This window comes from Lepidochelys olivacea (assembly GCF_965140295.1).
Source record: "Lepidochelys olivacea isolate rLepOli2 genome assembly, chromosome: 6".
In the NCBI taxonomy this organism is placed as follows: Eukaryota; Metazoa; Chordata; order Testudines; family Cheloniidae; genus Lepidochelys; species Lepidochelys olivacea.
In genome coordinates, this window is record NC_140416.1 from 3854860 (window position 1) to 3926948 (window position 72089).

The 72089-nt window shown below is 46.0% G+C and overlaps 1 protein-coding gene across 1 annotated transcript; it reads right to left on the minus strand.

Annotated features, from left to right (window-relative positions):
* Window positions 1-4819: 4819 nt before the first annotated feature.
* Window positions 4820-57023, minus strand: LOC311522671 (ubiquitin carboxyl-terminal hydrolase 47-like). The gene is made up of 18 exons (XM_084632151.1): window positions 56939-57023; window positions 55047-55142; window positions 54672-54842; window positions 39692-39811; window positions 39041-39078; window positions 34988-35040; window positions 33448-33547; window positions 31728-31849; window positions 28712-28791; window positions 27483-27614; window positions 16830-16922; window positions 16521-16640; window positions 15756-15884; window positions 14968-15005; window positions 14652-14704; window positions 6829-6885; window positions 6156-6209; window positions 4820-6019 (listed from the first exon to the last, which is right to left on the minus strand). The coding sequence occupies exons 3-17, from the start codon at window positions 54693-54695 to the stop codon at window positions 6178-6180; spliced, it is 1191 nt and encodes a 396-aa protein (XP_084488277.1). The 5' UTR covers window positions 54696-54842; window positions 55047-55142; window positions 56939-57023; the 3' UTR covers window positions 4820-6019; window positions 6156-6177.
* Between the last annotated feature and the right edge of the window lie 15066 nt (window positions 57024-72089).

Consider the following 72089-nt stretch of genomic DNA (forward strand, 5'->3'; position numbering starts at 1 on the left):
GACATTTATATTCTAACAGAAATAAACCACAAGAGCTGAGTACTGGCTAAATGCTCCTGCCAAAAGAGGGGAAAACTATGGAGCTCAGCTGTCCCTTTGGGAAAAAAAAGCTTTCGGCAGAGAGGGGTATTGTGGATATTCCTGAGAAAAAACTGAGACAGCTCCAGCAGATCAATGAACTATACAACTTAAGGGAAAGTTACACCCTGGCACAGTAGCCAGTTTAGGGACTAAACAGCAAAATCTAGCCTGAGGTGCTAAGTAGCGAGTAGGAACGAAGCAGGAACCTGGTGCCCTGGTGCAACAGACGTTTTGGCTGTTTTATTAAATAGTGCCCCTAGCACCAGTCTCTGCCCAGAGATGTTGGCTGGTGCCCAGGAGAGGGGGGAGTGTGTTATGCTGCAGGCTTTGGCAATATGGGGTCGTGGTGAGGTGATATGTGCCAGGGGCAAGCAGTGAAGAGGCATGTGGTGTTGGTCCGTGTGTTGTCTTGTGGGGTCACAAGAAGGAGGCCCTTCTTAACATAGTTACAGAGGAGAGGCTATGGCCTCCTCGCTGTGTATCTGAGCAAGCTGCCGCTAGACTGCTTCGAACCAGTTCTCCTTAGCATGTGCCCTGCTCTTAAAGGCAGAGTACGTACTTCTAACAGCAGTGGGAGGTGGTCGATTACAACGGGGAAACCTCGTGTGATAGGGTGACCACCTTTTCAAAAGGCAAAAGAGGGACACAGGCAGGCGCCCTGCCCCTGCTCCCCCTCTCCCCTCCAAGGCCCTGCACAGGATGGAAGCCAGAGTCCAGCCCTGGTAAGAACCACCCAGGGAGCTCGGGCCACTGTGGGAAGCCCTGGACCCTCCACCTGCCATGGGCCAAGGGCAGGTGGAGGGTCCAAGTCTCCCCACAGCAGCTTGGGCTCCCTGGGCGGCTCTTACCACTGCCCAGCTCTGGTTGGCTTCCAGCCTGGCCAGGGGCGGGGCCTCAGCTAGGAGAGGAGGAGCGGGGGGGGCTCATGGTGATGAGGGGCTAAGGTCCATCTCAGTGTCCTCCACAAGAAAGAGGCTGGTGCTTCCCCTGAGCCTCAAGCAGGTGCAGAGCACCGCTGCAGGGAATCCAGGACAAATGCTGTCCTGGAGCCAGTCAGCCCGGGACCAGGACTTGAACTCTGTATTTCGGGACAGTTTACCTAGGGGAATGCAGAAGAGAGATATGGTTGTCACAGGGGATGTCTGGCTTTTTAATGCTTACTGCAAATTGCTTGGTGGTCTGCAGGCCTTGAAGCAGCGAATTCATTGCAGAGGATGCCCTCTTTCTATTTAATAAAAAGGGGGGTTACTTTGCAAACTGTGCCTTGCATCGCCCTGATGATCATGCAGCCAAACCCCTGAGCTTCACAGGAAGCATGACCTTGGGCTGGGCCAGGCCTTTGTGGGGCTCCGCCCTTGAGGGGAATTCCAGACTCCAGCCTGTTTACAAGCAGGCTCAAAGATCAACTCAAGGCACCACTTTCTGAAAACAGCTCGACTCCTGAAAATGCTGCTTCAGTCAGCAAGGAACATGAAACTTAAAACTGTCTTTCTCTTTCTCGGGGGGGGGGGGGGAGTAGTGATCAATCTATCTAGTGTAGACGCGATAAATCGATCCCTGGTCGTTCTGCTGTCGACTCGGGAACTCCACCACGGCGAGAGGCGGAAGCGGAGTCGACGGGGGAGCAGCCGTCGTTGATCCCACGCCGCGAGGACGCAAAGTACGTGATTCCAAGTCGATCTAAGATACGTCGACTTCAGCTACGCTATTCTCGTAGCTGAAGTTGCGTATCTTAGATCGATCCCCCCCAGTGTAGACCAGGCCTTTGACTCTCAGCTTTCCTCCCTACATATTTCACCAGCTGGTGCTGCATCAAGTAGAAAACAGTTGTAGTAATCAAGCCCAGTTGCCTGTAGCCATGTTGCAAGCAGTTTGAAATGACCTTTTAATCCCTAGTCCACAAAACCATGAAGCCAAAACTCCTTGGAAACCAACAGGATTTTTGCCTGAATAGGGTATTATGTTATTGACATAAACTATGACCGTATAGATCATTGTTGCAACCACTGTTATACAATATTTGCAGCAAATATTGTACGAAGTGTGAGAAGAAGAAAAGGCTGACCCAGAGGCGGATTTGAGTAGATGGGCTTCTTTATTGCTGTGCTTGTTCACCTGGACCCAATTGTCCAGTAAGCGCTGGATTAGTTACAACATTCTCTTTTTATTTACATTAGGATGTAAATCCCTACATTTATTACAAACACCCCCAATATCCTTACGGAGTAATATGAATGCCCACACAATGAATATTGATAACCTTATACTGAATATAATTATCCCTGCCCCTGATTACTATTTACCTCATTGGCATGTTCTACCGATAAGTTTTACTTTGAAGATACGCTCCTTTGCTATAATTGCAGTCATGAACTCCTTGGATCAGCAGTTTGCAGGGAAGGGAGGAAGGGGCCATGACCCCAAACTTGCCTGTGCAGCTGGGAATGAAAGGGAGAGGGAGATAACACCACGTTACCCAAAAAGGCATCCTTTAGCTCCCAACATTCCTCAGGCAGCTGCAACATTCTCAAACTCTTAAGAAGGAGAAGGGAGGTAACCCTAAATCTATCAGACACAGAAAGATGCCTGCACTTTATCAAGTGCAGAAGCAGTGCTTGCCCCTGCCTTTACTCCCTAATGCAGGGGTCGGCAACCTATGGCACGCGAGCCGATTTTTAATGACACGCTGCTGCCTGCTGGGTCCCAGCCGCCGGCTCCGCTCAGCCCGCTGCCGAACCCAGGCCGGGACCCCGGCAGGCAGCAGCGTGCCATTAAAAATCCTGCTTGCCCCGGCCTGCTCTTCTCCACCCCCTGTCCCCCCCCCATGGGGCAGCGTGAAGAAGCTTGGTCCTGCCGGCTGCTGCTGCAGGGAAGGCAAGGTCCCCCTTCCCCTGCCTCTTTTCCGAGCGTGCTGGGTTCCTGCCCCTCCTCCTCTCCCTCCCAGCATATCCCCTCCAGCCCCCTGCCGTGAGCCACTCAGGGCAGGGGGCTGGGAGCACCCCCACGACCCTAGACCACACCCCAGCCCTCTGCGCTGACCCCTACATTCCCCCCCACACACCTCAACCCTCTGCCCTGACCCCTGAACCCCCTCACACACACCCAGCCCTCTGCCCTGACCCCTGCACCCCACACGACCTCAGCCTTGACTCCAGCACCCCCTCACATACCCAGTCCCCCCACAACCCCAGCCCTGACTCCTGCACCCTCCCCACACATACCCAGCCCTCTGCCCTGACTCCTGCACCCTCCTCACACACCCCCAGCCCTGACTCTTGCACCCCCCAAACCCCATGACCTGACTCTTGCACACTCCCCCCCCACATTCCCATCCCCACCCTGAGCACCAAATGGGAGCTGCCCAGGTAAGCACTCCACACCCAAACCTCCTGCCCCAACCCTGAGCCCCCTCCCTCATTCTAGCTCCTGGCCAGACCCTGCACCCCAACCCCCAGCCTGCTCCTTCACCCCCAGCCCTGTGCTCAGAGCACTCCCACCCTCAGCTCAGTGCAGAGAGAGAGAGGAAGAGAATGGCCAGAACCAGGGAGAAGGTAGGTACCCACTCTGTGTGGGCAGAGCCGGGATCCCAGACCGGCAACAGGCTAAGCAGCAGCGGGCTGAGCCGCTCTGTCCACTGCCAGTCTGGGGTCCCAGTCGCCGGCCCCGCTCAGCCCGCTGCCGGTCTGGGGTCCTGGCTGCAGGCCCCGCCCAGCCTGCTGCCAGCCTCAGTGAATGGCCCAGGCTGGCAGCGGGCTGGAGGCGTAAGATCAGCATTTTAAATTAATTTTAAATGAAGCTTCTTAAACATTTTGAAAACCTTGTTTACTTTACAAATGACAATAGTTTAGTTATATAATATATAGACTTATAGGGAGACCTTCTAAAAAACGTTAGCATGTATCACTGGCCCGCGAAACCTTAAATGAAGGTGAATAAATGAAGACTCAGCCCACCACTGCTGAAAGATTGCCGACCCCTGCACCAGACTATAGTAACAGACAGAAAGCATCTGGTTACCTCATTAACCCCTAACAAGATATAGGTAAACACAGACAAATGCAATCGCTATCTTCTTCTAATTCGCTAACAATACAAGTCTACATCTGAAAGTTCTAGTCCATCTGACAGGGCTTTGTTAGCTTTATATATTTTTCTAAGATGTCTTTGAAGGTTGAATTTGGGTCATTTAGCTTGCTAGTCACTTAACCCATTTGTAGCTCACAAAAGCTCATGCGCTAATAAATTTGTTAGTCTCTAAGGTGCCACAAGTCCTCCTCTTCTTTTTACGGATACAGACTAACACGATTTCTACTCTTAACCCATTCTGGCTCAGTGTCACGACCACTAGCAACAAACCTTGAGTGGGCTGTAGCAGAGGGACAAAGGGGGAGAGTGATGTGTTTAAGGGATCTTTGTTCAACAGACATTCAAGCAGTCAAGCAGGAAACTATGTGGAAGACTACTGCCTAGAATATCATGGGGATGGGTGTTCTACTCGTTATTTGTATGGATATATTGCTGGTTTATTGTTGCGATGTTCTTTTTCCTTAATAAATATTTCCTTGCTTCATACACAGACTCAGTGCTTGAGAGGGGGAAAATATCAGCTGCTAAGGTATTCAGTTTTCCCCCCAGGTTTCTGGGTGGGGGCTCATGCCAGTGGTGTTGGCTAATTTTAAGAGGAAACCCCAGACATTTGAACCCGGCCCTCTTTTTCGCTGCCAACAACACCTGGCAGCAAGGCTACAGAGCTCTTGAGTGAAATATCTTTTCTAGAAACTTGTTGTGACAAGATGTTCATGCTTTCCACCTACTCCATTATCAAACCATGTTTTCCAGAGAACATGTCACACAGGAAGTAATTCTGCTTTTAAAAAGTATATTTAATGTTGTGGTGGCTTTTCTGGCAAATGGCGTCCGGTACGCCTGGTCCAACCGAGTTGGCAACCCTAGGCCTGGGAGGAGTAAGTGGTCTTCAGTAACAACAAAAAAACTCTCAAGTCCGAGTAGAGGGGTTATTTTACCTCTCTATTTGGCACGGGTGGAATACTGTGTCCTGTTCTGGTGCACACAATTCAAGAAAGATGTTGATCAGTTGAAGAGGGTTCAGGGAAAAGCCAAGAGAATGATTAAAGGATTAGAAAACAGGCTTCGTAGTGAGCGACTCAGGGCTGCCGGTGGGGGGGTAAGTGGGAGGACGGCAATTTAAAAGGGCCCAGGGCCACCACTGCTGCTACCACAGCAATGGCAGAGGCCAGAGCCCTGGGCCCTTTAAAATTGCTGCTGGGGCCCTGGGCAGCCCGGTCCGGGCAGTGCTGAAGGGCCTGAGTCCCTGCCCCTTCTGGGGGCCCAGAGCCACATACACACACACACCTTGCCCAGGGGCCCAGCAAGTCTGTCAGCTGCCCTGGAGAGACTCAATGAGCTCAATTTATTTAGCTTAATAAAGAGCAAGTTAAGGGATGACTTGATCATAGTCTATAAGGACCTGCATGGGGAAGAAATATTTGACAGTGGGCTCCTCAGTCTCGCAGAGAAAGGTCTGACATGATCCAATGTCTGAAAGCTGAAGCTAGACAAATCCAGACTGGAAATAAGGTGTAATATTTTTAACAGTGAGGAAACTAAACTTTGGGACAATTTACTAAGGGTCGTGGTGAATTCTCCATCACTGACAATTTTTAAATCATGATTGGATATTTTTCTTACAGATCTGCTCTGGGAAATGTTTTGGGGAAGTTCTCTGGGTTGTGATATATGGTCAGACTAGATGATCACAGTGGTCCCTCCTGGCCTTGAAATCTATGAAAAACTTCACACAATTTTCTCCTCTATGGGCAACTCATCGGCTCAAATGGAAGAGGTGACTTAGTGCTCTGAAATTTACTTGAGCTTTTTTTTCTTTTTGCTGTCTGGTTTCTGCTGAGGATCAGCTGCCCTAGGAGTAAAAAATACGACAAGTTTTAAAATGTTATTTTAATTTAACTGATGTTGTTATGTAGCAAGGAAGAGCAGTATTAGGACATGCCAACTACCGCAAATCAAAATGGAAATAGAACATGTACTGTACTCACCTCATCAGTTCAGCACACCCTGTTACTGGGGAAAGCCTCCCCACATGCTTGAATCTTGAAAGAGAATAATGAAAATACATTAGGAAAAATAACATCAACCTTGCATCAGACATCACAAGGCATGGGATTCCCCATCCCTTAAACCATTCACTTCACCTTCAGTGACTTCCTTGCTCCTACTCCTTCCACCCCATTTTCTGATGGATCCTACCTATGATGTGAGACATGTAAGGAAGGATCTGTTCCCTCAGATCCTTTCAACACTGAGGCCCAGCTCTGGATTTGAAGCATGAGGGAAGGAAGAAAAGAAAAAGACAAGTGACAGAGTTGGTGCATTTGGACAGCAGGGGGCAGAATAAGAGTTTTCATTGTTAAACACAATTACTGGGAGGTGAGGGAAATCATTCCAGGGAATATCAGTAGGATCTTCTGCAGCCAACAGAACTGTCACCATCCTTGGTCTCTGCATTTCAGCTGCAGAGCTGCAGCAGCCATGAGGCAGGAGGGGCTCTGTCTAGTCTCTACTGCCACTGTTACTCCACCTCCCCGTCACAACCTGCCACCTGAAGTGCCCCTGGTAACTCTTCTCTTCTTCACTGACTCCCATGCCTGCCTGACTGTACAACCCTCTACAGCTTATCAGCCTCCATGACCCCTTAGTAAGTCATCTCACCAGGCACCTGCTCTCCTCTGTTCCTTCTGCCCGTATTCTTCTCAATTTTCTTTGCTTCTGTCATAAAAATAAAGGGAAGGGTAACAACCTTTATGTATGCAATAACATAAAATCCCTCCTGGCCAGATGTACTGAATCACTTTACCTGTAAGGGGTTAAGAAGCTCAAATAACCTGGTTGGCACCTGACCAAAAGGACCAATAAGGAAAGAAGATACTTTTAAATCTGGGGGTGGGGGAGGTTTTGTTCATGCTCTTTTTGTTTGTTCCCTCTGGAGAGAGAGACCAGGCAGGTAAAAACATCTGAAAGCATACCTGAAATGATCCATCTAAGATTACAAAAATTGTAAATAAGGGCAAGAAAATGCGTTAGTTTATCTTTTGTTTTAGCTTGTGAATTTTCCCTATGCTAAGAATTAATTTCATTCCTGTTTTGTAACTTTGAAGCTGAGCCTAGAGGGGAATCCTCTGTGTTTTAAATCTTTTTATTTACCCTGTAAAGTTACCTTCCATCCTGATTTTGCAGGTGTGATTCTCTTACTTTTTTTTATAAATAAAATTCTTCTTTTAAGAACCTGATTGATTTTCAGTGTCCTAAAAACCAAGGGGTTTGGTCTGTGCTCACATTGTAACCAATTGGTTAGTATATTATTCTCAAGCCTCCCCAGGAAAGGTGATGAAGGGTCTTGGGGGAATATTTTTGGAGAATAGGGACTCCAAGTGACCCTTTTCCTAAATTTTTGTCTAAATCACTTGGTGGTGGCAGCAATACCATCCAAGGTCAAGGAAAGGATTTGTGCCTTGGGGAAGTTTTTAACCTAAGCTTGTGGAATATAAGATTAGGGGGTCTTTCATGTGGGTCCCCACATCTGTACCCCAGAGTTCAGAGTGGGGAGGGAACCCTGACAGCTTCTCTTTCACTTAAACTCATTGTGGTCTGTGCTTCTTCCTCACTGACCCCATTCTACCCCTCACATTTCAGTATCAGCTCCTTCTCTTCTTCCCCTCCTCTTTGATCACTCACTCATTCATCTCACCTCACCCCTTCTTTCTCCCTCACCTAAGAGACTAGTTACACCAGTGGCATTTCCATCTAGTGGCTAGTGCTACTGTCACTACCAGCTAAATGCTTAAGCTTGAGTGGTAGATGCCCAGGCTTCTAGGGCTGATGCTCTTGGTGTTCAAACCCATAACGGGAAAGACTATTAAAGTGGTGTCCCAAAAGTGCAGGTTGAACTGCCGTGTATCTCAGATGCTTGTGATGAATTTCCCTGACAGGGTAAGTGTGTAACACACTTGTGGTTGCTGTCTCCCGCTGAAGTGACTGGTCTACACAGAGGAAAATACCTTATTACTACTATAGAAGAGAGAATTAACTCCTCTAGCTAAGATGTCTATGCCTTTAGTGCTGTAGATCCAGAGAACAAACCCCAGTTACAACCCCTGAGGGGCACTGTTATGCACATGCATTCCCCTGCTTATCCTCATATGCTCACAAAGTCGCTCCCCCAGAGACATTCCTCAAGGGCTGTTAGGTCACCTGCTAAGCAGCCAGAAGAGGAGCCGTTTGTTGAGCACAAAGGAACTGAAAGGAGCCCCAGGACCCACAGATTGTTGCACCGGTAGCTGCTGGGAAGGCGAAGGAGAGGACGTAATGCTCTGAGCACCTGCAATCTCAGCTGGAGGAGCAACTTTCCGCAGGAGCCCAAGGCAACAGCACCAAGGCAAAGGAAGCTGTCCTGACTAGGGTGCTGCCAAGCCCAGCTCCAGCACAGGCCTCAGACAGTTGGTCTTGCATCCATCCCTAGGGACAGCCCTGACTTGGGTGGGCTTTGGTCAGCATCTTAGACAATAAGAAACAATTTATTTTATTTAGGATAGATGTTTTGTGTTAGGATATAGATATTCAGGCCTGTCTGCAAAGTCCTATACTTTAAGAATGTAGGTATAAAAGAAAGAATTAAAATCACTGTCTGCCAGGGTAAGGGCCTTCTCTCTCTGTGACAGTCTGGGGCCCTGTTCTTAGGCTAAGGCCTTTGGCTAAGCAGCAGAGGCAGCCTTATGCTGGGAAGCGACCAGTCACATCCTCCCATTCCAAACCCGGCTCCACCAAAGTTCAGGGCCGGGTCTCTCCCCCGGCCCCACCTGCCGCCCCCAAGCGCCTCCCCCACAGCCCCACCTGCCGCCCCTGGGCAAGTTAAAAGGGCCTGGGGCCCCCGCCGCCACCACCGGCAAGGCAACAGGACGAAGGCGGCTTCTTGTCCCCGGCTCCGCTTACGGAAGCGGCTGGCACGTCCCTGCGGGCCCTGGGTGGGGAGGAGGGGGAGTGAGCGGTGGGATATAATTGGTTAGATAATCATGTTACAATATGTTAGGATTGGTTAGTTAAATTTCAGTAAAATGATTGGTTAAGGTATAGCTAAGCAAAACTCAAGTTTTACTATATAGTCTGCAGTCAATCAGGAAGTAAAGGGGGAAATGGGAACAGGGAATGGGGGTGGGGGAATTGGAATTACGTTTCACTAAGTGGGGAATGGGAACAGGGACACAGGCAAGGTTCTGTGGTGTCATGGCTGGGAAGGGGGACACTAAGTAAGGAAATTGGAATCATGCTTGCTGGAAGTTCACCCCAATAAACATTGAATTGTTTGCACCTTCGGACTTCGGGTATTGTTCCTCTCTGTTCATGCGAGAAGGACCAGGGAAGTAAGCGGGTGAAGGAATAAACCCTCTAACATTTTGCCTGGTCCAGGAGCTGGACATGGCCTTTGCAGAAGAAGGATTGCTAGGCAGAGACGGGCTCCACCTAACGAAGAGATGGAAGAGCATCTTCGCAAGCAGGCTGGCTAACCTAGTGAAGAGGGCTTTAATCTAGGGTCACTGGGGAAGGAGACCAAAGCCCCGAGGTAAGTGGGGAAGTGGGATACCAGGAGGAAGCAAGAGCAGGAGAGCGCAAGAGGGGAGGACTCCTGCCTCATACTGAGAAAGCAGGACAATCAGCGAGTTATCTTAAGTGCCTATACACAAATGCAAGAAGCCTGGGAAACAAGCAGGGAGAACTGGAAGTCCTGGCACAGTCAAGGAATTATGATGTGATTGGAATGCCAGAGACTTGGTGGGGTAGCTCACATGACTGGAGTACTGTCATGGATGGATATAAACTGTTCAGGAAGGACAGGCAGGGCAGAAGAGGTGGGGGAGTTGCATTGTATGTAAGGTAGCAGTATGACTGCTCAGAGCTCAAGTATGAAACTGCAGAAGAACCTGAGAGTCTCTGGATTAAGTTTAGAAGTGTGAACAACAAGGGTGATGTCGTGGTGGGCATCTGCTATAGACCACCAGACCAGGCGGATGAGGTGGATGAGGCTTTCTTCAGGAAACTAACAGAAGTTACTAGATCATAGGCCCTGGTTCTCATGGGGGACTTCAATCACCCCGATATCTGCTGGGAGAGCAATACAGCAGTGCACAGACAATCCAGGAAGTTTTTGGGAAGTAAGTGTAGGGGACAATTTCCTGGTGCAAGTGCTGGAGGAACCAACTAGGGGCAGAGCTCTTCTTGACCTGCTGCTCACAAACAGGGAAGAATTAGTAGGGGAAGCAAAAGTGGATGGGAACTTAGGAGGCAATGACCATGAGATGGTCAAGTTCAGGATCCTGACAAAAGGAAGAAAGGAGAGTCCAGTCAGCCTGGACTTCAGAAAAGCAGACTTTGACTCCCTCAGGAAACTGATGGGCAGGATCCCCTGGGAGAATAACATGAGGGGGAAAGGAGTCCAGGAGAGCTGGCTGTATTTTAAAGAAGCCTTATTGAGGTTGCAGGAACAAACCATCCTGATGTGTAGAAAGAATAGTAAATATGGCAGGTGACCAGCTTAGCTTAACAGTGAAATCCTTGCTGATCTTAAACACAAAAAAGAAGCTTACAAGAAGTGGAAACTTGGACAAATGACCAGGGAGGAGAATAAAAATATTGCTCAGGCATGCAGGAGTGAAATGAGGAAGGCCAAATCACAATTGGAGTTGCAGCTAGCAAGGGATATTGAGGTAACAAGAAGGGTTTCTACAGGTATGTTAGCAACAAGAAGGTGGTCAGGGAAAGTTTGGGCCTATTACTGAAGGGGGGAGGAAACCTAGTGACAGAGGATGTGGAAAAAGCTAATGTATTCAATGCTTTTTTTGCTTCTGTCTTCACGAACAAGGTCAGCTCCCAGACTACTAAAGCTGGGCGAGCACAAGTCCATGGGGCCAGATGCACTGCATCCGAGGGTGCTAAAGGAGTTGGCAGATGTGATTGCAGAGCCATTGGCCATTATCTTTGAAAACTCATGGAGATCGGGGGGAAGTCCCGGACGACTGGAAAAAGGCTAATGTAGTGCCCATCTTTAAAAAAGGGAAGAAGGAGGATCCTGGGAACTACAGGCCAATCAGCCTCACCTCAGTCCCTGGAAAAATCATGGAGCAGGTCCTCAAGGAATCAATTCTGAAGCACTTAGAGGAGAGGAAAGTGAGCATGGATTCACCAAGGGCAAGTCATGCCTCACTAATCTAATTGCCTTCTATGACGAGATAACTGGCTCTGTGGATGAGGGGAAAGCAGTGGACGTGTTGTTTCTTGACTTTAGCAAAGCTTTTGACACGGTCTCCCACAGTATTCTTGCTAGCAAGTTAAAGAAGTTTGGGCTGGATGAATGCACTATAAGGTGGATAGAAAGCTGGCTAGATTGTTGGGCTCAACGGGTAGTGATCAATGGCTCCATGTTTAGTTGGCAGCTGGTATCGAGCGGAGTGCCCCAAGGGTCGGTCCTGGGGCCGGTTTTGTTCAAATTCTTCATAAATGATCTGGAGGATGGCGTGGATTGAACCCTCAGCATGTTTGCAGATGACACTAAACTGGGAGGAGTGGTAGATACGCTGGAGGGTAGGGATAGGATAGAGAGGGACCAAGACAAATTGGAGGATTGGGCCAAAAGAAATCTGATGAGGTTCAACAAGGACAAGTGCAGAGTCCTGCACTTAGGACGAAAGAATCCCATGCACTGCTACGGACTAGGGACCAAGTGGATAGGCAGCAGTTCTGAGGAAAAGGACCTAGGGGTTATAGTGGACGAGAAGCTGGATATGAGTCAACAGTGTGCCCTTGTTGCCAAGAAGGCTGTTACGAATTACACCTGAGAGGACACGCACACAACTGCTACGAATTACACCTGGTAGGACACGCACACAAATGCTGCGAATTACACCTGGTAGGACACGCACACAAATGCTGCGAATTACACCTGGTAGGACACGCACACAAATGCTGCGAATTATACCTGATAGGACACGCACACCAATGTTGCGAATTATACCTGATAGGTCATGCACAGTTCGAGTCTAGGCTGAGGCACAGAAACAAAGTCCACAACTGCAGAGTTCCCAAAAGACACTAAGTTTATTACGCTCAAGCGTGGTGCCCCCCTGCTAGCCAGGAGGAGACCCTGAATACAGATTATTCAAAGGTTATATACTTTTTAGCAAAGCTTGTTGCCCTCGTGCATCGGAAACCTTAGCCAATAAACAAACCCTTGTCTTATCTACCACCTATCCCTGCTTGGTGCATTCCTCGTGCTAAACTAGTATGTTAATTACACAGCATGGTCCTAAAGCCATGCATCAGTAACTTTTATTATCAGGATGGGAGGCCTCACATCAAGGCCAAGAGACAAGGAGTTAGAGACTAACAAAAACCAGATACTGGGAGTCAAGGCAGGCTGGAGACGAGGAGGAGGATTTTCACAGGGATTCAGTATCTAAGGATCACTCCTCCTGGCGTATAATGTGCTGGCATTTAAACAATGGTGGGCCCCAAACCAAAATGGAGTCACATGTGCTAACTTTTCCTTAACAGGCTAACAGCATTTTGGGCTGTATAAGTAGGAGCATTGCCAGCCGATTGAGGGATGTGATTATTCCCCTCTATTCAGCATCGGTGAGGCTTCATCTGAAGTACTGTGTCCAGTTTTGGGCCCCACACTACAAGAAGGATGTAGAAAAATTGGAAAGAGTCCAGCGGAGGGCAATAAAAACGATTAGGGGGCTGAAGCACATGACTTATGAGGAGATGCTGAGGGAACTAGGATTATTTCGTCTGCAGAAGAGAAGAATGAGGGGGGATTTGATAGCTGCTTTCAACTATCTGAAAGGGGGTTCCAAAGAGGATGGATCTAGACTGTTCTGAATGGTAGCAGATGACAGAACAAGGAGTAATGGTCTCAAGTTGCAGTGGGGGAGGTTTAGGTTGGATATTAGGAAAAACTTTTTCACTAGGAGGGTGGTGAAGCACTGGAATGGGTTACCTAGGGAGGTAATGGAATCTCCTTCTTTTGAGGTTTTTAAGGTCAGGCTTGACAAAGCCCTGGCTGGGATGATTTAGTTGGGGATTAGTCCTGCTTTGAGCAGGGGGTTGGACTAGATGACCTCCTGAGGTCCCTTCCAACCCTGATATTCTATGATTCTTTAAAAACACAGTGAATAGAGTAAGGAAGAAAGGGAAAGCTCTAGTGGCTTGGTGTTGCTGGTGAAGAGAAGGCAGCTCACTCCAAACTGACTGGGGTAGCAACCCACATGGAACATGACGGGAGGAGCGTGGGTCGCAGGAGGGAAGTGTTTAGAAGAGGCTACAAACAGTCAGTCTGGATGCATGTGGCTAGAATAATAAGCTGCAAGAACTGGAGTCAGGAAACTGAAGGGAAATTTAGCAAGGTACAGCATACCTGACATACTACGCTCGGACAATGGGCTGTGACAATGATTCAATGCAAAATGGGAATTTGAGCACAAGGCCTCTTCCCCGGCTACCCACAAAGCAATGGGATGGCATAGATGGCAGTAAAAACAAACAGCCAAGAGATTGATGGCAAAGGCCAAAAACCAGGATAAGATTCCGACCTGGCAATGCTGGAACATCATAATACTCCCTTCCACAGACTAGGTAGTTGCCAACCCAGCTACAATTGCTCCACCAGTTACCACAAAGGATTCCTAACCCAGGTCAGCCCAGAACAGGGGTAATAGGATAAGAGACTTGTTGAGATTCCCTCACTTTGTCCCCCTGCCTGCAGGCCGCCGCCCTGTGTCTTCCTGCTGTGTCAGCAACAGAGTGTAGCTCTGTTCAGTTCTCAGCCTTCCCACCCCAGCTCACAGGTTGCCTGCTACCCAGGTACTTCTCAGCTGCTTTCTCTGGCCTGTTGCAGCTGCTTTCCCATGGCGTGGGATTCCTTCCGAGTCCTGAGCCCAATCCTTTTAACCTCAGGTTGGGCTTCCTTTGTTTGTACCAGAGAAATTATAGAGCCCTCTACTGGCTGGCTGTTGAATGGGGTTCTTTACAACAGGAGAACATAAGAACGGCCATAGTGGGTCAGACCAATGGTCCATCTAGCCCAGTGTCCTGTCTTCCAACAGTGGCCAGTGTCATGTGCTTCCCTTGGAATCAGAGGTGAGGGACGTACATTTGAAATCAGAAAGATGATTTACGCACAACAATCCCAAGAGCCTGGCAATGTCATCACACCCCAGTAGCAATTTGCAGCAGCTCCAGCTCTCACTCCCCGGTCGAGTGGCGGAGAGGGTATCCCAGTACTTGGGCTTAGGAGGGCAGGTTTCTGTCTGGGCCTCTCCCTGTCAAACCCCACCCCCACAAACTGCAGCAGCTCCTTCTCACACTCCCCAGTGTAGAAGTGGGATGTGAGTCTCCTAATACATCAGCCAGGGCAGGGGCCCTGGTGTAATAATGTTTCCCTGGCTCTGGCAGCGAATAGTAAACAATAGGTGCATGTTACTTACCTGGCTTAGCATCAGAATTCACCTTGTGGTACATTAACAGAGATACGGTGCCACTACGACAGAAACAAAGGGCTTGTTTATACCTAGTCACATGGATGCCCATATCCCTGAGCCCTTCCCACAGCTCAAGGGTGCTTTGCAAGTGTAGTACAATATTTATATTATTCAAGTGAGTTATACCATCAGGGTGCTCGAAGACAAATAGAAATAGTCTGTCAGGGGGCCTGACCGGGCCAACTCTTTGGGAGCTCTGAAAATGTCACACTGGGACTGAAATGGCTGAAAGCCTGATTCTCAGAATGGGCATTGAAAATACCTGTTCTGGACTTTTGAAGAGATCTGTTCTTCTGAGACCTGTAAAAAAACAGACAGGATAATTTCCCAAGGCAACTTCTGACTTAGTTATTAAATATCTGCAACACAGACAGTGGATGGAAGCAAAGGGAATGTCTCCTGTGTCCACAAGCGACAACTTTCAAAAGTGCTGGGGGGTGCTTGACCCCCTGGCTCTGCCCCAGGCCCTGCCCCCACCCCACCTCCCAATGGCCCACCCAGCCCCACCTCTTCCCGCCCCCACTCCACCCTTGCCCTGCCTCGTCCCGCCCAGTTCCGCCTTCTCCCCTGAGCATGCCATGTCCCCACTCCTCCCCCATTCTCCAGCCCCAGAGCACCCATGGAGTTGGTATCCCAATGGCTGTGCTAATGCTAGACAAAAGGTGATAACATTATGATGTACATTAAACACCAATCAAGGGGAGAACTATGCTTTTTTCTATGTGTTTCAATTGAGTATTTCATTTCTATCTGGTCAGTCACTTCAGAGGATCATTACAGCTCTCATCTACTACACCTGCTGGAAAAGGCTGAGGGTTGTAAGCTGAGGATCAGAGGCATAAAACTGGGGGAGAAACGTTCTATAACTGACGAGGGGGGAAGGGCTGGGGACTGACAATGCTCTACCTATATTTTCGGTAACACAAATAATGGATAATAATAATTCTCCTGTATTAGGAGACGTGGATGACCCTTTATCCAAATCAGAGCTCCGTCCCCACACAACCCAAGGTATTACATAGTTTCCATGAACTCTTAAGCACATTTTACCTCAGACACTCCTTTATCATTGAAGTGGTACCAGTAATTATCTTCCAATGACTTTACTTCAGCTGTGTAATGATCACCATGAATTGCTCCAATATGGTGACATATTCCAAAGAGCTCATAGTCTGTGTACTACAAGATAATCATGATAAAGTTCAGTAGTCAACCATCTTGTATCTTCGCAACAAGAAGATTGTCAGAGTTCACAACTGATGAGGTCCTAGGGCACTAGCAGTGATGTTAACAATGAAGGGTTGGGATCATGAACTGAACCCTACATGATTATATCTGAGGAATGGGTAGTGACCAGACCACGAAGGTTTGAGTTTATGGGCTTATCTCTCCAAGGGGACATACTCTGAGCCTGGTGTTCCCCAGATACAACTGATAGGGGAAGCCATTGAGGACAGGGAGCCAGAGGAGGAGGCCATAAGACCCTACCAGAAGATGGAAATGGTAAGTAGAGGCCCCAGGGCTCAGAGAAGGGCAAATATCAGGCTAGGGGCAACCAGCTGTATTCATAGATTTCTCCTAATGGCAAACTTCCTTCCTTCAGGTTCACAAAATATCAAACTTCCAGGCCAGGCTCAGTCCCACAGGCTCAAAGTTCATTACAATAGCCTTGCACAACAGCAGAGCTGAACTCTGTGAGGCCTGGTTAAAGAAGATGTTGGTACATTTTCCTCCCTGTTCTTTTTGTCATTAGATCATGTAGGTAAAACAAAATAATAATCCCTTGAGAGCTCGATGGAAAGTCCATGTACTTACAAGCTGCTTGCCTGTTGTTAGCGTGAGTGAGAGGGGCACAGACACTCCAGCATTAATGTCAACCGGATCTCTCTCCAAATGGATGACCAGAATCTGAGGTAGAGTTTCAAAACAGTAGCACTGAAAGAGACAGCAGTGCAGGACACTGTATCATTTTGGCCATGCTAAAATTCCCTATTGTAGGCAGACAAGAGTAATGAGATACACGTTTATAAAAACCTTTGCCTTCTGCTTGGGCTTGCCTTTTACATTTTAACAGCTCAGACCAGCACTGAGCACAATAGAATGTTCTAAAAAGTCCTTGCTTACCTGTGTGCTTCTTTGGTTTCCACAGCATTGACAATAGTGTTGGCCATCCCCAGTATAGGGATGTTCTTCCTGCATATCAGCCAAAGCATGATCCTATGCAGAGAAGGATATTGAAATGTTATACGGCATTACTGTGACCAAAATAAAACAGTATGGATTCTATTTGACAAGGCAATAAAGGGACCTGCCTTGGGAGAACTATAAGGGAAATTCTATGGACAGTCATTAGGGGGAAAGGTAATAGTTGGCTGTAATCCACCTTGCACTCCTCAGGTCCTGAACCCTAATGTCTGGGTGGAAAACATCCAACGCACACAGGGTGCCAATTTTATATAACTGGTTAAACTAAATAACTAAGTCAAAAGCGCAATACATATAAACTAATCAAATTAAAAGAAAGTGGGTTAATATGAAATCATCAAATTAATTTAGTAATCAGGTTGGTTAAACCACATCAAATAAACCAGCAATTCTTTATAAGCATCATCTAATAATTTGGGAAGGTGGCAGTTTTTTGTTTAAGTAACAGCCCCAAAATAACAGGACATTTTCAATCTCAATGCCAATTAATATGTTTATAGTCCAGCCAAATGGTTGGGAGGGTCAAGTCACGCCAAGAGCAATTTGAATGTGAATCACTTTGATAGCAATTCGGTAATCATGCTCAAATAAGAGGCAGTTAAAGTGATAGATCATCTCTTGCTCCCACAATGGATTACATGAGACATTCCAATGAAATTCAAGATAACACATAGCTGGTTACATTTATAATTCAAACTAGAATTTAGGTGAAATTAGCAATGTCAGGATTTTACATATTACTCCAAACCCATAAGATATATGTATACATGATCTTTCACACAGAGGGGTTATTTAACTTAGAGCTTTTTTAGATGTTCGAGGGTGGAGAAACGGTTACTTTACCGTCCCGTAACTCTCATGCTTCAAGATGTGTTGCACATGTCCGTTAAGCTGTATGTGTCTTGTGCACTGCTGCCAGAGAGTTTTACCTAGCAGTATCCATAGGGGTGGCCCCACCCAATGCCGAACTCCTCATGCTCCATAGCGAGGATATAAAGGGTGCCGTTGCCCCACTCATCCACAAGTTCCTTCGCCCTGGAAACCGATGGGAGACTCCAACACTTCTGGGAGGGAGGGTGGGTGGTTAGCATCTCCCGTTTACTACGGCCACAACTAATGAACCAGATGCATGATGTAAATAAAAGTGTTCAGACCCCCTGAGGTGCCTGGCATTTATGTTCCATTCTTTTGGCCACAGTGAAAGGGGTTTGCCAGATTGTTTTGGCCAGCTGCATGATGACCTCATTTATGGGCAGAGCCACTTTCCCTGCCATAGCAATTGGTTTGTGGGTATTCTTCTCCACTAGCTCCACCGGAGGTAGGCTGCCGTTCTCCTGGGGAGCTCCTGTAGCCCCTTAAAGTCATCCAGTACTGGGTAGGGTGCCCCACCCCTGGTACCAGATCCTCATCAGGAAGACTCATGCAGGAGGAGCTGCTCTTGTGGTACCAGGACAGGTTGCAGCTCCAGAACAGGCTGAGGTAAGTCCTGAGCTGAGGTCAGTGCAAAGGCTGATCAGTGCCAACCGTGACAGGTCTCAGCACCAAAAGGAGAAGGCTCCTTCCTGGAAAATCTATTTTCATGGAAAATTGGCAAAGGACATCTGGATACTGGAAGCATCCCCCAGGGTATTCAGTAGGGCCCCTGAAAGGCTGGTATGGTACCAAGCCACAGGCGTGTCTGCCCCAAGCATCCCAATCCCTGGCTGAAGTCTTCTCAAATCCAGGCTGGTGATGAGAAAGGGACTGGGAGGAAGCTCTGGACTCTCAGTACCGACATAGCCGAGAGCCTACCCTGGAACTGGAGTATTCTAAGTACCAGGATGGCACAGAACCAAGAGGGGACCGTTGACTGAGAGCTAGGCTTGCACTGAGGATGCAGCACTAGAGGAAGCATGGATGAGTTCCTAGCTACTCATAACATGTGGTGAGGAGGAGCTGGTACCAGTCCAGAAGACAAGGTAGGAGGCGGTACTGATCCTGAAGCTGGAGGTGCCAGACTAGAGTATTCTGGTGCCAATGGTTTGGGCAGCTGCACTAGGCCCAGAGGAGGGTCCTCGATCTGAAGCAAGGGTGATGGCAGTACTGACAGGCATAGCAAGGCCCTGGCTGCAGCATAGGGCTCTGGCGTAGTTGGAACAGACATGGGCTACTGACCTGGAGTGATCAGGGACAACTGCTGCATTGCAGCTGAAGAGGTAGACTGTCTCGACAGTCTCTGGGAGGGTACCAGAGACAACAGCTCAGATCTGTCTCTATGAGCCAGCACTGGGGACCGTGCTGTAGGGTACATTCTATTGTCTGTACCAGACCGATCTTCTGTAAAGGAGACCCACACTCCGGACTTCGAAGAACCTGATGCCAACTTCTTCTTATGTTTCAAGGCCAGGACTCTTCTGAAATCTTGGGCCTCGAAGAAGATAGTGCCAGTAAGGGGGATCTCCTCTGGCTCTGTCTGTGGGCAAAGCTGGGGGAGCTCTTTGGGACCAACAGAGTGCCAACACTGACCTCCAGGTAGCCTCCATGTGGATGTATTGGAGACACTCCTCCCTCAGTCTCTTTATCCTGGTCTTGAAACCAATACAATTGGAGCACATCTCTCAAACCCAAGCAGTTGAGACAGTGTGATAAGGGTCATTAACAGGCATAAGTTTTCTGCAGCCTGCACTAGGTCTGAACCCCGGGGATCCTGGCATAGGCCCCCCCGACTGGGAAAATAAAAAACTAAAAAAATAAACAAAAAAACTGAACAAAAGGAAAAGCAAACAAACAAAATAAGATTTTAGAACATCAGGTGATGGGAAGAGCGCCATTGTGCACAAAGGTAAGTTTGTTCACAAGGAACACCAATGCTCCAACCACGGATGATAAGAAGGAACTAAAGGAGGGATGGGGTGTGTCATAAATATAAAGGGAAGGGTAAACACCTTTAAAATCCCTCCTGGCCAGAGGAAAAATCCTCTCACCTGTAAAGGGTGAAGAAGCTAAAGGTAACCTCCCTGGCACCTGACCAAAATGACCAATGAGGAGACAAGATACTTTCAAAAGCTGGGAGGAGGGAGAAAAACAAAGGGTCTGGGTCTGTCTGTGTGATGCTTTTGCCGGGGACAGAACAGGAATGGAGTCTTAGAACTTTTAGTAAGTAATCTAGCTAGGTATGTGTTAGATTATGATTTCTTTAAATGGCTGAGAAAAGAACTGTGCTGAATAGAATGACTATTCCTGTCTGTGTGTCTTTTTTGTAACTTAAGGTTTTGCCTAGAGGGATTCTCTATGTTTTGAATCTACTTACCCTGTAAGGTATCTACCATCCTGATTTTACAGAGGTGATTCCTTTACTTCTATTAAAAGTCTTCTTGTAAGAAAACTGAATGCTTTTTCATTGTTCTAAGATCCAAGGGTTTGGGTCTGTGGTCACCTATGCAAATTGGTGAGGATTTTTACCAAACCTTCCCCAGGAAGTGGGGTGCAAGGGTTGGGAGGATTTTTGGGGGAAAGATGTATCCAAACTACATTTCCCAGTAAATCCAGTTAAAGTTTGGTGGTGGCAGTGGAAATCCAAGGGCAAAAGGGTAAAATAGTTTCTACCTTGGGGAAGTTTTAACCTAAGCTGGTAAAAGTAAGCTTAGGAGGTTTTCATGCAGGTCCCCACATCTGTACCCTAGAATTCAGAGTGGGAAAGGAACCTTGACAGGGTGACTGTCCTTGCTTTCGAGAACAAGGAGCTCACTGGGTGGATGAAGCCGTCCCTAAAGGTACTGCTAGGGAAGCCACTCTGGCACTGGTGCATGAGATACATGCACCATACAGCATAGTGCACATATGCGAGCACTCAAAGAAGAACTGTTCTATAGGCACCATTCTCAGAGCAATGCTATAGTCATCTGCTGGAGTTTAAAATAAAGTGCAAGAATTCTAAGGTGGTTGTATTCCCGTATCAATAAAAGTAGGGGAAAGAAAACCAAAGCAAAAAGGTTAATACTCATGGCAGGTTTATAGCTGACACTCTGGGAGGAGTGGTAGATAGGCTGGAGGGCAGGGATAGGATACAGAGGGACCTAGACAAATTGGAGGATTGGGCCAAAAGAAATCTGATGAGGTTCAATAAGGATAAGTGCAGGGTCCTGCACTTAGGACGGAAGAACCCAATGCACAGCTACAGACTAGGGACCGAATGGCTAGGCAGCAGTTCTGGGAAAAGGACCTAGGGGTGACAGTGGACGAGAAGCTGGATATGAGTCAGCAGTGTGCCCTTGTTGCCAAGAAGGCCAATGGCATTTTGGGATGTATAAGTAGGGGCATAGCGAGCAGATCGAGGGACGTGATCGTCCCCCTCTATTCGACATTGGTGAGGCCTCATCTGGAGTACTGTGTCCAGTTTTGGGCCCCACACTACAAGAAGGATGTGGATAAATTGGAAAGAGTCCAGCGAAGGGCAATAAAAATGATTAGGGGTCTGGAACACATGACTTATGAGGAGAGGCTGAGGAAACTGAGATTGTTTAGTCTGCGGAAGAGAAGAATGAGGGGGGATTTGATAGCTGCTTTCAACTACCTGAGAGGTAGTTCCAGAGAGGATGGTTCTAGACTATTCTCAGTGGTGGAAGAGGACAGGACAAGGAGTAATGGTCTTAAGTTGCAGTGGGGGAGGTTTAGATTGGATATTAGGAAAAACTTTTTCACTAGGAGGGTGGTGAAACACTGGAATGCGTTGCCTAGGGAGGTGGTGGAATCTCCTTCCTTAGAAGTTTTTAAGGTCAGGCTTGACAAAGCCCTGGCTGGGATGATTTAATTGGGGATGGGTCCTGCTTTTGAGCAGGAGGTTGGACTAGATGACCTCCTGAGGTCCCTTCCAACCCTGATATTCTATGATTCTTGTACTTTTTTCATTCAGCTTCAGGAAGCTCGTATCCCGCTGAAAAGATGAGCTCTGTTTTGAGCTCAGACTTGCTGGCTGGCTAGAGGTTGCTTGCTTGTGTGATGGGATACGCCGCCATCCCACTGACAGCAATGCAAATGAGTCAATGCACTCGGCAGCAGCCAGGCACACAAGCAGAGCATGCTCTACCAGGAGAAGGGGAGCTTACAAAAGTGAAGCTGACCGCAGAGCAGGAAGGACGTTTGCCCAAGAGCAGAGGCTGCTGGAGACTGCTATGGAGCCCAGCAGCCAGAGGAGTCTAACAACTAGGGGAGCCCAGACTGAGGCAGTGACTAGCCTTCCCTTTCTCCCCCTTATTTAGGGCACACAGACACTTCAGCCCGGAGAGGGGCTCTGGGTGGCTGCTCCCTGTCAGTGCCCTGTAACTAGACCTGATGAGCAGTGCAAGGGACTGGATGTAATTGGACTCAGAAAGGACTCTGGGAGAGAGCTCAACTCCCATGGGGAACAGTGAGCTTGCCCAGGAGTGGGGCTCCCAGGGGGAGAAGGGATGGTGATTACTTTTCTTGATTTTGAAGATGGCGGCCTGGCTGATACTCCTTGGGACTCCTCCTCGGGAGTTTTTTGGTAAATCACAATGGAACACTTGCTGTCTAAAGGCACCAGTATCATCCAGTGGTGTTTGATTGGGTCACCTTTATGCAAACATTTATGTGAGTCCTGACTAAAAAAACAATGAAAATGCAAAGCTAACAAAAATTGAAATTTAAATCATAAGGAAAACCCCAATCACACATTCATTCATCCAAGCACACAGAGGAAGAATAGTTCCTTATTCTTCAGACAGATGCTTAACTTTTCTTTTGTATTTTGGTATTCAGCAGCTCATATCTGAATAGTGACACAAAGTATGTGTGAAAGGTCAGAATTTAACTCAATCAGAGCAAAGTCTTTTCCTCCTAAAAATGACGGTTTAGGAGTTCCTTTTTCATCAATACAGGTCTATATCTCATAATCTGAAGGTCAAGAGATTCAGAATTTGATCTGTTTTTTTCCTTATATAGAGAAGTTCACTGACTTTGCTAACAAAGGACTTTAGCCCAACACCCACAAAAACGTTTTGTGCAAAGAGCATTCATGTTTAGGAACATCCCTATTCAGGAACACACTTAGACGTATATCTTCTATTAACTTCAATGGGACTTAAACATGTTTCAGGCCATGTCTACACTACCACTTACGTTGGCAAAACTTATGTTGCTGAGGGGTGTGAAACCCCTCCACCCCCAAGTGACATAAGTTTTGCCAGCATAAGTGCTTGTGTGCAAAGTGCTATGTTGGTGGAAGAGCTTCTCCTGCCGACACAGCTACCATCGCTCGTCGAGGCGGTTTTATTATGTCAACGGGAGAGCTCTCTCCCATCAGCATAGAGTGGCTACATGAGTGATCTTACAGCGCTGCAGCAGGATTGGTACAGCTGTGCCGCTGTACGTTCGCTAGTGTCAACGTGGCTTAAGTGCCTTCCTATGTGGGAATGGACTTAAGCATGTACTGAAATGCTCTGCTGAGTTGAGATCCTAGAGCTGATGGTCACACAGGGGCTGTGGCAGTGGCTGGCCCAGAGAATCAAGGAGCTGTAACTGGCCTGAAGCCCTCTCCTACCACTGACTTCTGGCAAAGAACCTAGTCCCATGGCTACATTTTTCTCCTCAAATGCATCATGCGACAATAACCTCAACTACCTTGACAAATATTTGATCTAATCAAAGTAACAGAGCAGAATTAAATAACCCTTGTTTAAATCATCCATGTTTGTAGGTAGATTTAGAGAACAGGATGGCCCTAATGCTGCAAAGACTTACACATGACTTTAGTGTTATCTATTTTAAGGACAGAAGGGCCTGTTGAGATAATCTAGTCTGACCTCCTGCATAACAAAGGCCAGAATATTTCCTGCAGTAGTTTCTGATTTCTGTTTGTGCTATAGCAGCGGTTCTCAAACTGTGGGTCAGTACCCCAAAGTGGGTCACAACCCTATTTTAATGGGGTCACCGGGGCTGGTGTTAGACTTGCTAGGGGTGGGCGGCACGGCTCAGGCTTCGGCCTTGGCTCTGGGTGGCGGGGATCAGGTTACAGGTCCCCAACCCGGGGCTGAAGCCCTGGGGCTTTGGTTTTGGCCCTCCCACCTAGGACGGTGGGGCTTGGACAGGCTCAGGCTTCGGTCCTCAAATAATTTTTATTGTCAGAAGGGGGTTGCGGTGCAATGAAGTTTGAGAACCCCTGTGGCTCTAGCATGTTTTTTTAGAAAAGCATCCAATTTTGATGTACAGCCTTAAGTGATGGAGACTCTACCATGACCCTAGGCAAACTGTTGCAACGGTGAATTCCCCTAACTGTCAAAAATACAGAATTGTCTAACTTCAGCATTAATCCACTGGATCGTGTTATGCCCTTGTTCGCAGAGTAAAGAACAAACCTTCTCTCAAGGTAGGTACTTACCGACTGATCAAGTCGCCACTTAGCCTTCTCTTGGATAAAGCTAAAAAGATTGAACTTCTTAAGTCTTTCACTATACGGCAGTTTTTCCAGACCTCTAATTATTCCTGTAGCTTTTTTTCCAAACCCTTTACAATTTTTCAACATTTCTTTGGAAGTATGGACATCAGGGCATATTCCAGTAATGGAGTTCACTAACCCCATAATAGAGTGGAGCAGAAGCTCGGTTAAAGGTCTGAGCATCTCTTACTGTTGAAGAGACACCTAACCTAAATCCTCTCCAATCTACACGCTTAATTGGATTTTCTTGAAATTTGTGGTGCCTCATGGAGATGGAGGATAGAGATAGTGGTCCAAATTTGGAACCATTTGAGTTTCCCCCTAAAATCATGTGTTTACAAAATCTCTTGTTTTTTCTAATGATTTCTGTGCATACCTGGGACTAACTATGTCTTTAATCTTCCCCAGGTTGATCTCAGACATTAGGGATTTAACTCAGCAACTGTACAGCAGCCATTGTCCCTTAGGGATGTAATATTTCCCCAGCTATTCAGGATAAAAGTTTAGAACTCCAGCTTACTTTGAGTCTAACGGATGAGCCATGAGGGTATGTCTACACTGCAATTAGACACTTGTGGCTGGCATGGACCCGCTATGGATTTCTATTTGCAGTGTAGACATACCCTGAATGTGCAGCAATATTAGGGCTCTGTTCAAGCTACAGGGTTTGCAAGCAGGCTGTTGGTACAGTAATGGGGTGGCTCTTACTGTGGCCATTGAACCCGAGCAATACCCAAGTCTGAGCCCATGGCAGCTTTCACAGAATGAGTGTTTGTGCACATTAGCTGTTCTCTGCCTGCATTCTGCAAGCGTTCCTCTTGAAATGTTTGCCCCGGTTTAAGAGCTGGTATTTTAAAGTACTCTAAAATCCACATGCAGACTCTGATTTTAGAAGCCCTGTCACAGAAATTAGCATTAATTTTAAATGGGGAAGATGAAAGACTCTAGTAAGTAACGTAATGTAATCATGGCAATGTGGTCATGATTCAGGCTCCGCATCCATTTCCTGAGCAATGGGACTGAGCACAATCAAAGAAAAACAAATTGCTGGGTCATTCAGCCAACTGATACACAGCCCCTCTACCAGGAGCTACCAGGAACAGTTAACATAAGAACATAAGAATGGCTGTACTGGGTCAGACCAAAGGTCCATCCAGCCCAGTATCCTGTCTACAGACAGTGGCCAATGCCAGGTGCCCTGGAGTGAGTGAACCTAACAGGTAATGATCAAGTGATCTCTCTCCTGCCATCCATCTCCACCCTCTGACAAACAGAGGCTAGGGACACGTGGGTTTCCAAAAGCGTAGCTCTTCTATGATCACTTGCTGAATAAGGGATCCTTCTCAAAGGGACCTTTGCTCTCTGGGGGCTCAGAATCACTGAGAGCAGAGCCACATGGTGTGTGTGGAGGGAATTGGGCACCTTTCCTTCCAGTGTTATACTTGGAGGGGAAGTGAAGCCATCTATGTCCTTTCCCACTCCCCTGCAAGAACCACCACTGCCCAACAATTCCTCCCATGGCTGCTCCAACAGGCCAAGGCAGGAGGCTCAGGAGATCCCCTTCCCTGCACTGAGCCCTGTTTGGGGGAAGGAACCCAGAACTCTCCTTCTTCCTCAGGCTGCCTCCAGCAGTGGGCTCCAGGCTCACCCTTCTCCTCAGTGCTGCTGCTCCTATGGAAGAAGAGGTCAGAGCAGTGCATGAGAGTGGGGGGGAGGGGGGAGGGAATGAGGGTGTCATAACTGTGCAGTGGAGGAAGTAGGAGGGCTTCAGCTGAGACAAACCATACCCACTATTTCTATCCCCCACTTCAAAATGTGCCCCCAGATGACTTCGTCTAAGTTTCTGCGTTGTCTGCCCAGTTCCGGAACCCATGGGGTCCCTGTCAATGCCCGCCCTTCTGTGGGAAGGAGGGTTGGTAATGGAGGACTGCCCTCAGAAGGGCAAAGGGGAAGGGTGGTAACGCTTAGTAGGTCTGGGGCAGTTTGTGTGGTGTAAACTCAACGCCTGAGTGTTGGCAGCATCTGTTCACTACAATTGACCTAAACCTTAGCAAAGCGAAGGTGTTAGACTGTCTCCTACAAGGCTCTTGTATTCTGTTCCCTGAGTGTTCAGTAACATCTGCAAGGGGAAAGGGCTAATCTGTGTGTCATTGACATGTTTGGGCATCACGCAAACAGGGCAGAGTTAAGTGTGCTTTGTGCGGGTGGCTGGTAACTTAACTCTCCATTTTATGGTCTTCAGAAGTTCGAGTGTAGCTGAACTCAATGTTCTGGAAGGGCACAAGGACAACTGGCAACCTTCATGGCACATTAACAAAGTTTTGAGGCAGTTAGTATAGAGGTAATACCACCTTCCTACTTCTGGGTGAGATTCCCCTGCTCACACATCTAGCAAGTAAATTAGCCATCTTAGCAACATCCCACTGGGGGCTCATGTTCAACTGGTTATCCACCAAGTCCTTTTCAGAGTCACACCTTTTCAGGATACAGTTCCTCCATCCAGTAAGTGTGACCTACATTCTTTGTCCTTAAATATATGATCTTACATTTGACTGTATTAAAAGACACGTTGTTCAAATTAGTCCAGTTTACCAAGAGATCCAGATTGCTCCATGCAACTGATCTTCCTTATTATTTATCACTCTACCAAATTTTGTGTCATCAGCAGATTTAAGCAGTAATGCTTTTATATTTTCTTCTACATCGTTGATAAAGATATTGATTACATTGGGGCCTCACTAGAAACACACCTATTATATTAAAATTAAGAAAGAGAATTAAAGCAGAAACCATCTTCAATTTTTTAAAATAAATGAACAGTTGAGATCAGCAAATTCCCAGAAGTACATTAGACCCAATTTGTGGGGAAATTTGGAAATGGACAAAACCAAGGTGGTTATGCAGAGCTGAATGCAAAAGTTAGCATGCACCCACACTTAATTTTCTTTGGAATCCCCCAATTCATGGGGAGATTTGGATATAAAGTTCCAGCATTCAGGGTACTTCCAGGAACCTCCCTCCCCCTTAATATATATGGAAAGAAGCTTGAAGGCTTCCTATTTAAGGTTTAACTTTAGCCATCAGATCTGCCTTTGTAGCTTACCCAGAATTCCTAACAAATACCAGGATATTTTCCTTACCACAGAATAAAGCGCACAATTAGAACTTTGTTTCTGAACTGAGACACAAATACTCAGATTGGATTTCTTCAGCATCTTCTGATGGTGGCATCCATGGCAAGTGATGCGGTGGACCATTTTCACCTGGTATAGCTAGTAAAAGAATGACAAGTTATAAGTGTTTCTGCCCATCTAGAGAGATTCAGTCCTAAAGGTAATGCACAGAAATGCCTTTTATCTGGGTGGTGGTGGTGTTTCAATCTTCATCTTCCCAGAAAACCTCCCCAGTAACAATCAAAGGGGTTTCTGACTTATATTGCCTTTTGAGAGCAGAGCCAGCCCTATCTGCTAGAAATAAGGACCACACCACACGTCTAAGAGCACAGGGATTTCCCAGTCTGTCTTACACTGGAAGCTTGAAACCCACAAGGGAGTCTCCTGGGGAGATGGGATCTTTACACAAATGATCATTGCTTTCTTCTGCTCTAAAACAGTGGTTCCCAAACTGTTACAGGGGGTTCTTGGGAAAAAATTCCCTAATGGTGGACAGAGCTGTCCATAGGGATCCCAGACAGCATGGGGCCAGCAGCCAGGAGCCTTGGGGACTTCCAAGAGCTAAGCAGATCAAAGCAAGCATATCTATCACACTGAGGAGATTTAAACTTCAAGACACCTTATATGAAATAGAAAGAGGTGGATATTTTTTGCTGCTTTTAAAATTAAATAGGCAGCTAGTATTGTTTTAAAAATTATTATGAACAACAAGTTTAAACTTTGTAGTAATGTGCATTGTTTGCCTGGACTGCTCAAGATCTTACTGCTTGTGTAGGAGAAATTCTTTGAGTTGGCTTCTTAAATACCTTCATGCTGTTTCACATCTGATACTCCTTGATGAAACATAGGAGCCTTGTCTTATAACAGATTATTCAAAGGGATACAAGCTATGAAAGTGAGATCTTGGAAGAGTGTTGCTGTTTTCATAATGTAATAAAATACTGTAATGATAAATAATAATTAATAATAAATAGTGTGAAATAAGCATGTCATAAAAACAAATTTTATATTTCCAAGATCACTGCTTTTATAATTTTTACTCAGGTAAAGGAGAAAATCCCTGGAAATATTCATTTTTAGGAGGAGGTTCACGAGACTTGACATTTTAGTGAAAGGGGTTCACAGGTTGTTAAAGTTTGGGAACCACTGCTCTAAAATAAAGTCTCACATTTACACTTGCAGAGAATATGAGTTACCTGCTGAATATCTTCTTTGTCCTCAATGATTTTATTCATCAGAAGCTGGAAACATTCCTTCACATTTAGCTGCTGGCGCACTGTACACACACAAATCAGAATGATCAACGCGTAACTGTGGTGGCTGGTTCCTCTGTTCTGTGGTGGCTGAGAAGAGCTGCTAGCCCTTGGGGCAGCGTCTTCTGCCCATTTCCATTTCTCCTGGGCTATTTTGGAGGAGACTCTTTGTTAAGATGGCAGAACTCGCATGCACAGTCAGAAAATGGGGCTGGATGGAACCCTGAAAACCCATCTGGCAGCTGCCACACAGTTACCACCTTTGTAAAACATGACACACTGAGACCTTTCAGTACCATTTAAAACATCCAGAGGAGGGTTCCCCAGCCTGCTGCCTATTCCACTTTGCTAATCCCTGGGTCAGTCCCTCCCAGAGCATACTTGGTGCCTCTGGGTAGAAATGCAGGCTAGATATCAAGATTCTCAAAGGCCAAGGTCTGTGAGGTGTATTCACTATGTAGAAGGGGGAAGTAAAGGAGAAGGAGGGGGACTTTGGGAGCCTTTTTATTTGCCTGAGAAAACTTCCTGGATTCACAGAGAGGCAGGGGAGCTAACAGGGGAACAAACAAGAACATGCTGGGGGCTCACAGCAATTAAGGGGAGTAGCATGACAGTCTGTTGGGGACTGGGGAAACAGTAGTGACAGGGGCCAGGAGGCAGAGAAAGAGGAGATGATGGAACTTCAGGAGATTTCAAATGAACATCCAGACTTCTGGGGTTTGTCCAAATTGAACCACTGGCCCTTTTGATGTTCACTACGAGTAATAAGGAGACACTTCAGCAACAATACTTGTGCCACAGGAACAGAGGATGGGAAAGGACCTCTTGGGTCACTGAGCCCAGTCCCCTGCTATCACAGACAACTGCATCCTATCATCCTGCTCACAAACTTCTCATGCTCCATTCATATCCCTTCTCAGCTTTCCTTTTGCTAGGCTAAACAAGCCATGTTCTTTTAGTTTCAAGGGAGGTTCTCCATTCCCTGATCATCTTTGTAGCCTTCTCTGTACCTATTCCAGTTTGAATTAATCTTTCCTGAACATGGGTGAAAACTAGGGCTGTCAATTAATCGCAGTTAACTCACACGATTCAACTCAAAACAATTAATCATGATTTAAAAAATTAACTGCAATTAATCATAGTTTTAATCACACTGTTAATAATAAAATACCAATTGAAATGTATTAAATATTTTGGATGTTTTTCTACATTTTCAAATATATTGATTTCAATTGCAACACAGAATACAAAGTGTACAGTGCTCACTTTATATTATTTTTATTAAATATTTGTACTGTAAAAATGATGAAACAAATGAAATAGTATTTTCCAATTCACTTCATACAAGTACTGTTGTGCAATCTCTTTATCATGAAAGTGCAACTTACAAATTTAGACTCTTTTTGTTACATAACTGCATTCAAAACCAAAACAATGTAAAACTTTAGAACCTATGAGTCCACTCAGTCCTACTTCTTGTTCAGCCATCGCTCAGACAAACAAGTTTGTTTACATTTACAGGAGATAATGCTGCCCACTTCTTATTTACAATGTCACCTGAAAATGAGAACAGGCATTCACAAGGCACTTTTGTAGCCAGCATTTTAAGGTATTTATTTGCCAGATATGCTAAACATTCATGTGCCCCTTCATGCTTCAGCTACCATTCTAGAGGACATGCTTCCATGCTGATGACGCTCATTAGAAAAATAATTTGTTAATTAAATTTGTGACTGAACTCCTTGGGGGAGAATGGTATGTCTCCTGCTCTGTGTTTTATCCTTATTCAGCCATATATTTCATGTTATAGCAGTCTTGGATGATGACCCAACACACTTTGATCATTTTAAGAACACTTTCACTGCAGATTTGACAAAACGCAAAGAAGGTACCAATCTGAGATTTCTAAAGTTAGCTCCAGCACTCGACCCAAGATTTAAGAATCTGAAGTACTTTCCAAAATCTGAGCGGGACAAGGTGTGGCGCATGCTTTCAGAAGTCTTAAAAGAGCAACACCCCAATGAAGAAAATACAGAACCTGAACCACCACCAAAAAAAAAAAAAATCAGTTTTCTGCTGGTGGCATCTAACTCGGATAATGAAAATGATCATACATTGGTGCACACTGCTTTGGATTGTTATCGAGCAGAAGCAGTCACCAGCATGGATGCATGTCCTCTGGAATGGTGGTCGAAGCATGAACAGACATATGAATCTTTAGCGTATCTGGCAGGTAAATATCTTGTGACACCAACTACAACAATGCCATGAGAATGTCTGTTCTCACTTTCAGGTGACATTTTAAACAAGCAGTGGGCAGCATTATCTCCCACAAATGTGAACAAACTGGTTTGTCTGAACAATTGGCTGAACAAAAAGTAGGACTGACTGGACTTATGGGCTCTAAAGTTTTAAATTGTCTTATTTTTGAGTGCATTTTTTATACATAAATTCTACATTTGAAAGTTCAACTTTCATGAGAAAGAGATTGCACTACAGTACTCATATTAAGTTAATTGAAATACTATTTGTTTTACAGTGCAAATATTTGTAATAAAAATAAATATGAAGTGAGCACTGTACACTTTGTATTGTGTGTTGTAACTGAAATCAATATATTTGAAAATGTGGAAAACATGCAAAAATATTTAAATAAATGGTGTTCTATTATTGGCATTATTAACAGCGTGGCAAATGGTATTATTAACAGCATGATTAATTGCGCGATTAATTTTTTTAATCACTTGACAGCCCTAGCAAAAACTGTACACAATATCCCAGATCAGGTTTGACCAGTGCCTTGTACAATGGCATTAATAGTTCTCTGTCTCTCTTTACTAGAAATACCTCGTCTGATACATTTTAGGATTACATCTTAGGTCACCCTGTGAAGAACTGTTTTACCAGAATCTGTGAATGCAAGAACCACATAGCACAGGTCTCTACAGAGCCCTCTTACCATTGCCCATCTCGAGGGCTCTTGTAATCTTCTCAGTGGTAGGTGATGAATCACCAGTCATCAGCTTTTTAAACAGCTGTTGCAGATGGCACACAATGACGGAGTCACCAACATTATCGCACCTACAAAACACCAGAGAGACATATAATGAATACATCACTTCACAGGTAGAATCCAGGTGCTGATGCAAAGGGAAGTGCAGCAGTGCCTGCAGGAGAAAGTGTGATCTCACCAGGTCTGGGTTGGATTCTCCTGGTGGAACTGTGAGAGGAATCCCAGAAATGAAAGAACAGTGAAATCACCTCTAGGAGGATCTCTCTGGCTCAGAGTTACAATGTGTTAGCTCAGGGGTTCCCAAACAGGGGGCTGCAGCCCAAAGATGGGCAACGACACAGTTCAAGGTGGTCCGCCATGGGTGGAGTTGCCCCCCCAAACTGCATATGTTGGTGGAGTGGTGGCCAACGATGGCCCCCACCCAGGGCTGGAGGAATCTAGCAGTGGGTGGAGGGCGATGACGAGAAGGGGCCAGCCCTGAGAGTTGGTGGCTTCCAGGGTGGTTGGAGAAGACTGGAGAGTTTGCAGCCGTTCCCGCTCCGAGCTGCTGCACCTTGTGACCTGTGGCTGTTGGACGCCTGAAGTATCTGCCCCAGGACCCAGCCAGGGACCTGGGCTCAGCGGTGCCGCTCTGTTTCCATCTGGACAATGCTGGGATTGGGACTGTCACAGGTAACGGCCAGGCTCGGCCTGAGTGCCTACCTCTGCCTGGCACTGGCAGCCCCTGATCCCTTCCCTTGTTCCTGGGCAGGGGTGCCCATGAGGTGCGCCGGGCACCGGGTGGATGACCGGGACAGGGCTGCCAGGTGACCAGCTCAAAACTGCTGAAGCGGAGGGTGTCGGCAGGGCCTGGCCATGCATGCCCCAGCCCGCAGTGTTCCCTCCCTGACAGAAGCGTGCTAATAGTGGGCGGCAGTGTCGACTGCAGCTGCATGGGTGGGCTACAGGGAAAAAAGTTTGGGACCCCCTGCATTAGGGGCTTGTCTACACTACCGCAGGGGATCGATCTAAGTTACACAACTTCAGCTACGTGAATAGTGTAGCTAAAGTCGATGTACTTAGATCTACTTACCGCAGTGAAGACACCGCGGTAAGTCCACAGCTGACGCTCTCCCATCGACTCTGCCTGCACTCCTTGCTCTGATGCAGTATCGGAGTCGACGGGAGCACACTTGGTGGTCGATTTGTTGCATCTAGACTAGACGCAATAAATCGACCCCCACTGGATTGATCATTGCCCGTTGATCCGGCAGGTATAACCAGGTTCATCTCCTCTGGCCCTTTTCAGTGCCCAGCTATTCCTAGGCTTTACCAGGGCAGGTTCTCTGGAACTGGATTGCTGATCCAGCATCCCACGGCCAGCCACACAACAGTCCTTACCCCACCCTCTACTAGTCACTTGCAGACATGAAGGCAGGTAACTGCTGCCTCATTTCCTTTTCCCTTCCCCTGTAGCCTGCTACCACTTCCAGTTCCTTTCTCTTCCCCTCCCCGCCACTGCAGGTCTCCTTCCCTCTCCCACCACACCTGGCACAGTGCTGCCCTTTCAGTCTTGTCTCAATGGGTCAGTCTTACAGTAGGTCCCACAGCACCAGAACCATGCAGCTATCCAGAATAACCACACGTTGCTGATGTAACCCCAGGGTTTATTGTGAACACCCCTCACCTGAGGATGGCCTCTCTGAGCTCTCTCGTGAAGAAGAGACAATGCAGCAGGCTGTTTAAATAGCAGCTGCAGCTTTGGTTACGCAGCCCCACATACATCCCTGTAAACAGAATCTATGTCAAATCCAGTGATATTTATGTATAATTTTTTAAGTAGAACAAATGATCACAAATATTTTAACAGGTAAACTCTGGTTGAAGTGCTGAAATATGGTAGAGCTGTTCATCGAAGTTAATATTTGGTCTGTGTGAGCTGTAGGAAAGGTGCAGGACAGCCTTTGCAAACGCTCTTTCCTTCCTCCCAGAATTGTATTGCTTGGAAAATAGGTCTCTATTCAGCCCCAGCCTCACCCCATCCAGTGCCTTTCTTATCTGCTTAGGTGCTTTTGTGGGCTGGTTTGAGGTTTTCTAACACAACCCATGACGTTCCCAGGCTCCACATTTATGGCTTCAGGAGGAATTGTTGTTTGCTCCCAGAAAAAAAATCAAAGCTTCTATTTTCTTTCTGAGCCCCAGTAAGACACAAAAAACAGTTCCACAAAGACTGAGGCATAATTCCCTTAATAACCTCTCTATCCTAGATTGTGTATTCAGGACACCCAAGAATATCTGAGTAAATGCCTGACAAACTTTCATTCACTAAACTCTGACACTAACCCAGGTAGTTGCATCAATATTCCAATTGTTATTTTGCTGACACAGTGTATTGGGCACGGGGACTCACACTCATGCTTGGTGCCCCAGAAAGTTCCTGTGTTTTGTCCAAAAACAGCCACTCAACAGCGATAAATCAATCAACAAAGCCAACAAATAAATAACTGGGGAGACAAACTGAAATGCCCCCGCACTAACAACAGCCCCCTCCCCCAGCAACAAGGCACAAACAGAACAACAGATGGCTCCAGCAATGAGGTCTCAACAATAATCAAGAAAAAGCCAACCGCTACCTGGGCAGAGCAGACTCCCTGACTTAGCTCTTGGGGGCAGGGACTATTATCCTACGGGGTATTTGTACAGCTGACTGAGCGTCCGTGCCACACAAATATTCAGGAGAACAACCAATGGAGAAACCCACCCCTTCCATCACCGAACTCGATCCCCACCTGGATCCTCACTGTGGCTGTGGGGTCTCTAGAGTCACCCTCCGCTTCTCCACGTGCTGAACCGGCTGCACTTTGCACACAGCACCTGAAGAAAGGGCTCTCAACAGGCTGTAGATAGGCTGGGGAATCTGGGAGGCTCAGTGAACCGTATTTGTTTGGCCGTAATGTGTGGTGAAAGACCAATCTAAGACACACAGACACTTGAGCAGGATGGTGTCTGGGGGAAATGGAGGTTCCCAAAGCCCTTCCCACGGGTTCTGTTTACCCAGGAACAGAATCTTCATGGCACTGGCCTCGCCCTGGCCCTGACCCTGACCCTGACCCTGACCCTCCCTGGCAGCAAACTGAACCAGCTCCTCTCACTGGCTCTCCCATCAAATGGTGGGAAGCAAGCCTCCAGGAACTTCCCTTTGTCTTTGACAGCAACATGTCACTTACTTGGCTTCGCAAAGGAATCCACCTTGCGGTACATTAACAGATATGCAGTGGAACTATGACAGAAAAAAAGAGAAGTGAATATTAATACCTAATCAAATGGATGCCACATCTCTCCACACAAACACCTTTTCAGTCTAGGAGTTTACTGGCCACTTTACCTTGAAATGGTCCATTTAAATATATGTTAACTATTTAAGCTAAACAATCTGTTCCACCTTGTATTTAGCTGTGACACTCTGAGTACATTTCCCAGACTAGAAGAAGAGCTCTGTGTAAGCTCAAAAGCTCCTCTCGCTCATCATCAGAAGCTGGTCTTGGTCTCTTTGATATCCTGAGACCCACATGGCTACAACAACGCTGCATACATACTTAGATGAACCAGAGATTCTGCCTGGCCAAGAAAAGAACCATGACTATAGCCTGCAACCACCTACTTACCATCAGACCAAGAAAGGAACAGCTCTTCTCCGGTCTCTCTTTTTGTTTACATTTGTTTGCTGTATGCTTGAGGGGGGAACTGGACTTGACAAAACTTGCAGCTTTGTAAATAAGCTGACATTGATTGTATCATCATTAATATTCCAAAATTAATGAATAAAAGCTGGGTTGGTGTCTTTAAATTTCCCTGCACATTTAGGCTAATAAAGATTCACATCATGTGTGGATACTGACTACATAAAGCTAAGGCCAATACAGATGCCTATGGCAAAGCACAAGGCATGAGGTGCAAAGATATTATCAAAATAACCCTACAACCATGACAGAACTGGACTTCTGCTGTATTCTCTCCTTCCTAGCCAAGGAGATTCATCCTGTTCCAAAGCTCACTACATGGTCCTGATAAGCTAGACTATATACCAGGCCTAGGATCCAACACCCCTTAGGATCTGAGAGAGCTCTCCTATCAGATCTTCACATGCTTAGGCAAGTAGAACAAGCCACTAGGTGCTGGAATCAAGGAGTGACTCTAGACTAAAGCCCTCTACCTAGGGAGCTTGGAAACTGTGCTCCAAGCTTTAAATGGTGCGTGCCCTTGCTCTAAACAACAAATAGGTGAGAAAATGGCACAAACTGGCAGAGGCAAGGTGGGTGACACATCACTAGAGACCACTGAGATATGTGAAGGGTTAACCCAAACCAAAAGGGGAGAGATTTTGGCTGTGCTGCAAAAACACCAGCAGGTATTTTCCAGCAAGCCAGGTTTAACTCATAAGATGGTCCATACGATTAGCGCTCTGAGGTCACAACATGTCCCTAGCAGAGCTTATTGAACCACTAGAAAAAAGAAGGGGCAAATTTGTAAAGAAATACAGAGTTGTGACACTCTATACCTCGGGGGAGCGCCCTGTAACCCCCATATTCCTCATTTGTATATGGTTGTGATATTGCATATAAAGCATGCCATGTGAGGTATCATGGGAAAGGTTATGATCTGCTGAAACCTGCTGTTCCAATATGTATAACCTCAATGCATATGAAGGTATGAGAATTGTATTGTATGGTTGTCACTAAAATATGCGTTTGGGAAGTGCCCAGATACAAGCTCCCCAGAGACAATAACAAGGGAAGTAACCAGTGCCCAGGCAGGTGCTGAATGGACATCACCGGCCATTGTCCAGCAGAGGAGTTACAATTCAATGGCTCACTCACACAAGACACACCAGGGTATTGCTCCACCTTGTGACTCAGCAATGCCCACCAGACAGAGCTGGACTTGTGCTTTCCAAGACCACGGACTAAGAGTATAAAACAGAACACAGTGGCCCCACAGTTCGTCCTCTGTCTTCTCCCCGCACCTACACTGCAAGCAACGAGGACACTGGAGCTTAAGAAACCTGGTCCCCAGGCTAAGAGGGAAAACCTGCATATGAAAGACTGTAACCAACCTGCAATATCCAGTGGGGTGAGAAAAACTGCTTAATCTAGATGTTTCCTTGTTCAACAAGGCTAAGAGTTTAGACTGCATGCTTATATTTTATTTTGGTAACCGCTCTGACTTTTTGCCTATTTCTTATAGTCACTTAAAATCTACTTTTCATAATCCATAAACTTGTTTTACTGTTTATCTTGACCAGTGAATTTTCCTGAAGTGTTTGGTAAATCTGTTCAGGTTACAAAGGCTGGTGCATGTCACTTTCCATTGATGGTGTGATGAACCAATCAATAAACTTGCATTGCTCAAGAAAGGGTCTTGAGCAGTGCGAGATGGTCTATTCCTGAGGAGCAAGACTGGGATTTGGCTGGAGCCTCTCTATTGTTAGTTCATGAATGGCTAGAGAAGTAATCATGTAACTTAGTTGGGTGTGTCCCTGCCTGTGGATTTCTGTGTAGGTACAATGCCTGCCAGAGATTTGTAGCTTGTCACAGCAACACAATGTGAGAGGGAGCCCAGAATGGTGGGGCAGAGGGCTCAGCAGTACCCCAGTTCCAGGTTGCACCCCAGGGATCTCATCTAAATAGAATACTGGAATGGGTGTTCCTGAGCCTCACAAGTTATGGTTCCTAAAATAGATGGGACTGTAAGATTTTAGAAGAGGGACAAGGTAGGTGAGGTAATATCGTTTATTGGACCAACTTCTGTTGGTGAAAGAGACAAGCTTTCAAGGAGAGTTCTTCAGGTCTGAAAAACTTACTTGGGGAAAGTCTACTCTACAAAATTAAGTTGACCTAAGTTATGTCAATGTACAGCACTGTAGTAAGTGAATCGGTTTTACATTTCCAAACTTCGCTCCTTGGGTCAGCGGTATGTGTCCTCACAAGGAGCGACTGCACCAATTTAACTGCCAATGTGGGAGGTTGTGGGATGGTATCTTAAAGACAGCAACAGTCGATGTAAGCAAGGCATTGTCTATACTGACACAGCATCGACCTAATTACATTGACTTAAGCGCTACGCCTCTCATGGAGGTGGAGTTATGAAGTCAGTATAGTGGGTGAGTTACAGTGGTGGGATCTACATTTAGTGTAGATACTTACAGAGTCTACTGTAACCCTGCAGCATAGACCAGACCTCAGTGTCACAGCTAAATACAAAGTGGGACAGATTATTTAGCATAATAGTTAACACATATTTCAAAGGATCTGTGACGGGGATCCCGCATGTTAAGCTGGGCCGTCCCCTTGGCCCAGTGTGGGGTTGGTACACCCCATCACCCAGTCATTGTGATTCCCTGTTAAGTGGGTAGTTGCGGCCAACTGGGTTACGGTCTCCTGACAGGGTCACACAACCGAGTAGTACGTTGCCTCTGAGTGGGCAAAACAACCAAACAGTCCAGAGCCCTGTAACCACCTGGCTGGGTCAGGCAGTAGCAGTTGGGAAAACAATTCCCTAGACAGGCAAAGCAGGAAGCAGGCTGCAGCCCCTGGGTGGGGCAAAACAAGCAAACAGTCTAGAGCCCTGCAGCCTCCTGGCTGGGGCAGCCATGGCACTTGGGGAATTAGCCCCCTGAACAGGGCCAAACAGCCGTCAGTCTATGGCCCCTGAGTGGGGCAAAACAAACACACATTCTGGCCAGTCCAGCTTTTGACAAAACATTCAAACTCCGTACTAATGCATCAGACACTGGTTTAGGCATGGTACAGATGCAGACAGTGGGAGGTAACAAAAGTAGCCCCTTGCTTTCTTAAGTGAGAAGCTGACACCCACTGAACAGAATTATTTTGGCATAGAAAAAAACGTTATGCAATTGTATGGGCAGTCCACACTCAAGGGAATGCTCTGCATACAAGCATCTGAAGAGTCAGGAATGCTGACCCTAAACCAATATTTTCACATTGCATGTCTCAACTCCAGATACCTAGCAGACCCAATCTCAATGCAAAGGGGAAGAAGCAAACAAAAGGAATGGAACAGAATTTGTCTGTGGTCCAAGCCAATCAAAAGGCACACAATCCCCCCCCCCTTTTTTTTTAACTACACTAAACAACTGACCTAAGCAACGATCAGCGAACTAATAAGAAAAATGGTGGCCAAGGAAGGGAGGAGCTTTGAAAAAGTCACACTGGCATCGGAATGGCTGAAAGTCCAACTGTAAAACATGGCAATGGAAATACCTGGCCTTGGCACCCATTGTGTTCATGTCTTCTGGCATCTGTATGAACAAACAGAAAGGATCATTTCCCAAGAGAATTGCCAAAGTGTTTATTATATATCAATAACAAGCACTGTATGGAGGTGAAGGTGATATCTCTTGTATCCCTATGGCTGTGTTAGCACTAGACAATGGATGATAAAGTTAAGATCTACATTTAATGTCAGTTAATTATACTCTGCTTTGTTCCAGCAGGACCAACAGAATAACTGCCATCTGAACAACAATCACTTCAGATGTTCATTACCTCTCTCATCCAACAGGATGGCACCACATCTGCAGGGAGAGGGAATGCTGGGCTATCCAAACACCATATTGTATTGAAGTAAGGCTAAACGGAGCACGTCCAGGTTGTAATGCACCAATATACAGATGGCAAATTTTGCTCTCAGTTACACTGGAGTAAAGCCAGAGCAACTCCATAGGCTTTGAATGAGTAGCTGCAGATTTACACCTATATAAATGAGTACAGACTCTGGTTTACAGTGTTTTCAATCTGCTATAGAGGTAGTTCCAGATATGGCACTTCCCTCTTGTACTACACTTCTCAGATCCCTTAGTAGAAACTTGGACATGTCTATGTTTGTTTTCCCTGAACTCAGGCACCCATTACCTTTTTCACCACGGTATCGTTGAAGGAGTACCAGCACTCATTTTCATATGATTTTATTTCAGCCACATAATGGCCACCATCAATTCCTCCAGAATGGTGACACACTGCAAAGAGCTCATACTGTAGGATTGGGAAGAAAATCATGATGAAATTCAGATCAGCAATCTTTTCAGTTGCACTGCAAACAGACTTTCAGAGGGATGCATATAGAGCTAATTGCAACCTTACTTTTAGTCAGGAAGCATTTCTGTCACTTCACCTATCAGCATTTCTTAGGCCTCTGAGCTGAACTCTTCAATGGAGAATAAATTTCAGACAGTATGGAAATAAAATTTTGATTTCTTTACAAAAAGCAAAAGATTTGACTATATTGGTGAAACCATAGTAACAATGTAAAGACTGACATCTGACTGTGTGCAAATATGACCGCATAAACGTTCACAGTATAAACAACTATTTTATATTTATTATAAACAAATGTATTAAATCTGTGCCATACATTAAATGTCTTTTGTAAAAAATAAACCAATGGTCTGATTGGACACCCAAGGTGATGATACTGCTCCTTTCTAACAGGAAAACTGGCAACTTCCGAGCTCAGAGGACAGCTTACTCTTTGGATTCATTTAACAGTGTCTTTCTTGCCTGTGCATTTAGCCAATCTGGAATAATGTGACAATCTGGAATCCCTGCAACAAACCCCATTGCAAATTCAGTCCGCATATCTACTCAAGGGACACCATCATAAGACCTAAGCACATCAGCCACACTATCAGTTCACCTGCACATCTACCAATGTGATATATGCCATCATGTGCCAGCAATGGCCCTCTGCCATGTACATTGGTCAAACTGGACAGTCTCTACGCAAAAGAATAAATGGACACAAATCAGACCTCAAGAATGGTAACATTCAAAACCCAGTCAGAGAGCACTTCAATCTCTCTGGACACTAAATAACAGACTTAAAAGTGGCCATAGTTCAGCAAAAAACTGAAAACAGACTTCAACGAGAAATGGCAGAGCTGGAATTAATTTGAAAACTTGAAACTATCAGACTGGGTCTGAATAGAGACTGGGAGTGGCTGGCGCACTACAAAACGTAATTTTCCCTCTTTTGGTATTCAAACCTTCTCATCAACTGTTGGGAGTGGGTCACATCCACCCTGATTGAATTGGCCTCATTAGCACTGGTCCTCAACTTGGTAAGATACCTCCCATCTTTTCATGTGTTAGTATATTTATACCTACCTACTGTAATTTCCACTCCTTGCATCTGACGAAGTGGATTATAGCCCACGAAAGCTTATGCCCTGTCAGGGTTCCCTCCCCACTCTGACCTCTGGGGTACAGATGTGGGGACCCGCATGAAAGACCCCCTAAGCTTATTTCTACCAGCTTAGGTTAAAAACTTCCCCAAGGCACAAATCCTTTCCTTGTCCTTGGACAGTATTGCTGCCACCACCAAATGATTTAGACAAAGATTCAGGAAAATGACCACTTGGAGTTCCTATTTCCCCATAATATCCTCCCAATCCCCTTCACCCCCTTTCCTGGGGAGGTTTGAGAATAATATACTAACCAACTGGTTACAAGGTGAGCACAGATCAACCCCCCTGGGTCTTTAGGACACTGAAAATCAATCAGGTTCTTAAAAGAAGAAGTTTATTTAAAAAAAAAAACAAGAATCACACCTGTAAAATCAGGATCAAAGGTAACTTTACAGGGCAAATAAAAAGATTTAAAACATAGAGGATTCCCTTCTTGGCTTAGCTGAAAAGTTACAAAGAACAGGAATAAAACTCCCTCTTAGCATAGGGAAAATTCACAAGCTAAAACAAAAGATAATATAATGCATTTCCTTGTTATTACTTACAATTTCTCTAATTTTAGATGCATCATTTCAGTAGGAGCTGGTTACTTGCTTGGTCTCTCTCTTTGTCCCCAGAGGGAACAATACAAAGAGCACAAACAAAACCTTCCCTCCCCCCCAGATTTGAAAGTATCTTCTTTCTCCATTGGTCCTTCTGGTCAGGTGCCAACTAGGTTAATTGAACTGATGAACCCCTTACAGGTAAGTGATTCTGTACCTCTGGCCAGGAGGGATTTTATATTACTGCATTCATGCAGGTTGTTACCCTTCCCTTTATATTTATGACATGCCCAAATAAATTTGTTAGTATCTAAGGTGCCACAGGACTCTGTTGTTTTTGCTGATACAGACTAACACAACTATCCCTCTGAATGTGACAACTGTTGTTTATAGATTGGTTTAACTACAGACTATCCTGTATACAATGAAGTGTTTGGATCAGGATTACATTCTCCAACTGAACCCTACATTATTGTATCTGAGGGACTGACAATGAAAAAGAGGTTACTTACCTTATAGTAACTGATGTTCTTCAAGCTGTGTTGTCTATATGTATTCCACTCTTAGTACTGCATGCCCCTCATGCCAGAGATCAGAATTTTTTCCCTTATTTGTCCTCACATGCTCCCTGAATGCCCTTGCACTCTCCCATTTCCGCTCTCTCAGGACACAAAGATGTGGGGCATATAGGGAGGACCTGACATCAATGCATAATTTCACCCACTCTACATGCAGAAGAAAACACTGTTTTCATAGAGAGAAGACTTAATGGGCGGGTAGCTAAAAACTCAAAACAGTGTTTTCATTAAACTTGACAACACAATATTCAGATCCCATGGAGCAGGTGGAAAACACTTAAAGTAGATGCCTAAGGAATCTTTTAGAAATAGGAGGAGAAAATACATTAAACCAATCAAGCTTAGGATGAGAGGCAGAGATTGACGCTAGATACACTTTAATAGACCTAACTGATAACCCAGAGGATTTTAAGGATAAAATTTAATTAAAATGAAGGGAATGTCAGCCTGGAATGGGGACATAGAATGATCCTGGGACCAAGCATCAAATCTTTTCCAGTTATAGCTGTAAGTGGAAAGTTTTTTTTTTTTAAATCATTTGAGAAGAGGATCGCAGTTTCATTCAAGCAGCCATCATCGAGACTGTTAGATGTATGGAGGACAAGCCCAGATGAAGAATTGTCCTGCCGTTCTGCAATATCAAGTTGGGAATGAGAGGAAGTGTGATGGCTGGTCGTATCGACAGCCTGACTGGTTCTGGAAAGCAGTATTGTCCGTGCCATACTGGTGCAATGAAAATCATAGAAGCTGAGTTTTGTGTGAGCTTCATTAAAGTTCTTGGAATCAGTGAAATTGGTTGATAAGCATAATGAAGGCCTGTAGATCATGAATGCATCAGTTATAGAGCCTGGACTGACCCCTACCTTTTGTAGGCCTTGCTGGAGCCCTAGGCATCACTAACAGTGCGAACCAAATGCTTTGAACCAGAGTAGGCCTGGCCTTGGCAAAATGAGAACACACCAGGTATTAGCTAATACCAGGTAAGCGCATTCCTGACCAGAGAGGATGGTACAAAAACCACACAGATCTCTCAAGTTATGACATAAACACATACTTAAGAGATGGTATGGGAAGACACCAAACCCAGGATAATGGATAAGGATGTTTTGTTCGAACCAGCAAGTATAAGGAAAAGGGTGGTAATTAACAATGTCTGGCGTATGATACTTAACTTGTTTGTATCAATGTATAAAAGGAGAAGTCATAGGAGTCGTACTCGCCAAGGGGATAGCATGCTGAGCGGGTATCTGGTCATGGGCATCCATGTGTTAGTGTACCTGCGGCTCCTATGGGGGGCTAGTACTGCACTTCGTCGACAATAAACCTGGCCAAGCACCTTTGCCACCGAAGCTAGCCTGTGGTCTTTCTTATGAATAAGATCGAGGTCTGCTGAATCGCTAAGCTGCGTTCTCTGCTAGTTCAGCTGGCATCGGAGCTCCCGGACAAGTGGCACTGGCAGCAGTAACAATGTAGCAGCCTTAACAACTCTCCTCGGCACCTATGACATCCTTGAGCAAAACCGCTGACACTTTTCACTGAGCTGTGGGTCAAGCAAATCCACACAATGGTGGCCCCATTTCTGTAATATGGCAAGAGTAACAGCTCTCTTCAGTGATCATTTGTGATCTGAGGCAAATCGCTTGCTTAGCAGATCTGCACAAATGTTCAGCAGACTTGGTAGATTAACCTCGTTCAGGAAGGTGTGACAGTGTATACACCACTCCCAAAGAACTGAGCTTCTTCACATAAAGGTGCTGATCTAGTCCTCTCCCCCGCCTCTCCCGCACACGTCTGTATACATAAAACTTTCAAGACACAAGGTGAGTGAGGTAATGTATTTTATTGGACCAACTTCTCTTGGTGAGACAGACAAGCGTTTGAGCTTACAGGTCGAGGAAAGGTACTCAGTGTCACAACTAAATACAAGGAAGAACAGATAGTTTAGCATAAGGAATTAAAAACACCACAAACAAGAATTTAACTGTCATAGGCTTGGGGGGGGGAATGGTTCTTCCTACTACAGCAGAATGGAACGCCAAATGATGCTGAGCAAACTTTTCCCTTTAGGTGGAGCAGGTAATTAAGAATAAATTGTATGCAAACCTGTAAATAAGAGGTACCTTTCTACTGGGACCACACAGAGAATCTTCTCCATTTCCTGAGGGCAGAACATCTGGTGGATGGCATCCTGCTATTTAAGAGAACATTCAAGGGAACAGCCTGAGAGAGTTAAACACTGAGCATCCAAGCAGACAGATGTAGGCTGACAGACAGTGTTGAAATGCAGCATCTGGCTGTGGTCCTATGAAACTATGCTTGAGACCAGAGGGAGAGCCATGGGATCTTGAACTGAGAGAGTCAAAAAGTCCAAGAACAAATGCTGTTGGGGACAGACTGGTGCTATCAAAGTTGGAATGATGTGATCCTGTCTGCATTTACACAAACTCTAGATACCATAGGGCCGGGGGAAAGGAGTATAGAGGTTTCCCTTTCTGGGACAGTAAGAGGGTATCTGGCAAAGACTCCAGTCCATGACCTGCTCTTGAGCTGTACAGGTGACCCTGTTCTGTCCGGTAGCAGGGTGGTCTATTTCTGGCATTCCCCAAGTCTGAAAAATGGACTTTGCTGTATCTGCTTTGAGGGACCATTTGTGATTCCTGCTGAACATCTGCTAAGCTGATCCACCAGACAGTTTTGGACCCTTGGGAAGTGTGATGCTTTGAATGTAATTTTGGTCTTGATGCAGAAACTCCGAAGGTCTACTGCATCTTGGCAAAGAGGATCTGATAGGGCGCTTCCCTGCCTGTCCAAATAGAACATAGCATCAGTGTTGTCTGCAAACACCAGTACAGCACATCCTCTGATGTGGGGCAAGAATATTCAACATGCCAAGTGGATTGCTCGAGGCTCCCAGACACTGATGTGGAAAGAGAGATCTTGCTCCAAACATAGCCCCTGAATCTGTAGGTCCCATAAGTGATATCCCCATCCAAAGGATGAGGCATCTGTGACCAGGGTCATGGAAAGCAGAGTTAAGGAAAAGGGAACCCCTTTGCTTATATTGGCAGGGTCCATTCACCAATCCAGGGACAAGACACTTGCAAGTATGTGAGTGCAGTGGATGACAAAAGGGAGAGTAGACTAACTCCAACCACTTCTGCGTGACTCTGAGATAAAGTGTGGCATGCTGAGTCACATACATAGAATATCAGGCTTGGAAGGGACCTCAGGAGGTCATCTAGTCCAACCCCCTGCTCAAAGCAGGACCAATTCCCAATTTTTGCCCCACATCCTTAAATGGCCCCCTCAAGGATTGAACTCACAACCTGGGTTTAGCAGGCCAATGCTCAAACCACTGAGCTATCCCGGATACATAGGATGAAGTGAGCTGTAGCTCACAAAAGCTTATGCTCAAATAAATTGGTTAGTCTCTAAGGTGCCACAAGTCCTCCTTTTCTTTTTACAAATACAGACTAACACGGCTGCTACTCTGAAACCTGGTAAACTATTGGGTGCATTAATTTCACAATCTCACTTATAGTATCTGTATCCCCTGTTATAAGGCAATATTTATGTGGGATACTGAGAGGAAACACAAGGAGGAGGGTACAAGACGAGAAGCCTCCTGATTCATACTGAGAAAGTAGGGTAATCAGCTAGTTATCTTAGGGGCGTGCACACGAATGCAAGAAGCTTGGGAAACAAGCAGGAAGAATTGGAAGTCCTGGCACAATCAAAGAACTATGATGTGCTTGGAATAATAGAAACTTGGTGGGGCAGTTCACATGACTGGAGCAGTGTCATGGATGGATATAAACTGTTCAGGAAGGACAGGCATGGGAAGAAAGGTGGAGGAGTTGAATTGTATGTAAGAGAGCGGTATGCTTGCTCAGAACTCCAGTATGAAACTGGAGAAGAGCCTGTTGAGAGTCTTTGGGTGAAGTTCAGAGGCTAGAGCAACAACAGTGATGTCGTGGTGGGTATGTGCTATAGACCACCGAAGCAGGAGGAGGAGGTAGACGAGGCTCTCTTCGAACAACTAACTGAAGTTTCCAGATCACAGGCCCTGGCTCTAATGGGGGACTTCAATCACCCTGACATCTGCTGGGAGAGTAATACAGCAGTGGAAGACAATTCAGGAAGTTTTTGGAGAGTGTTGGGGACAACTTCCTGGTACAAGGGCTGGAGGAACCAACTAGGGGCTGTGCTCCTCTTGACCGGCTGCTCACAAAAAGGGAAGAATTGGTAGGGGAAGTAGAAGTGGGTGGCAACCTAGGCAGCAGTGACCATGAGATGGTTGAGTTCAGGATCCTGACAAAAGGAAGAAAGGAGAGTAGCAAAAAAACAGATCCTGGATTTCAGAAAAGCAGACTTTGACTACCTGAGGGAACTGATGGGCACAGGGCCGGTATAACCATTAGGCGAACTAGGCAGCCACCTAAGGTGCCAAGATTTGAGGGTGCCAAAAAGTGGTGCCCAAAATGTCTGGGATGCTCACTCAGCACCGGCTAATATGTAACCCTCTTCCTGCCGCTGTGCGAGGAGGTGCTGCGGCTTTGATGGGCTCCAGCCAGCCAGGAAGTGATGTTATTCCTCCTCCGGCTGCCGAAGGCGCTGCGGAAACCATGTGGGCCACCACCTGGCCCTGGGCACAGGCCCTCTTGCTGCTGCTGCTCCCCCTGCACTCTCTGCCCTGCCTGCAGCCAGCCCTGCACCCCCCACCCCGTCTCCAGCCAACGCCTGCCGCACCCCCCTGCCCGAAGCCAGCCAGCCCCACACCCCCCATCTCCAGCCAACCCGCACCCCATCTCCAGCCAGCTCCGCACCCCCTGCCCTGCCCAAAGCCAGCCAGCCCCATACCCCCCTGTCTCCAGCCAACCCCTGCCGCACCCCCCTGCCTGAAGCCAGCCAGCCCTACACGCTGTCACGTTATTCATTTATTTTCATTAAATATGTAGACTAAATAATGAAATTAATAAATTTTCAAGCCGAACATGTATTAATTCTAATGAACAATGTCACATTATGCAGTATTCATTTTTGAAAGTTTATAATAAGCGATGCTCCAGGGGGAGGGGAAGGGGGAGGGTGGGCGCAAGGTGGAAGTTTCGCCTAGGGCACAAAATATCCTTGCACTGGCCCTGGATGGGCAGGATCCCCTGGGAGGCTAATATGAGGGGGAAAGGAGTCCAGGAGAGCGGGATGTATTTTAAAGAAGACTTACTGAGGGCACCGGAACAAACCATCCCAATGTGCAGAAAGAATAGAAAATAGAGGGACAAGGTCCCTCACCAAAGGCTCTTACGTAAATTAAGTTGCCATGGGATAAGAGGGAAGATGCTTTCATGGATTGAGAATTGGTTAAAAGACAGGGAACAAAGGGTAGGAATAAATGGTAAATTTTCAGAATGGAGAGGTGTAACTAGTGGTGTTCCCCAAGGGTCAGTCCTAGGACCAATCCTATTCAACTTATTCATAAATGATCGGGAGAAAGGGGTAAACAGTTAGGTGGCAAAATTTGCAGATGATACTAAACTTCTCAAGATAGTTAAGACCAAAGCAGACTGTGAAGAACTTCAAAAAGATCTCACAAAACTAAGTGATTGGGCAACAAAATGACAAATGAAATGTAATGTGGATAAATGTAAAGTAATGCACATTGGAAAAAATAACCCCAGCTATACATACAATATGATGGGGACTAATTTAGCTACAACTAATCAGGAAAAAGATCTTGGAGTCATGGTGGATAGTTCTCTGAAGACGTCCATGCAGTGCGCATCGGCAGTCTAAAAAGCAAACAGGATGTTAGGAATCATTAAAAAAGGGATAGAAAATAAGATGGAGAATATCTTATTGCCCTTATACAAATCCATGGTGAGCTCTCATCTTGAATACTGTGTACAAATGTGGTCTCCTCATCTCAAAAAAGATACACTGGCATTAGAAAAGGTTCAGAGAAGGGCAACTAAAATGATTAGGGGTTTGGAACGAGTCCCATATAAGGAGCTATTAAAGAGGCTAGGACTTTTTAGCTTAAAAAAGAGGACACTAGGGGGAATAGGATAGAGGTATATAAAATTATGAATGGTATGGAGGAAGTGAACAAGGAAAAGTTATTTACTTGTTCCCACAATAGAAGAACTAGGGGACACCCAATGAAATTAGTGGGCAGTAGATTTAAACCAATAAAAGGAAGTTCTTCTTCACACAGCGCATAGTCAACCTGTGGAACTCCTTGCCTGAGGAGGCTGTGAAGGCTAGGACTATAACAGGGTTTAAAAGAGAACTGGATAAATTCATAGAGATGAAGTCCATTAATGGCTATTAACCAGGATGGGTAAGGAATGGTGTCCTTAGCCTCTGATTGTCAGAGGCTGGTGATGGATGGCAGGAGAGAGATCACTTGATCATTACCTGTTAGGTTCACTCACTCCAGGGCACCTGGCATTGGCCACTGTCAGTAGACAGGATACTGGGCTGGATGGACCTTTGGTCTGATCCAGTACGGACATCCTTATGTTCTTATGGCAGGCGACTAACTTGGCTTAACAGTGAAATCTTCAGTGAGCTTAAAATCAAAAAGGAAGCTTACAAGAAGTGGAAACTTGGACAGATGACTAGGGAGGAGTATAAAAATATTGCTAGAGCATGCAGGGGTGTAATCAGGAAGGCCAAAACACAATTGGAGTTGCAGCTAGCAAGGGATGTGAAGGGTAACAAGAAGGGTTTCTTCAGGTATGTTAGCAACAAGAACAAAGTCAGGGAAAGTGTGGGACCCTTACTGAATGGGGGAGGCAATCTAGTGACAGATGATGTGGAAAAAGCTGAAGTACTCAATGCTTTTTTTGCCTCCGTCTTCACAGACAAGGTCAGCTCCCAGACTACTGCACCGGGCAACACAGTATGGGGAGGAGGTGAGCTGCCCTCAGTGGTGAAAGAACAGGCTAAGGACTGTTTAGAAAAGCTGGACATGCACAAGTCCATGGGTCCAAATCTAATGCATCCAAGGGTGCTGAGGGAATTGGCTGACATGCTTGCAGAGCCATTGGACATTATCTTTGAAAACTCATGGTGATTGGGGGAGGTCCCGGACAATTGGAAAAAGGCAAATATAGTACCCATCTTTTTAAAAGGGAAGAAAGAGAACCCGGGGAACTCAGACCGGTGAGCCACACTTTAGTCCCCAGCAAAATCATAGAGCAGGTCCTCAAGGAATCCATTTTGAAGCACTTGGAGGAGAGGAAGATGATCAGGAACAGTCAACATGGATTCATCAAGGGCAAGTCATGCCTGACCAACCTGATTGCCTTCTATGATGAGATAACTGGCTCTGTGGATATACGGAAAGTGGTGGATGTGATATATCTTGACTTTAGCAAAGCTTGATACGGTCTCCCACAGTATTCTTGCCAGCAAGTTAAAGAAGTATGGATTGGATGAATGGACTATAAGGTGGATAGAAAGCTGGCTAGATTGTCGGGCTCAATGGGTAGCAATCAACAGCTTGATGTCTAGTTGGCAGCCGGTATCAAGCGGAGTGCCCCAGGGGTCTGTCCAGGAGCCAGTTTTGTTTAACATCTTTATTAACAATCTGAATGATGGGATGGATTGCACCCTCAGCAAGTTTGCAGATGACACTAAGGGCAGGTCTTCACTACCAACCAGATCGGCGGGTAGAGATCGATCTTTCAGGGATCAATTTATCGCGTCTCATCTAGACGTGATAAATCGATCCCTGACTGCGCTCCCCGTTTACTCCGGTACTCCAGCTTGCAAGAAGCACAAGCGGAGTCAACGGGGAGTGGCACCGGTCAACTCCCTGCCGTGAGGACAGCCAGGTAAGTCGATCTAAGATACACCGACTTCAGCTACGCTATTCACGTAGCTGAAGTTGCGTATCTTAGATCGACACCCCCCCCCGCCCCCCAGTGTAGACCAGGGCTAAGATGGGGGGAGAGGTAGATATGCTGGAGGGTAGGGATAGGGTCCAGAGTGGAGGACTGGCCAAAATAAATCTGATGAGGTTCAACAAGGACAAGTGCAGAGTCCTACACTTAGGACGGAAAAATCCCATGCATTACTACAGGCTGGGGACTGACTGGCTAAGCGGCAGTTCTGAAGAAAAGGACCTGGGGATTACAGTGGATGAGAAGCTGGATATGAGTCAGCAGTGTGCCCTTGTTGCCAAGAAGGCCAACTGCATATTGGGCTGTATTAGTAGGAGCATTGCCAGCAGATCAAGGTAAGTGATTATTCCCCTCTATTCGGCACTCGTGAGGCCACACCTGGAGTATTGCATCCAGTTTTGGTCCCCCCACTACAGAAAGGATGTGGAAAAATTGGAGTGAGTCTAGCGGAGTGCAACTAAAATTATTAGTGGCCTGGGTCACATGACTTACAAGGAGAGGCTGAGGGAACTGGGCTTGTTTAGTCTGCAGAAGAGAAGAGTGAGGGAAGATTTGATAGCAGCCTTCAACTATCTGAAGGGGGGTTCCAAACAGGATGGAACTCGGCTGCTCTCAACAGTAGCAGATGACAGAACAAGGAGTAATGGTCTCAAGTTGCAGTGGGAGAGGTCTAGGTTGGATATTAGGAAACACTATTTCACTAGGAGGGTGGTGAAGCACTGGAATGGGTTACCTAGGGAGGTGGTGGAATCTCCATCCTTAGAGGTTTTTAACACCTGGCTTGACAAATCCCTGGCTGGGATGATTTAGTTGGTGGTGGTCCTGCATTGAGCACAGGATTAGACTAGATGACTTTCTGAGGTCTCTTCCAACACTAATATTCTATGATTTTATTCTATGATTCTAATATTTAAGTGGGGCTCTGTAATTTGAAAAGTATTTGCTCTGAAATTGTAACACATACACCCCCGTTCCCTTGGCAGGCAAGAAACATCACCCAAGTGTGAAATACTACTTTGCCACAGTAAATGTTATGTTCAACAAAATAAGGTCCATAGACACCAGACAAGCCATTGTGGAACATCAAAGGAAAAAAGACTTTGTTGATTGCTTGCCCCACACCCATAGGCACGACCTGGTACGGAGATTAAAAGCTTGAATAACGAATGAAAACAAGCAAAATATTTTTGAAAGGCAAGTACCACTAACAATAACTAGCTATATATACACAATAATTTTCCAGAAAACTTTCTCTGAAAAGAGAAAAAGGAAAGAGTTTGACAAACGCACACGCGCACACACTCTGACTACAGACCACAGGCAGTGAGAAGGAACTGAGGTATATTGGGACAGCTCTGTCCTTTATACCTTTGGCTAGAAGGATGAGAGGGTGTGGAGGATGCATGCTTGGGGGAAAAAAATCTCCAGCAATCTTCTTTTAAGAGCTCAGAAAGATCTATAATCATCTAGAGGTGAGGAAGATGTTGCTGTTGCCCCTTAAGGAAGAGAAGACAAAATATTTGCAGGAGTTTGCTCTGACTGAACCTGAAGAGCTCTGTGTAGCTTGAAAACTTGTCTCTCTCACCAACAGAAGTTGGTCAAATAAAAGATATTACCTCACCCACCTTGTCTCGCTAACATCCTGGGACCGATACAGCTACAACGACACCACATAATGACTGACCCTGTAATTCTTCTTCGGAGGAAACAGGCTGATGTAGAACAGGAGATGTATGAGGTTGCTCATCAGGAAGACCAATTTCTAACTATTTGGGTGATAGAGACCTTTGCCTTGAATGAGACCAAGATGGGGTCCTCTACCCCTGAGGAGGAGCCCAACAGTACTAGTAAGGCCACATTTGCTGTTCATGAAGAAACTGCTTGGCAACCCAAGAAGGAGGAAACCAAGAAGCATGGGAAAATTCATAACCTTAGAAGTAGATTTCAGAGGTCTAGTTTTAGGATGAACGAAACTTTGGTGATAGATAAGCATGCGTGTAAGAACGAGATCCCTACAAACTTGCCTCACAAGCTGATGAAGATAATTCATATTCTTCTGAACAAAGATAATAGACCTTGGAGGGGTCTTCATTAAGTGAATACTAGATCGGCAGTCAGATATTTAATAAACAGTACCGGTGACTCACCCAGACATGGTACTGACAATGGATTGTCAGCATTAGCCAGTAAAGGTGATTCTCTTTGCCCAGGTACCAATAACCCTGGTGGTACCATGAATAAGGGAGCATTTTTCGTTGCTTTCACCATGCATAGTTTTGTGACCACAGGAGGGTGTACTAATGTCCACAAGAGGAATGCACATGATTGTTCAAAGAATTCTAATTGGTTTTTAACTGGAGCCCAAGTGTTAGCAATTACAGAAGGCTGCTCAGACTCCATTGCTCAGTCTCTGAGCTCAGCTAGCCCTGTTCCTCCAATCAGCTGATTTGCCGCACTCCTGGAGGGAGTGGGAGGAGCAGGAGGGAGCCTTGAAGAGCTGCAGGCTACACCTCAAAAAGCCACATGCGGCTCACAAGACGCGGACTGAGTATCACCGCCTTAGACAATACCTGTGCACACAATACTGAATCCTTGTGTATCAATGGAGCACTTGTAGTAGAGGGTAATGTAACCTTCAGAGGAGGTATTGAAACTTCTGACTGATCTGAAGGCTCTCTCCTTAACAGTACTGAGCTCTTACAGGTATGCTTCAGGGCTTCAGATGGCACTTTTGTATGCCTTCCAAAGCCACAGCTTGAGGTGTTCTGACCTTTTTTTCCTTTGAAGACCTGGGGAATTAAATGAGCATCCCCTTTGAGTCTAAGGCCTTGGCTACACTTGCAAGTTAGAGCGTACTAAAGCCACCCAGAGCACTCGAACTAATTCCCCATCCACACTGGCAAGGCACGTAGAGCACCCTGACTCCCTGGCTAGAGCACTCCTGGTAATCCACCTCGGCAAGAGGGATAACGTCTGATGCGTATTGAGTGTCATGCCCCAGCGTCAGTGTGAACGAGGTGTTGCATTACTGCGCTCTGATTGACCTCCGGAAACGTCCCATAATCCCCTTAAGTCAAGTGACCACTCTTCTCATTGTTGTGAAATCGGCTGCAGGAATGCAGAAATGCCCTTTCAAAGCTCCATTTTGGACAGCCGGCTGCTTATCTGCTCCAAGAAAAAGCAAACATTTACTGTTTGCTTTGAATGAGTGAGAGAGAGGCGGGGCGGGAGGGGGGGTCTGAACTTACAAGACAGCATGTTGACACACTTTCAGCACCCCAAAAATCCACACTCTCTCCCCCCACATACACACAACACACTCCCTGTCACACTCCACACCACATCCCCCCGGCATTTGAAAAGCACGTTGCAGCCACTTGAAAGCTGGGATAGCTGCCTATAATGCACCACCCCCAATGCTGCTGCAAGAGTGGCCACACAGACTGCACCACTCTCCCTACTACGGTCTCCAGAGGCTGGTTAACTCAAAGGGCTCTACATCTGCAAGTGTAGCCAAGCCCGATCTTTGAACTGCAGCAGGAGCATGACTTGTAGCAGCCGATAGACAGATCTGACTGTCCAGGATCTGAGTCAGGCCTCGTGGATCTCTCCAGAAGATGCCTCCTGAGTTTAATCTCCCTGTTCTTCTGAAACCCTTTGCCGAAAGAACAGCAGTAGTACATTTACTAGGAATATGCCCCTCACCTAGACAGTAAAGACTCTTTTCTTGAGTGTCGTGGTCCAGCACAGCAACATGATATGAAGGCCATGTTTTGAAACTGGGAGATTTAGGAGATGACACAGCTGCCTATCACCCACTAATTAACTAAATGTTAAAACTATCTTAAAATACTGACCCTAAAATACTAATAAAAATTAATCTAAAACTAAATGACTAAATCACTATTTGCAATAGATTATGCTACTTGAGCTTAAAACAGAAATAAGGCACTGCTGAAGTGTTCCACCTCCATCCTAAGGCTGCAGTTGAAGGAAATGAGTGGTGGTTTTTCTGCTCCGCCCCTTTATGACTGGAGGTGGGTGGGAGAGCGTGAGGGCATTCAATGAGCACATGTGGACCAACAGCAGACAGTGCTAACTAGGAAAAAGCACCAATCTCTGGCACTAAGGGGTGCACAATACCAAGAGTGGAAGATGTACAACATCACTCAATGAAGAACCATCTCACATAGGTTTGCTTGCAGGTTCAAGTTTATGAACTCATCTCTGCAAGGGGACACAGACTAACTCCTGCACCTACTGTCCCCCAAAGACTGAGGCAGTAAAAGTCACCAGGGCCAAGAGGAAGTCAGAGGAAGCCATCAAACCCCCACCTGAAGTTGGAAATGGTACCTAGGGATGCCAGGGCTCAGAGAGGAGCAGATGTCAGACTAGGGACACTCCAGCATAGTTCACAGACTTCCCTGAATGGCAAATCTCTGTCCTTCCAAGTCAACACCTCAAATCTCAAGACAAGGCGCCATCCAACACAGATTCAAGGTTCATTACAATAGCTTTGCACAAGGGTAGGCCTGAACTCTATGAGTCCTAGTTAGGGAATGTGTTAGTATATTTTCCTTCCCATTCTTTTTATTAGGCAAAGAGAGAATAAAATTCACCTGAGGGCTCAGTGGAAAGTCCATGTTCTCAGCAGTCTGTTCTTTCAAATTCACAGGCAGTGAAAAAGGCACAGACACCTCATAATGCAGCTTTCTAAACCAGTTACCATCAAACTGATATCTCTTCAAATTCAGAACAAGAATCGGGGGTAGTGTTTCAAAGTAGCAGCGCTGAAAGAGGCACCAAAGCAGCTCATTACATACCATATTACTATCGTCTCCCTTCTAAAAATTCCCTTTTGTAGACAGTTCATTACAATAAAATATACATTTATTAAAAAAATCAATTTCCCTCTTTTTACATACAGCTTTCAAGTCTGAGCAGCTCAGCTCAGCGCTGCGTACAATAGACCATTCCAAACAATCCTTGCTTACCGATGTGGCATCTTGTTTGCTTTCACATGTTTCACAATAGAACTGCTCATCACCAGTAAATTTATTTTCTTCCTGGACAGCATCCAACGCATTACTCTACACAGAGACAGAAATTACAATTTGATGTACATTATTATGATTGAAAGAGAGAAGTAAATTGAACAGCATGGATCATATCCCACAGGGCACTGAAGGGACAGCATTATAGTAAACAGTATTTGACCTGCTTTTTTTCCTGCATGAAGAAGTACATGAACTTTGCTAACAAATGAGGTTTTTTCCCCAGACAAACTTTTAGTACATAGACCAAACCTAACCAGGAAACATCATATTCAGGAAAACACTTAAGCAGGTGCTTAATGTTAAGCACATTCTCAATGCCCCTTGACTTTAATGGGACTTAAGTATATGTACTCAAACATATACTGAAGTTCTTATCTGAACAGGAACTGACTTGAGTATGACCTTCATTTTTTTTTGTTTTGAATTTGAACAGCAGCTCTGAGTTACAACAGGGCTGTGGCTGTCCCAAAAACTGGCCCCCAAACACCCTCCAACGAACTCTCTCCTATGCCACGCAGACCTCTGGCAGAGAATTTACCCTCTGGCTTCATTTTTCTTTTCAAAGGTACATTTTAATTATGACATCAACTTCCTTGGAAAGGTTTTTATCTCATCAAAGCAACAAAGAAGAATTAAATAACCCTTGTTTAAGCAAACTGTTTTTTTAGTTAGCTACAGAGCACCGGGCATTTTGCTCCAATTCTGCAGAGACTTAGGGCTTCTCTACACATACAGTTCTGTGCCACTGTAGCACTTAGTGTAGACGCTACCTATGCTGATGGGAGAGCTTCTCTCATCGGCATAGGTACTCCACCACCCCAAGAGGCAGTAGCTATGTCAGTTGGTGAAGCTGTCCTGTCAACATGGCACTGTCTACACTGGGGGTAGGTCAGTAGAAGGTGTGGATTTTCCACCCTCCTGAGCAACGTACTTATACTGACAAAAGTTTGTAGTGTAGACCTGGCCTTACTCACATGCTTAACTTTCAGAATGTATTACAGTCAATGTGACTGTTCTCATGCTTAAAGTTACGCACATGCCCAAGTCATTGCAGGATTAGAGCCTATACCATGTGCCAGTATATAAGGTGAGAACATGCACTTCAAGTGTGAGTGAAGGTTTACAGTAAAAGAAAACTGCCCCATCACTCAAAGATGTACCACTGCTTAGTTTACACAGAGTGCAGGATACATCTGGCAGTGTAATCATCGCTGGTATACTGGTAACAAGCTATTCCTTACTACTTTCAATAGGAATTGGAAAAAAAAAGTTGTCAGGGTTCCTTCCCCACTCTGAACTCCGGGGTACAGATGTGGGGACCCACATGAAAGACCCCCTAAGCTTATTTCTAGCAGCTCAGGTTAAAAACTTCCCCCAAGGTACAAATCCCTACTTGTCCTTGGACAGTATTGCTGCCACCACCAAGTGATTTAGACAAAGATTCAGGGAAAGGACCACTTGGAGTTCCTATTCCCCCCAAATATTCCCCCCAAGCTCCTTCACCCCCTTTCCTGGGGAGGCTTGAGAATAATATCCTCACCAGTTGGTACAGGTGAGCACAGAGCAAATCCCTGGGTTTTTAGGACTCTGAAAACCAATCAGGTTCTTAAAAGAAGAAGTTTATTGTTTAAAAAAAGTAAAAGAAGCACCTCTGTAAACTCAGGATGGAAGGTAAAGTTACAGGGTAATAAAAGGTTTAAACACAGAGAACCCTCCTCCAGGCTTAGCTTCAAAGTTACAGAAAACAGGAATAAAACTCCCTCTTAGCACAGGGAAAATTCACAAGCTAAAACAAAAGATAATCTAACGCCTTTCCTTGGTTTACTTACTATTTTTGTAATCTTAGATACTTGTTTCGGAGAGAGGGTTTAGGAGACGGATTTTCCTGCCTGGTCCTTCTCCGGCTCCGAGGCAACATACAAACAAAGAGCACAAACAAAACCTTCCCCTCCCCAGATTTGAAACTTTCTTTCCCCATTGGTCCTTCTGGTCAGGTGCCAACTACGTTATTTGAGCTTCTTAACCCTTTACAGGTAAATGATTATGTACCTCTGGCCAGGAGGGCCTCTGGCCAGGAGGGATTTTATATTACTGCATACATAAAGGTTGTTACCCTTCCCTTTATATTTATGACAAAGGTTAACAGCCCGCACTGTTTATTTAGAAATGCATCAGTATGTAAAACAAAAAGGAACCTGTCACAAGAATGAAAAGCTCATTATTTCATAAAAATGATATGTTCATTAACCCCAAACAAGATGACAAATCTGCACCAGATCCCTTTATAGTTCTGGAAGGCTTGAATGACCACACAACACCCAGACAAATGAGTTTGGGGTACTTTTCTATGACAACGCTTTCCCCCTTTTTTTTGCCTATGAACTTAAATTTAATGGCTTCCTATTGAAGGTTTAATTGTAACCAACAGATCCACTGTTGTAGGTCACCCAACCAATGCCAGGATATTTTCCTTACCACAGAATACGCTTTACAGTTGCACTTGTCAAGAGAGAGAGCAAGACTCAGGACAGGATTCTCCTTGATTCTAGTTTGCTGTTTGCATCCATGGCAGACGATGGAATGGACCATTTCCACCTGGTATAGCTAGGGAAAGATTGACTAGTTAGAAGTAGCAGAGGGGTAGCTGTGTTAGTCTGTATGCACAAAAACAATGAGGAGTACAATGGCACCTTAAAGACTAACAGATTTATTTGGGCATAAGCTTTCGTGGGTAAAAAGCGCATCTGAAGAAGTGGGTTTTTCACCCACGAAAGCTTATGCCCTAATAAATCTGTTAATCTAAGGTGCCACTGGACTTCTTGTTGTTTTAATTAGAAAGGTTTCCAACAATCCATAGAGATATAATGCCCCAGATGGCACACAGAAAGGACTTTTATCAGGTGAAGGGTGTACTGTAATGTAAAGTTCTTTAAATGCAGGGTTTTCTTGGAAGTAATGATCTAAAAAGCATCTCAAGTTTCGATTTCCTGAAGGGAAGAATTACCTGCTGAATCTCCTTTTTGTCCTCAACGATTTTATTCATCAGAATCCGGAAATATTCCGTGACATCCTGCTGCTGGTGCACTGTACCAACACAAACCAGAATGATCAACATCTAATTGTGGTAGCTGGTTACTTAATCCTAAAAGGGGCAGTGTTCACTGCCTCGGTTTCCATTTCTTCTGTTTCTTCTTCAGCAGAGACTCTGTGGTAAGATGGCAGATCAGATACAGCTGGGATGTTTCCGGAACTCACATGCCCAGTGAAAACTTGTCTTGCAACTGCCACAAAGATACCATTGGAGTTTGTTTTTTAAAAACAAACAATAAAACCAAAACAAAACAGTGAGGCTTTGAAATACTACTTAAAACAGTGGTCACCAACTCATCGATTGCGATTGACTGGTTGATTCTGGAGCCTCTGACAGTCAATTGCAATCTCCGGCCGTTAATAGTCCAGCAATGCAGTGGGGCTAAGACAGGTTCCTTGACTGCCCCTGCCCGGCGCTGCTCCCGGAAGTGGCCAACGTGCCCCTGAGATAGGTAGGGGGTCTCCGAACACTGCTTCTGCTTGCGAGCACCATCCCTGCAGCTCCATTGACTGGAAATGGGGAACTGTGGCCAATGGGAGCTGCAGGGGTGGTGCCTGCAGAGAGGGGCAGCGTGAGGAGCCACATGCCACCCCCCAGGGCTTCAGGCGCACGTTGACCACTTTTGGGAGCAGCCTGGGGCTGGGGCTCGGGCAGGGGCAGGAGCAGGGGCAGGCAGGCAGAACTGCCTTAGCCCTACTGCACTGGCATCTGGGAGCCGCTTGAGGTAAGTGCCACCCAGCAGGTGCCAGCAACCCAACCCACAGCCCTGACCCCCCTTCTGGAGCCAGCACCCCATAGCCCCCTCCCACACCCCAACCCCCTCCCGCGCCCTGAGCCCCCTCCTGCACCCAAACTCCCTCCCAGAGCCCACATCCCTCACCCTCTCTCATACCCCAACCCCCTGCCCCAGCCCAGTGAAAGTGAGTGAGGGTGGGGGAGAGTGAAAGATTGAGGGAGGAGGGATTTAATGAGTGGGGTGGGGCTCTGGGGATGGGGCAGGGCCTCATGGAAGAGGCGGGGTAGATCCTGAGATGCACTTAAATTAAAAAAAAGGAGTACTTGTGGCACCTTAGAGACTAACCAATTTATTTGAGCATAAGCTTAGGGTTTGACATCTGTAGTATGCAAGGTCTTGGAAAAAATTTTGAAGGAGAAGGTAGTTAAGGACATTGAAGTCAGTGGTAAATGGGACAAAATACAACATGGTTTTACAAAAGGTAGATCGTGCCAAACCAACCTGATCTCCTTTTTTGAGAAAGTAACAGATTTTTTAGACAAAGGAAAAGCAGTGCATCTAATTTACCTAGATTTTAGTAAGGCATTTGATACCGTGCCACGTAGGGAATTATTAGTTAAATTGGAAAAGCTGGGGATCAATATGAAAATTGAAAGGTGGATAAGGAATTGGTTAACAGGGAGACTACAACGGGTCCTACTGAAAGGTGAACTGTCAGGCTGGAGGGAGGTTACCAGTGGAGTTCCTCAAGGATCGGTTTTGGGACCAATCTCATTTAATCTTTTTATTACTGACCTTGGCACAAAAAGTGGGAGTGTGCTAATAAAGTTTGCGAATGATACAAAGCTGGGAGGTATTGTCAATTTAGAGAAGGATAGGGATACCCTACAGGAGGATCTAAATGACCTTGTAAACTGGAGTAATAGTAATAGGATGAAATTTAACAGTGAGAAGTGTAAGGTCATGCATTTAGGGATTAATAACAAGAATTTTAGTTATAAGCTAGGGACGCATCAATTAGAAGTAACAGAGAAGGAAAAAGGACCTTGGAGTATTGGTTGATCATAGGATGACTATGAGCTGCCAATGGGATATGGCTTTGAAAAAAGCTAATGCGGTCTTGGGATGCATCAGGAGAGGTATTTCCAGTAGGGATAAGGAGGTTTTAGTACCGTTATACAAGGCACTGGTGAGACCTCACCTGGAATACTGTGTGCAGTTCTGGTCTCCCATGTTTAAGAAGGATGAATTCAAACTGGAACAGGTACAGAGAAGGGCTACTAGGATGATCCAAGGAATGGAAAACTTGTCTTATGAAAGGAGACTCAGGGAGCTTGGCTTGTTTAGCCTAACTAAAAGAAGGTTGAGGGGATATATGATTGCTCTCTATAAATATATCAGAGGGATAAATACCGGAGAGGGAGAGGAATTATTTAAGCTCAGTACCAATGTGGACACAAGAACAAATGGATTTAAACTGGCCACTAGGAAATTTAGACTAGAAATTAGACACATTTTTAACCATCACAGGAGTGAAGTTTTGGAATAGCCTTCCGAGGGAAGCAGTGGGGGCAAAAGATCTATCTGGCTTTAAGATTAAACTCGATAAGTTTATGGAGGAGATGGTATGATGGGATAACATGGTTTTGGTAATTAAATATTCATGGTAAATAGGCCCAATGGCCTGTGATGGGCTATTAGATGGGGTGAGATCCGAGTTACTCAGGAAAGAATTTTCTGTAGTATCTGACTGATGAATCTTGCCCATATGCTCAGGGTTTAGCTGATCGCCATATTTGGGGTCAGGAAGGAATTTTCCTCCAGGGCAGATTGGAAGAGGCCCTGGAGGTTTTTCATCTTCCTCTGTAGCATGGGGCACGGGTCACTTGCTGGAGGATTCTCAGCTCCTTGAAGTCTTTAAACTACGATTTGAGGACTTCAGTAGCACAGATATAGGTGTGAGGGGTTTTTTTTGTAGGAGTGGGTGGGTGAAATTCTGTGGCCTGCGTTGTGCAGGAGGTCAGACTAGATGATCATAATGGTCCCTTCTGACCTAAATATCTATGAATCTATGAAAGCTTTCGTGAGCTACAGCTCACTTCATCGGATGCATACTGTGGAAAATACAGAAGATGTTCTTATACATACAAACCATGAAAAAATGGGTGTTTACCACTACAAAAGGTTTTCTCTCCCCCCACCCCACTCTCCTGCTGGTAATACCTTATCTAAAGTGATCACTCTCCTTACAATATGTATGATAATCAAGGTGGGCCATTTCCAGCACAAATCCAGGGTTTAACAAGAACGTCTGAGAAAGGGGGGGGGTAGGGACGAAAAAACAAGGGGAAATAGGTTACCTTGCATAATGACTTAGCCACTCATTATGCAAGGTAACCTATTTCCCCTTGTTTTTTCCTACCTACACACACACACACATCCTTCCTCAGACGTTCTTGTTAAACCCTAGATTTGTGCTGGAAATGGCCCACCTTGATTATCATACATATTGTAAGGAGAGTGATCACTTTAGATAAACTATTACCAACAGGAGAGTGGGTTTGTGTGTGTGGGGAAAAAGGGGGGGGGGAGAAAACCTGGATTTGTGCTGGAAATGGGCCAACTTGATTATCATACACATTGTAAGGAGAGTGATCAGTCACTCTGGAAGTCCTGGATGACTGGAAAAAGGCTAATGTAGTGCCAATCTTTAAAAAAGGGAAGGAGGAGGATCCTGGGAACTACAGGCCAGTCAGCCTCACCTCAGTCCCTGGAAAAATCATGGAGCAGGTCCTCAAAGAATCAATCCTGAAGCACTTGCATGAGAGGAAAGTGATCAGGAACAGCCAGCATGGATTCACCAAGGGAAGGTCATGCCTGACTAATCTAATCGCCTTTCATGATGAGATTACTGGTTCTGTGGATGAAGGGAAAGCAGTGGATGTATTGTTTCTTGACTTTAGCAAAGCTTTTGACACGGTCTCCCACAGTATTCTTGTCAGCAAGTTAAGGAAGTATGGGCTGGATGAATGCACTATAAGGTGGGTAGAAAGCTGGCTAGATTGTCGGGCTCAACGGGTAGTGATCAATGGCTCCATGTCTAGTTGGCAGTCGGTATCAAGTGGAGTGCCCCAGGGGTCGGTCCTGGGGCCGGTTTTGTTCAATATCTTCATAAATGATCTGGAGGATGGTGTGGATTGCACTCTCAGCAAATTTGCGGACGATACTAAACTGGGAGGAGTGGTAGATACACTGGAGGGGAGGGATAGGATACAGAAGGACCTAGACAAATTGGAGGATTGGGCCAAAAGAAATCTGATGAGGTTCAATAAGGATAAGTGCAGGGTCCTGCACTTAGGACGGAAGAACGCAATGCACAGCTACAGACTAGGGACCGAATGGCTAGGCAGCAGTTCTGCGGAAAAGGACCTAGGGGTGACAGTGGATGAGAAGCTGGATATGAGTCAGCAGTGTGCCCTTGTTGTCAAGAAGGCCAATGGCATTTTGGGATGTATAAGTAGGGGCATAGCGAGCAGATCGAGGGACGTGATCATTCCCCTCTATTCGACATTGGTGAGGCCTCATCTGGAGTACTGTGTCCAGTTTTGGGCCCCACACTTCAAGAAGGATGTGGATAAATTGGAGAGAGTCCAGCGAAGGGCAACAAAAATGATTAGGGGACTGGAACACATGAGTTATGAGGAGAGGCTGAGGGAGCTGGGATTGTTTAGCCTGCAGAAGAGAAGAATGAGGGGGGATTTGATAGCTGCTTTCAACTACCTGAAAGGGGGTTCCAAAGAGGATGGCTCTAGACTGTTCTCAATGGTAGCAGATGACAGAACGAGGAGTAATGGTCTCAAGTTGCAGTGGGGGAGGTTTAGATTGGATATTAGGAAAAACTTTTTCACTAAGAGGGTGGTGAAACACTGGAATGCGTTACCTAGGGAGGTGGTAGAATCTCCTTCCTTAGAGGTTTTTAAGGTCAGGCTTGACAAAGCCCTCCTGGGATGACTTAGTTGGCTGGGATGATTTAACTGGGAATTGGTCCTGGTTCGAGCAGGGGGTTGGACTAGATGACCTTCTGGGGTCCCTTCCAACCCTGATATTCTATGATTCTATGATCACTTTAGATAAGCTATTACCAGGAGGAGAGTGGGGTGGGGGGAGAGAAAACCTTTTGTAGTGGTAAACACCCATTTTTTCATGGTTTGTATGTATAAAAACATCTGTATTTTCAACAGTATGCATCCGATGAAGTGAGCTGTAGCTCACGAAAGCTTATGCTCAAATAAATTGGTTAGTCTCTAAGGTGCCACAAGTCCTCCTTTTTTTTAAATTCAAAAAGTGATCTTGTGTTAAAAGGTTGGAGATGACTAACTTAAAAGATCCAGAGGATGGTGCCCCATACTGCTGCCCTATTCTTTTCTTCATCCCTGGTCATGTGCATCCCAGAGAACTTTTCATGCCTCTGAGCAGAGAGCACCCCGAGCACCTCTGAATGCAGCAACACTTAAGAATACGTCTTCACTGCAGTTAGCCTGGGTGACTGACACCTGTGTTAGCCTAGCCCAGGTGTGAAAACAGTCACACCGCAAAGCCAGATAATGCATCATCATTGGCACTGAGATCCCCTGTGTATTTCTAGGGCTTCTGGGGGACACATCCTATGGTTCTATGTGCTGCAGTAAACTGAGCAACTCCATGATTCTTTGCCGTTGGATTGTAGGAAAACTTGTCTGTCTTCCTGGGCACATGGGGTGGTTTGTGAGAAGGCACTGGAGGACTATCAACACTTGAGTGATTTAGCCTGTGTTCTTACTGCAAAGGGAGCAGATTACCAGCCCAAGTGAAAGCAGAACGTGGGCTCTGACACACCCACACAGCTGGGCCAGCTAGACCAGGTTCAAAGGACCACTAAACTCGGGTGGGAGGTTTGTGGGTGTGGACAGAATGGGAGGTTAGCAGCAACACCTGAGAAAGGCCTCGGGCTACAGGACGAGAAACTCTAAGGATCCATCAGAAGACAGTGTGCCTGACATGGCAAATCTTCAGAAGTACAGGTATCTGAGAACTTTTATTGTAAAGAAGGAGGAGAAGCTGCATAGGAAGAGGGTAGGGGAAAGTCATGGAGCAGAAACAGGATTATGGAAACCTTTTATACTTGGCTGAGAAATCATCTTGTATTAACAGACAGGCAGGGGAACAAATAAGGGACCTAAAGTAAACACATTGGGGGATTCACAGAAATGAATGGGAGAGGCATGAGAACCTGTTAGGGACTGGAAAGGGGGCAAGAGGGGACTGGGGAAGAAATATAGAAATAATTCAAATATGCATACAGAGTTTTAGTGGCCTAGCAAAAAGGGAACTTCCAGCCCTTTTGATGATTAGCATCAATAATGAGATATTACTTTGGTAACGTCTGTCTCCTGTTTAATAGAAAGCTGTGTAAATGTGAATATGCCATGGCACAGAACTCTTACCATCTCTCACCCCAAGGCACTTTGTAATCCCTTTGGTGGAGGGTGCTGATTCATTACACTTCAGTTCTTGAAACAGCTTTTGCAGCTGACACACGATGCTGGAGTCACCACCATTATCGAAGCTACAAAATATCACAGAGACACAAATTTAATTGGCCACTTTCCAGGTAAAATCCAGGTTCTGACCCAACTGATGCTGTGGCAGTGCTTCCAGGAGAGAGTGGTCCCTCCTGGTGTCTGGGTTGGGTCCTGCTAGTGGCACCCTTGGAGAAATCCCAGAAATGAAAGAACAGACTGAAATCAACTCTCATCTCGCGGGGGAGGAGTGGGGGGATTCTCTGTGGCTTGGTGATACAGTGCAATAGGGGACTGAGTAAGGGAGAGACAAAAATTACTTGCTCTGACTCTTTTCTGTGACCAGTCTATTCGTAGGCTTTACAGGGATGGCTTCTTTGGGACTGGATTTCTGACCCAGCATCGCATTTCCATTCTGGCCAGGTACACATCTCTCCTTGGCCTGCTCTTTATTAAACACTTGCAGAAATGAAGCCAAGTAACTATTCCCCTTTCCCAAACTGCCACAAAGATTGCAGATGAGAGTCAGGTTACAGGCCATAAGGGCCTGCAGTACTAGAACCTGGGACGTGGAGCCTGGAACAGCTGAAGTTCCCACATTGCCACCTGGAGGCCATGGAAAGCTGTAGCCAAGGAGCACTGTGGAGATTAGGTACCGCAGGAAGTACCGCCTACAGGGCCCAGAGTGACAGCACCCTGCGGCTTTCTGATTGGCCCCTGCTCACTATTTAACTCTGGTGGTTGCCCTGGATGCTGTGTGGGCAACCACATGGAGTGCTGGCTTGCTGTGACTCCAGGCCTCCCCCAACTTTCTGATCTCCGGTCTCCATCTCCAGTCTGACTCTGACCCTGACTCTTGCCTCTTGATTCCAGCTTGGTTGCCAGTCTCTGACCCTGCTCGCTGTCCTTGCCTTGTGGACACCAACCCAGCTGTGGTCACCGCAGTCCCTTACACAGACACAACATGTTACTGCCAAAGAGGTGTTTATTGAAAGATAACCAGAGAGGAAAGGATTTCAAAGGTTAACACCAAGACAAGGTCTAACCAATTTGAGCGAGTGTCTCAGTTGTACAGAAGGAGGAAGATATTAAAACATTAAATATTATTCAGCAGCCAACCTTGGAGAGAGAAGGGCCCCCTCTGGCTCCCATCTCCAGCCCTGGCAACCTGGGTCTTATTTGACCTCTGGTACCCAACAGCTGTTTTCATCACCTTCTCCCGCACGGTTCCAAACCCTCCTCAGTCATCCTAGGCAGAGTGAGTGAATCTGGGGAGCTCCCAATAGACGTCTGACTGGTCTATTTAAACCCCAATCAGCATCTTGAAGGCTGATTTCACTTGCAGATGGTTCAGCTACACAGACCAGTGCCTGCCTACCATGGACACTGCCTCCTTCAGAGAGCCTTCCCTTAGAAAAGGTGTTTCCCTGCTACCGTGCCCTGGTTGTCTCTCTTGGGAACACTCTGCCACCTCTTTGGGAACACTCTAATAAATTGGTTAGTCTCTAAGGTGCCACAAGTCCTCCTTTTCTTTTTGCGAATACAGACTAACACGGCTGTTACTCTGAAATCTGCCACCCCACTGGACATGGTCATCACATTGCTTGAATGTGCCCTGAAGCCACTATTAGAAGTGGGCCCCATTTTCCAGTATAACTTCAAGGTGCCTCCTCCTCTGCCCTCCCCATACTTGTGGGCTGCTGCCCCTTCTCTTTTCTCTTCCCCCTCACACCCTGAAGCCAGCTATCACTGCCTGCCCCTTTCTCTTGCACAGTGCTGCCCTGCCATTCTTACCTCAATGGTTGTGTCCTACTTTGGGTCTCAAGGTCAGAACCATGCAGCTACCGAGCCGAACCACACGTCTCGTGTGCTGTTGCTGATGAAACCCCAGGGTTTACCATGAATGCCCCTCACCTGAGGATGTGCTCTCTGAGCTCTCGCGTGAAGAAGAGACACTGCAGCAGGCTGTTTAAGTAGCAAGTGGAACCTTGGTTACGCAGCCCCACGTATGTGCCTGTAACCAGAGAAAATCTATTTCACATCCAAGTTGGTTGATTTATAAAAGGAGAGAAAATGATCAGAAAGTGACTAGCCAGAGAGCTGTAATACAGCAAAGCTCCCTTATCAGAGGTGGGTAACAGCTCTGGGTAAATGCAGCTCTAGCTGGGTTGCAGGGCAGCATCTGAGAAAGAAAAACCCCAACATTTCCCTCTGCCAGGATTCTACTGTTTGGCAAGCAGGTCTCCATTCAGCTCCAGCTGCACCTCAGCCAGTGCCCTTCTGCTCCCTGCAAGTACTCTCTTGGTCTAGTTTGAATTGATTTAAGCACAGCCCATGATGTTCCCAGGCTTCAGGAGGATCAGATTCCTGACGTCAGGAGGGATTGTTACTGGCTACCAGAAATCTATCAAACCTTCTGTCCTACTTTTGGGTTGCACCAACTCAGGAACACTAGTTATGTAACACCCGAGGGATGATAACCTTCTTAGCTTCCTTATTCTAGATGGCATTCCTTATGGGACCGGAGACTATCAGAGCACATTCCTCACTTATGAAACTCCGACCCCAAGCCGGATGGCTGCAGCCATCGCCCAGCTGTTATTTTGCCGATATAGTGTGCTGGTTGTGGGGACTCACACTCACGTGTGTATCTTCCAAAGTTTGCTGGGCTCTTTTTTCTAAACTAGCTGCCCAACAGGGATACATAAACCAAACAACAAAACTAACAATAACCACCAACATGGATCCCCTGCTGTGGGGTCCCCAGAGCCCCTTCCCCAGCTCCTCATGCTGAACCGGCTGCACTTTGCACATAGCACCCGAAGAAAGGGCTCTCAAGAGCTGTAGATATGCTGGGGAATCTGGGAGACTCCATATACGTATGGCTGTTAGGAGTCAAAAACATGGGTGGGCCAAACCATTATGCACTTCAGTGCCCTGGACGTTACATAGACGTATCTTAAGGTGCCCAGAGGGCTGTGAAGGTGAGCTCCTGCCTAACTCTGAGTATTTAGGCCACTAATCACTCTACTTAAAGAAAAGGAACTGAATTCCCACTGCTTTGCCTTCAGTCTGAGCCCTGCCTCAAGCTCACTTACCTGGGTTTGAGGTCATTCCAGCTTTTCCTAAACTTTTGAAAGCGAAGTCACCCAGTTCAGGAAAATGAAATTAATCGTAGCCCTGCCCGTGCTGCTAATATTTTACACATCGTACCAGCACAAATCTACCTATTTTAATTGACATACCACTACCTCCTTCCCCCTTCATGTACCACTGACTTAGATAGTCACATAATACTTCCTCAGCTTTCTTACAGGCTTGGAGCAGAGAGATAATTGGCAATGTTGGCATTTCAATGATCATCACTGGCATCTGACTTACAGTCCATTGAAATGAATGGGGCAGCTCATACATCAGAGCTACTTCAGACTCCCTGCAAGCTCAGGCAGACATGGTTACACTCGGTTCATGTTTTGAAGGCTCTCTTCACAACCACAACAGCTAGAGATTCATCTTTTTAAAATGAAAGCTGAAACTTCAGAGAATAATTGAGAGGTCTGTCTATGGCCTCCCTGGCAGTCTTCACATCACCCCCAGGGACTCACCCCACACTTTGGGAAATTCTGGGTTTTCGTCTAAGCCTGAAAAGTTGTTCCAAGGAAAAAAAATGTTTTTTCTTTCTTTAGAAATGTAGGTGTTGTATATACTGGAAGAAAGCAGCTACCCATATGGTAGGAAAATGCCATCAGACAACAAACAAGTGAACATGGATTCATTGAGAGGGTAGTGATTTTTGTTAAGATTGTTTAAAACTCTTTGGGTTTTAGGTTATTTTTGTTAACACCGATTTAATGCCAAAGTCTGAGTAACACTTGGAAGAAAAGATGTCTGAGTCATGATCCCAATCAACCTCCTGGAGACAAAAAAACCTCCCAGTCAGCTAAAAGGGAAGACGAAGTATTTAATTCCTAACATTTCTAAGGTGAAATCAAGTAGAATTTTTTTAATTCAACACACCCGCAGGCCTTTGGGGCATACCACGAAGAGGAAGAGAGCCCTTTTTTGTAAGCCACCTTTAGAAGGTATCAGAGTCGATCCAGGTTGGTACAGCTATTACTGTGGGTGCAGAGCAGGTAACACTGACACTTACCACCGTAAGCACGATCTGTAAATGATGGGGAACCTGAAGAACTCCTGCCTCTTGCAGTCACTTTGGGATTTTGCAAAGCTCTGGGCCACCACCTCCACAAATGTGGGTTGCCTTCCTGTGGGAGGCCATGACACAACAAGTGCACCTGTCTCAATTTCCCCTTGGTCCAGCCATAAAGAGAGCACGGTCTCTCTACATTGTCAAGTTCAAAGTCCCACCTCTAGGCAAATTTATTCACATACACATTCAATAGTCCTTGGGAGAATTGTTTTACCACGAGGGTTCCGATTCCCAAAGTAAAACAGATAAAGGTACAGCGATTTTCCATTCCCCTCTCCAGGGGCATCACTTCCAGGTCACCCACCCACAAGTCCACCAGCACTCATTTCCCAGTTTCTTTCTGCCCCGCTCTCCACATCACCCACCTGAGAGTGACCACTCTCATGAATCATCGACCTCAAACACATTCCAACAACTTAACCCTTTATAGCCTCCCAATCCTGGCTTTCCAGTCAGGCAAGTCAGCAGGCTAGTGCTTCCACTGGTCTCCACACTATTTTTGCAGACCTGCAAAAACAAACTTCAGTCTTGCAGACCCTAGGATGTCTGGCAAGAAGGATACGGATGCCCCTTTGCATACAGACCCCCTAAGCGCCCTCCTCTTTGCTTCATACTAGAGATTTGGCTGCAAACACAGCTATGGAGTGGTGGCTGCTATTGTGTTCCCTAGGCCAACACCTTGATTGTGGCACAGAATATGCAGTCTAAGTGTTGATTTTAAAAAATACATTTCTAGTCCACATGGCTGCACAGAAAAACCTTCCAAATGTGAATCAAGTATAAAGCAAGGCAGGTGTTTCTATGTCTGCAACCAGCATGAAACAATGGATGAATTCGCAACTTCTCCATCCACACTATTAATCTCATAAGATGCTAATTCTAAAGGCAAATGATAACACGGTTAAGTGTCAATCGCCTTTTACTGTTTCAGGACTGAACAATCTAGGGGCTTGTCTACACTGGCAAGTTTCTGCGTAGTAAAGCAGCTTTTTGTGCTCAAACTGCAGACAGATACACACTGCCAAGCCACTTTGTGCACAGAAACTCCTCAGTCGCAGTGCTGCACAAAAACCCACCTCTACAAAAGTTGTGAGGCTATTTGCACAGAGGCCCCAGCGCCGTATTGCCAGTGTAGACACTTGATTGCCTTCTGTGCTGTAATTAGCCTCCGGAGCTGTCCCATAATGCCTCGAATGACCGCTATGCTCATTGTTTTGAACTCGGCTGCCCTGGAGACATGCGCCGCTCCCCTTTCAAAGCACCATTTCTGACAGCTCTTGCACACTGTGCTGATCTGCTCCGGGACACAAAGCAAACCATTAATGTGGAATGCTTGTGCTGTTGAACACAGAGGCAGGTGTCTGCGTGTGCGTGTGTGTGAGAGAGAGAGATTGCTGTGCAGAGAGCCCAGAGAGGGAGGCTGGGGCTGATGTCGGGGTTTCCCCCTCCCCCTGCCTCAGGATTGGTTGCTTTCTGCCACTGTCTGAACTTACAAGACAGCATGCAGACACATTCTCTGTCCCCCAAAACACACCGTCTCGCTCTCCCACTCCATACACACACACACACTCCCTGTCACACACTCCTCCCTCTGACCAACCCTTCAGCTGAAAAGCAGCTGCCAATGTAGTAGGATGCCCATGGAACAATGGGATTGGAAAACCTGCATCACGTGACGCTGGGCCTGCCCCATGAGGGATTGCTGCCCAGGCCTGTAAAGGGTGGTGGTTGAAATAAAACAAATACATTACACCTCAGTGTTTACAAACCGGAGGCGTTAGAGCCATTTGCATGAGACGACAGACCAGCAGGCATGACCTGTCAAACCCACGTTCAAATCCCTGCTCTTCATAATTTGGGACCCCACCTCCCACGCAAGTGCCCCAACCAGCAGACTAGCGGCTATTCTGGGTTGGTCTCTAGCTCTGGATTCACACAGGAAAATAAAATAAACTTGAAAGGTCTCGGTTCCGTACCAATGTGGAACTTTGTTTTGTGCAGATGTGGTCACCCCATCTTAAAAAAGATATATTGGAATTGGAAAAGATTGAGAAAAGGGCAACAAAAATGATTACGGGTCTGAAACAGCTTCCAAATGACGAGAGATTAATAAGATTGGGACTTTTCAGCTTGGAAAAGAGACGGCTAAGGGGAGATATGATTGAAGTCTATAAAATCATGACAGGTGTGGAGAAAGTAAATAAGGAAGTGTTATTTACTCCTTCGAATAACACAAGAACGAGGGGTCACCAAATGAAATTAATAGGCAGAAGGTTTAAAAAAAATCAAAAGGAAGGATTTCTTCACACAACACACAGGCAACCTGTGGAATTCTTGGCCAGGGGACATTGTGAAGGCCAAGACTATAACAGGGTTCAAAAAAAGAACTAGATAAATTCATGGAGGACAAGTCCATCAATGGCTATGAGCCAGCATGGGCAGGGATGGTGTCCCTAGCCTCTGTTTGCCAGAAGCTGAGAACCGGTGACAGAGGATGGATCACTTGAGGATTACCTGTTCTGTTCATTTCCTCTGGGGCACCTGGTACTGGCCACTGTTGGAAGACAGGAGACTGGGCTAGATGGACCTTTGGTTTGACCCAGCATGGCTGTTCTGGGTGTGCGCTCCTGATGGAAGCTGGTGATCCACCCTCTTGCATGGCAGCATTCTCCATCTCCCAAGACATCTGAGTTTCACGTGCAGGTGAGGAGCCTTGGCTGGATGTATCATCAGTGTCTAAGTTCCCCATAGACTCAGCAGATGTCACAGCAGGAATACCTATGTTTTAATGAGACAGAAACAGTACTAGGAGACAGTCATCTTTCCTCCACAGCACACTCGGCAACCTGCAGCAAGGACGCCATAAATGGACACTATCTCTTAGTGCTACAATGATATTCAGAACAGTGCTTGCAGAATGGAAAGAGGGGGGAGACCATTATCTATCTTGGATAGAGGCCTAAGAGGGCCCTGAATCAGAGACCTCAGGTGTACGGGCGTGTATGTGTAACCTTTGGGTGGGATAGAGTTCACTTCATTTCCCACCTCCAGTGCCTACGAAAACCAGCCCCAACTCCCACAGAAGAGTAGCTGGAGACTCAGAGTTCAGTCTCTAAGGATTTTCAGCAAGGATTGCACTGGGTCAACCTCCCCACATTCAAGTCCCAAAAGGAACTAAAGAAATGAATTTAATTAAATAACTTTATAAAATCTTATGAGAAAGAAACAAATAATAATCTAATTTTTACAGCATGACATGGCTATTTTATTATCCATGGACATTACCTTTACAGTTATACATAAACGTAAATTAAGAAAACTAATTAAAATCTGAACAGTTCAGTCCCCACAGAAATACAGTGAGAAGAAACTGAAAGTTCCCAAA

What these genes read in the sequence shown, in the direction of transcription:
- LOC311522671 (XM_084632151.1), bottom strand. Translation starts at nt 54,695, where the DNA reads ATGGACTTTCCACTGAGCCCTCAG. An exon ending in ACTTTCCACTGAGCCCTCAG is followed by an intron (nt 39,812 to 54,671) that starts GTGAATTTTATT and finishes CCAATCCTACAG; the next exon opens with TATGAGCTCTTTGCAGTGTG. An exon ending in ATGATAAAGGAGTGTCTGAG is followed by an intron (nt 15,006 to 15,755) that starts GTAAAATGTGCT and finishes GTTTTTTTACAG; the next exon opens with GTCTCAGAAGAACAGATCTC.